The following is a 72,089-nucleotide window of genomic DNA, read 5'->3' as shown; positions in this document are numbered from 1 at the left end:
TAGTTAATTATTTATTATTTTTTAGATTTTATTTTTCCAAAACAACTAAAGCCTGGTAAAGGATTAAAATATAGAAAAAAATAATATTAATTTAAAAATAAAGATAAAAAATATGAAATTTATTCAAATGCTTAAAATTGTATCAATAGTCTTTGAATCACAAGTAGCTATAGTTATCAGAACTGAACCGATTAGACTATTATATTACTGGTTCAACCGGTGAATCACAAGTTAAATCGATTGATCTAGTCATAATTAAATAATTATATAAAATTTTATTTTATTTTATTTTTTTATTTCCATAATAAATATCTTTTTTTTAGTTTTATTTTGTATTCAATTAATTATTATTTTTAAATTTTAATAACTCATCCATTAATTTATATTTATTATACTCTTCAAGTATTTATAGAAAAAAAATAATAAAATTAACAATCATAGAAATAGAAAATATCTTGTGGTTAATAAAATATTATTTTTTTTTAAATTTATAGATATAATTTAATTTTATTTACATAATACATTTAATAAAAATATTATGTTAATAAAATATTATTTTTTCTAACTTAACCAAATTTGACCGGATCAATTTAAACTATTTTTATTGAGTTTGACTAAATTTGACCGAATTAATTATTTAACCGGTTCAATGATGACCCAACTAGGGCTGGAAGTGAGTCAAGCCAACTCATGAGTCAGCTCAAACTCGACTCATTAATAGCTTGATAAGCTGAACCCGTGAGCTGGTGAGCTGAGCTTGAGCTTGGATTTGAGCTTATAAATTAAATAAGCCAAGCTTGAGCTTGGATAAGCTCGGCTCATTAGCTCGTGAGCTGACTCGATTATATATAATATTTTTTTTTTTGAAAGTGAAGCTCAACACGTGAAGTGGAGCAATGCAAAACGGAAGATAAAAGACAAGCATCAACACAACAGGAACTTATATCCCCATGTTATCTTCGGCATTGCCATCAACAACCAAAGGGATTTGCACCTAGCCACTCCTTGTAGTTCAGAGAGTACATGTCAACAATCTCCTCCACTCCTTTACTCTTGTTCTGAAATAGTCTTCTATTTCTTTCCAACCACAAATTCCAGATAATCGCGCAGAAGCTCACCATCCATGCCTTACGATCCGCCTTTCTAGCTGTGACCTCAGTCCAACTTAGGAAATGTTCCTTCAACGAGCCCAGACAAGACCATAATCTACCAGCATATGATATCCATGCGCACCAAACCTGCCAAGAAAAGCTACATCCTAGAAGCAAGTGGTGACCAGACTCAACACAATTATTGCATAATACACATAAGGTATCTTGTTGGTTAATAACTCCAAGTCGACTCAGTCTTTCCTTCGCACTGATTCTACCAGTCAATGCAAACCAAACAAACACCTCCACTCTTGGTGGCACAAGTCCTTTCCAGATAGTACTTGTAAAGCTATAGCTTGTGATCTCCTCCGGAACCATGTCCGCCTGCATTACCTGCACAAATGAGTTAGTTGTAAAAACACCTTGTTTATCATATTTCCACACAATTTTGTCCTGTCTGTCATGTGCAAGTCTAACCAGCCTTAACTCATCAAGTAGTTGGTTCACAAGATCCAACTCCCATTGGAACAATTGTCGTCGCCATTAGAAGTTCCATATCCACTCTAACCCATCCTAAAACCCACAATCCCCTATCACTGATCCTACTTGGTTTGAAACAGAGTAAAGTCTAGGAAATCGATCTTTCAACAACCCTCCAAGTAGTCAGACGTCCTCCCAGAAGCGAGTATCTCTTCCGTCTCCAACCTCCATAGACAACCCATCAATCATCTTCTGCCTCAGAAGAGCTGTGTTTCGGATCATAGCATCTCCAACTCCTAGGCCTCCTAACCTTTTAGGAGCCTGCACCACCTCCCACTTGACCATAGCCATACCATTCCTCCCATCCTCCTTACTCCATAGGAATCTTCTTTGTAAGGAGATCAATTTCTCCGCTACCGCCTTAGGCATCTTATATAAGCTCAGATAATACACCGGGAGGCTATTTAGCACAGATTTGATAAGCACCAACTTTCCAGCTTTGTTGAGGACCTTGGCTTTCCAGAGGCTAAGCTTTTCCTCCACTTTGTCTATAATTGGCTTCCAAGTCTTAACCAACTTTGGATTTGCTCCAAGCGAGATTCCCAGGTATTTTACTGGAAGAGTTGCTTCCTTACACCCCAACACCCTGCACATACGCCGTACCCACAGCTCATTACAGTTAATAGGAATCAAGCTAGATTTATCAAAATTGATACTTAAGCTCGACATCAACTCAAAGCACCGTAGTAACCTCTTGTAGTTTTTAATGGTTTCTTCCTCATGTGGGCAAAACAAAACCGTATCATCTGCAAACTGAAGATGTGACAACTCGATATGATCTCTCCCAACCAACAACGGCGATATACGACCATTCCTAACAGCCTCTCTAATCATCCTGTGCAGGACATCCACAACAAGAACAAATAAAAAGGGGGACAGAGGATCACCTTGTCTCAAACCCCTTTCCATCTTGAACGGCTTAGAAGGTGATCCATTTACCAACACTGACATAGAACACGTGCTGATGCATTCCATAACCCAGCCCCTCCACCTTCCTCCAAACCCCATCTTTTGCAGAACAAGATCCACAAAGCTCCACTTGACCCTATCATATGCTTTCTGAAAATCTAACTTAACAATTGCCGCTTCCTTTTTCCTTAGTTTGAACCACTAGACAGTTTCACACGCTATCAGGGCCCCATCATGGATCTTCCGGCCTTTGACAAAAGCAGTCTGTGTCTCGCCCACTAGACCTGGCATAACTCCCCGCATTCTCCTAACCAACAGCTTCGAGATCACTTTATACACACACCCCACCATGCTGATTGGCCGCAAATCTTTGATTTCTTTGGCTCCAGTAAACTTGGGGGCCAGTGCCACCCAGGTAACATTAGCATCTGCCGGTAACTTGGAGGATTGGAAAAAGTCCAATACCGCTGTCGTGAATTCAGCACCAATTTCATCCCAGCACTTCTTTATGAAGTTCATGTTGTATCCATCACATCCTGGAGCCTTGGAGGAGTCACAATCCCACACTGCCTCCCTAATCTCCTGAGGTGTCGGTTGTAGCTCTAATGCCAAAGCATCTTCCTCACAGATCACATTCACCAGACCATCTCTGAAACCTATCGTGGGTGACCTCTCTTAATGATATAAGTTTTTGTAAAAACCGTTGATGGCAACCTTAATCCTAGCTTGATTCCTTATCAATCGTCCATTAATAACCAGCACATCAATCCTGTTATTCCTTCTTCTCGCAGAAGCTAAGTTGTGAAAATATATGGTATTTTTATCCATGTCCTTAGCGTGCTTCGACCTTGATAGTTGCTTCCAATGTAGTTCTTTCCTCACATACCATTTCTCGCAGCACACAACTAAGGCTCTCCTTCTAGCCTCCACCGTTCCATCATAAACCCCGTTACTCACCATATCATCTAGCTTCTTGATCTCGTCCTCAAACTTCGCAATTTTCTTATCCATACCACTAAAATTCGCCCTATGCCACCTTCCCAGAGGACCCGTCAAAGCCTTTAATTTATCAGTGAATTGTAAGTCGCCTAGCCCTCTCCATTCTTCTTTAACCAATCTCATAAAGCCTTCATGAGTGAACCACGAATCTAGACTTCTGAACGGTCTCGGGCCATCCCTTTGTCTGTTGACCTCCACTATAATAGGGCAGTGATCTGACAATCCCCGTGGCCCACCTCTCAAGCGAGTCTGCGGGAACACCTCAAGCCATTCCAAACTGACCAAGGCTCTATCGATGCGGCTACAAGAACGTCCTCTGAACCATGTAAATTTACGGTCAGTGATCGGCAAGTCCTCCAATCCCATGTCAGATATCCAATTCTTGAAATCTTCCGCCGATGGAGTTAACGTATCTGTGCCTTGTCTTTCCTCCACCTGTACAATCTCATTAAAGTCTCCAACAAAGCAGCAGGGGCCTTGGCACAAACCAGTTATGAAACTCAATTCCTCCCACACAATAAGTTTTTCATTTCTAGAATGCACACCATAAACTAAGAAAAAAGCACAATCAACATTATTGTTCAACAAGCTCCCTTCAACACACAACCACCTCTCTCCTTTATGGCAATTACGCAATTTAAAAAAAGCATCATCCCACACTAACAGTAGCCTACCAGACGCACCATCAGACCCTACATACTCCCACCCTGCACAGCCATTCCCCCAAATTTTCAAAACATCAAATCTTGTTATAATCTGTCTTTTAGTCTCTACCAGGCCTAACATGTTCAATCTATATTTTCTCTTTAGGTCCTTCACCATCCTCATCTTCCCATCCCCCCTTAACCCCCTAACATTCCATGATCCTATAGTCATTTTACAATATAATTACACACCTTTTTGTGAGATTTCGGCCTGCTCCGCCTTGCTTTAGCTTTCTGTTTTGCCAACCTCTTTTTCCGAGCGATATCTTCATTCTGTTTTTGGAGAATAGCCATAATGTCATCCTCTTCATCATACAGCACTGCTCCAGATTCCTTGGCTAGTTCCCAGGTCTTCTTATTTTTCGTCTCCTGCTCATCCAGGCTTAGGTCCTCAGTGCCACTGCCCTCATCAGAAATCGCGTGGCCTTCTTCCCCCGGTTGGTTATGTCTATCACCGGCACTCTTGCTAACATTCTGATCAGTGAGATTAATGTCTTCTATAGAGCCAATACCACTAACTTCATTACCAACAGCAGCAGTTTTTTCCCCGTGAAACCCGAAGGTAGTATCCTCAGGTTCCTTTGTAATCTTGTCGAATACGATCGCATCCACTGCCCCCTCTCTCACGCGGTCCACCACCATCACCGATCGGCATCCTCTAGCTTCATCCCCGCCGTCGACAGGGCCAGGCATCCTCGGATCCCCTCCAGCAGATCGGTCGAAGGCTTCTTCCCCCTCCACGGGACTTCGCACTTCTCTATAGGTGTTTCCGGCTTTCATCGTGGGTTCGTCAACCTCCCAATGGCGCGCCTGAGCCGACTCCCTAATCACCGCCAGGTCCCCTCGGCGGCCTTTATCGCCGGTGACTTCCTGGCACGATGAACTGCCCTCGCCCCTCCACACACGGGAACACCTTAGCGTCACAGAAGCATAGCCAGACCCGCCCCGTTCTCCTTTGAACCCACCGACCCGAATCAGCATGCTTGGATCCAGCCCAGGAGGTCCACCAGCGCCCTTCTTGCGTTGTGGACTTGTTATCATTGCTGGTTGTGATCTTGGGCCTTCTTGGCCCAAACCATAGCTGTTTGCCAATTTTACCAAGCCCCTTGCATTGGAGTTAACCAAACTAACCCCCTTACCCAACCCAATATGTGGTCCACTATAGTTCTACGGTAAGGTGGCCTCAGAATCCCCTTCGTTGCAATCATCAAATCCCGCCGAATCTGCCAAACCTTTATTCACTTCATTAAGAGGCTGGTCTGTTACCTTTTTACTTTGATTCTGTATTAAATTGTCATAACTCCACTCGTTCAAAATTAATTCTGAAATTACAGGTCTACCCTCATCTTCAACCTCCTCCCTTAGCACCTTCATAGCAACTTCCGCAGCCTGATCATCATAACCTATTAGCTTTGTTGACGTTACAGACGTTGTATCTTTATCATCACCAACATTTGTTGTTGCATAATCCCAATAATCACGTCTTTGTATACCATCTGCCACGTTGTTCATGTTACAATGCGAACCATAAGCTTCCTTACCCACCTCTTTTACCAAAACATCGAATCCACTGGTGCCTATTGTGATATGAACCCATTCATTAATTACATCCATAGCACAGGTATCAATTAGGACCCGTCCGACATTGAACGAAGAGCATGATTCCGTTGCTTTATCACACCCTACCACCTCCCCCCACAGACTTCCTATCGACCTAAAGGTATCCACAGACCAAACATGAAGCGGAATCCCAAAGCACTCTAACCACACCCTGCGAGATTCACTTCTTTCTGATTCATCCCACCTCCATACGCTATGAAACAGCTGCAGTAGGCTATTCATTTTAAGCGTGTACGTTTCTTCAGCGTTCAGCAGACTGTCGAAGGTCAACATTGCTTTATACGCTCCCATTTCACGAACTTGAACTACTTGAGGGAACATCTTCTCAACCATGCCCTTTAGTGACCTAAAGTCAATGGCCTTCGTCGTACCACCTATAAGACTTTTCTGTAGCCAGTCTAGATTTTCTTTCGCCACAGCCACTTCCAGTTTCTTTGTCCACCCATTTCCATGTGGATCTTGGTTCTTTTTCCCTTTGGATACCTCTTCAGGGCAGCTAGATGGGGTCATCTGAGCAGGCTTACTTTCTCGCAGCGGTTGGCGGATCATGTCATTTCGGTTGTCATCTGCTATCTGTATCTTCTTCATGTCTTTCGTAACCACAGATCTCCTGTACTTTGCTTCTCCAACAAACACCTCCTTTCCTCTCAGCTTCATACGATTCATTTCTGTTATAGCTTTCAAAACTCCTCCCTTTGTAGTGTAGCGTATGAATGCAAACATGTAGATCGTACCCCTTTTTTTGTTTCTGTGAGAGGTATATGTCATTTATGCGGCCAGTCCACTTGAACAATTGATACAATTCTCTCTTCGAGATGTCTTCTGGTAGATTATCCAAGAAAATCGAGAACGATTCATTTTCCAATCGACGATACTCTTCTCTGTTCCAAACCCTAGGATCCTTAACCTGATTCCTATAGCTACCCCTCTCAATGTTTCCCACCCACACACTCTCTCTCTACCTCTCTCTCTCTCTAACATCTCTCTCTTCTTTACTTTAATTTTTAATATTATATATAATATTAAAAGTATAGATTAAATGCATATAAGATATGCGTATTAATAATTCAATATATATAATTTTACATATGTATTAATATTTTTAATTGTTTAAATTTTTATAGTCATTTTTTATATATAATTTTGATGTAGGACATAAATAAAAAATTTAAAATTGATAGATAGACAATATATTAAATTTATTTGTTTAATATTTTTTAATATATATAAGTTATAATTTATTGATATAGAATTATAGATTATGTTCCTATTATTTGAGTTAGTTCGTGAGCTCGAGGCAGCTCGTGAGCTTTCGTTGAGCCGAGCTTGACCTTACGAAATAGGTTCGATTATTAATGAGTCAAGTCGTAAGCCAAGCCTAATTTTTGTGAGTCGAGCTTGAGCTTGGTCTAGTTCGACTCAACTCGGCTCACTTCCAGCCCTAGACCCAACCCATATTAATGAGCGGGTGACTAAATTTCTGAATTTGGATCCTCTAAATTTTAAATTTGTACTTTAGAAGATAAAGTATGATCTTCTACCTTTGAATGGTTTTTCTCTCATAGTTATTCTTGGTCCCACCTATAAAATAAATGGTGAGAGATCACACTTTACTCTTTAAAGTAAAATTCAAATTTTAGAAAATCCAAATCCCAAATTTCTAATCAGTTCGACGGAATGGGTTTGATAAATAAGCAAGTAACGTTAATTGCATTTAATTTTTTATATGTTATATTTTTTTTCAAATAAATGCTACAAAACTGAGTATGCAGGCCCAATTTCTTTCGACCCAAATAATATCTTTTTTATTTCTTTTATGCAAAAACATACGCACACATCATAACCAAATAAATTCAAAAACAGAACCATTAAAAGCATCTTAACCTCGACAAAAACAGAGGCATCTTAACAGACCAAAAAGAAAAAAAAAACGTAATGACAACAACAAAACATCTTTGACCAAAAAAAAAAAAAAAAACAAAACATCTTAACTTAGTACTTCAGTAATAAAAAGTTACTCAATACTAAAACTTTGTACTAGTTATTGAATAATACAATTCAATCGATACTAAATAATATAAATTATTGGGTTCATATATATATATATATTATACATCTAAGTTTTTTTTTATTAATTAAGTTCAATCAAGTTGGTCTAATATAATAAATATTAATTATAATTAGTATTATTTCAAATCTTATTATTTAACTTGATTAAATTTGATTCATAAAAAACTTGAATGCATAAACTGAATTATTAAAATTAAATTTGGCGCTAATCATTATTAAAATTAGTCTGCAAATCTATTGGCACACATTAACTGAATTTCTATGACTGTAACTGCGTGAGATATAACAGTTTTATCTGAATTTTTTACTTTTGGATGATTTCAAAATTGAGAAACTTTGGATGAATGAATGTTCTATGTAACTAATAGCATTACTTCTTATGTTTTTAAAAATAACTTAACCATTAAACAACAATTCTAATGATAAGCTAAAAAAAATTTCTCTATTAAAACTTCGTACAAAGTAATAAAAAAATACAATTCAACAAAGACTAATTAATAAGGTAACTTTATTTAATGTTTAATTTCTACTATTAAAATACTATCAATTCATTCATACAAAATAAAAAGATGCTACATCCAAATTTAAATCTTTAAGTGTTTAATTAATAAATTTTTTATTTTATAAACTATTTATTCTTTCTTGTTTTTTTCGATTTGGGACTAATTTCAAACATATGCCTTGGCTTCCCAACTCTTTTGAACAAAGTTAACCATTACAATTTACAAAGATATAAAGTTATTATATATTATATAATTTTATTTAAAAAATAGAATAAATAATTATTTTAGATAAATAATTAAATTAATAAACTCAAAAACAAATAACAATTTTTAAATTAAAAAAAATATTATTGCCAATCACTTTTCGATTAAATAAATTTCCAAATCTTTAAACATTTAAACCTTTTTTCTCTTTTTAAATATTTTTTTTCTTAATTTTTCACCTATTATCATATAAAAACATTTTAATATTTATAATAACTAAAAAAATCTTTATATATTATAATACATAATGAAAGTAAATTACTTTAAATTTTATTTATTTTTCTCATGATATTATATTAATAACATACGTATTAAGTAAATTCATTAAAATAATTATATTTTATATATTTTATTTATGAATATATTTTAAATACATATAACAAGGTTATTAGAACAACTTATTTATATTATTTTATAGTATATTTTTTTATGATATGAAGCATAAAAATATAATTTATTGTCACAATAATACTCAACAAAATATGCTAATGAAAAATAGATAATTTTTATATTTTATCGAATCCAAAATAAAAAGAAAATATAACAACTAAGATAAATTTTTTATATAACAAGCACTTATTAATATTTTTTAATCAAAAAATATTAATTATGATTATATATTAATAAATCTATAATATTAAATTTAATTATATAATATTTTAATTTTCGGCCCCTCCTCTACCAAATTTCTAGATCCGTCCCTGGATCTAGCTGACGTATCCGGCAATGTGGTGCGACGATATAATACATAAATACTCAAATGTGATTGAGGATTTTATAAAATAAAAAACGCATTAACTTTACATCTTAAAATTTTGGGTTGAATATAATATCTTTTTTATCTTGTGTTCTCTATGACTTGGTTCCTTTTCAAAATCTCTCCAGCGATCAATAGAAGGCTCATTTTTATTGATATGGAAGCTTTGTGTGTGTGTTATCTGGATATGGAGTCATGAAAGCGCAATACAGATATGTGGGGCAGCTTTTTTGTTAATGTCAGGTCCAACAACTCGGATGGTGCGAGTTGTTTGAGCGTCCTATTTTGCTTAGCAAATCGGTAGGTCCGATTTGAGAAGGAAGACATGCTAAAATTCTGAAAGATTGAAATCGTACCCTCCGAGTTGTTAGTAGTGTTGGTTTTTTTTTTTTGTGTTGTGTTATGAAATCGGAAGGTCCAACAAGGGGTTTTTTATTATTTTTTTGAATTCAGTAAAGGTAATCGCATGGTCCGATTTGGTTGGGACTTTAAATAAAAGTTGGTGAAAACTGGATCAGAACAACCACTCTCGCATCTTCTTCTTCTCCTTCTCCAACGGTCCTTCTGGTTTTTAGTTCCTCTGTTTCGTTACTTGTTTAGCAAAGTAGCTAAAAATCTAAAACTCAAGTTTATGAGCTTGTTAATGTGATTGAGAGAAATGAGTGACAGAGTGTTATTGAAGGTGTATTATTTTGGTCAGATTTTGTTACAAACATCTGAAGGAGTAACATTTGTTTGTAAAAATTTGTTAGATTTGGTAATTCCTTTTACAATCTCATTTGAAGAGCTCAAAGGTGTGATCTGTGAAAAGATTCATTCTGAGAGGGCAAGAAGGATGTCATGTATTCTATACAAAAATCCTATACAAGTGTTTGGTGGATTCGTCCAGTTTCAAACCAAATATGTAATGGACGAAGCGAGCATGCAAGATATGTTTTCCATGTATATGGAAAATCGGAGTCAACTCTCGTTCATCGAGTTGTATGTTGAGTTTGAGCAATCTGAGGCTGACCGGAATATTCTACAGGAGGATTACAATAGTGACAGTGAAGAAGAGTTCGAAAGCAACTACGAAGTTGTTGGTCCAGATGGAGATGAGGTTCAAGGTGACGGAGCTATGGCTCCGGATGTGTCTGATGTGGCAACTGCACTGGCAAACGATGTGCCGTTTGAGGAGCCATCATTCATGCGAGTTTTGGATTTGGAAGCTATGCATGTTCCGGAGTTTTCGGATTATATCAATGCAGGTACGTAATTCTCCGTATTTATACGAAAGATTGAAATTTTTTATTAATTTATCTTGATAGTTGGACCAAATAGCTAACTGAGGTTTGAAAATATACTCGATTAGTATTTATTTTTGTTTACCTATTTGTGTATTTAACTTTAAGATAGTAAATTTATAAGAGAGTTATTGATTTAGTTGAATATAAATTAGAATTTATTGGTTAAGTAGTAAATTAGTTAAATATCCGTTAGTATTTATGAGTTAATTTAGTAAATTAAGTAAATATAAATTGAAATTTATTAGTAAATTAGTTTAATTAAAATTGGTTAAATTGGAATTTATTAAGTAAGTATAAGTAAATTAGTTAAATTAAAATTTGTTAAATTGGTTAAATTTAGTTAAATTAAAATTAAGTCAATATAAATAGGAATTTATTAGTAAATTAAGTAAATATAACTAGTAAATTAGTTTAATTAAAATTGGTTAAATTAGAAGTTATTAAGTCAATATAAATAAGTTAGTTAAATTAAAATTTGTTAAATTGGTTAAATTTATTTAAATTAAAATTAAGTGAATATAAATAGGAATTTTTTAGTAAATTAAGTAAATATAACTAGTAAATTAGTTAAATTAAAATTAGTATCTGTTAGTAGATTAGTTGAATATAAATAAGTATTTGTTAGTAAATTAGTTAAATATAAATAGTTTGGAGGGTTTTATTATGATTGATGCAGTAAAAATTTGTTTTACCTTTATTTTCGAATGTTTAAGTATTTGTGTTTTTAAAATTGGTTGTATGGCTGTCCTGGTGGCAGAAATTTCTTTTGTCGCAGATGATGAATTTGCCGTTGGGATAGAATTCAGTTCCACGGAAGTTGTTATTAAAGCGATAAAATAGTATACTATACGAAGAAGCGTAGATTACCGGGTGTATAAGTTTGAGCCGTTGACATTTTATGCGAAGTGTACACAGTATGAGTCAGGGTGTGATTGATTTATCCGGGTTAGCATGATCAGCCGGAAGTACTGTTGGGTTATAAGGAGGTATAATGGCAGTCACACATGTACCAGAGCCACAATTTCTCAGGATCATTCGACGCTGGATTCGACCACGATTGCAGAAGCAATTAAGCCGTTGGTTGAGGCTGACCCGGCCTTAAGGTAGAATCAGTTATAGCAGAGGTGCAATCGAAGTTCAACTACACTGTTAGTTATCGAAAAGCATGGTTGGCTAAGCAAAAGGCAGTGGAAAAAATATTTGGAGGCTGGGAGGCATCGTACGAAGCGTTGCCTATATGGTTTGAGGCCATGTGTCACGAGTGCTTTCTGATTTTGTACGACACCAATTTGAGATGCATGATAGAATACAGTAACTCGTAAATGGTCCTCCACCCGATCGTTGTACCGACCCGGCGAAACTGGATGGTCACAGGTCAACATTCTTAATTTCTACAAAAAACATAACAAGTTATTAGTCAACTCACAAACTATTGCTAATTTACTACTACAAAGCAAGAATTTTTAAACTACAGACACTTATTAACAAAATCTTCACAACTAACTCAACAACAAATATTACTTGAAATCAAACATCTGTTATAAATTATTTGACTTAATTTGACTAAAACAAATAATTACTACTTCCAAAATGAATTATTAATAACATTAACTAATACATACAAATACATAGATTCATAATACATACATATACATACATTCCTAATCAAATCTCAATAAAATTAGTAAATTAGAGATGCTGTTTGTTTTTTTATTTACGATATATCAATAATTTTTCTAATATATAACATTATTATTATTTGTTTTATTAATTACCTATTAGCTATTACTTAAATAAATTTAAACATATATTTCGAAATTTTAAAAAATATTAGTAATTATCGTCAATATCTTTTTAAATTTATTTTCTAATAACAATAAAAATTAACTTTTCTAACAATGATAATTACAATTAACTACAATAAAGTAACACACTTTTATAAATTAATACTAATAACCATTCTGTTCTTATTTATTACTATGTCCAACTGTTCATTGTAGCCACAATAATATTTAATAATATCGTAACAATTATAAATAATTAAAAATTTATAAAATATTTCAAAAAGCAAATTGTATCCAAAAATTAATAACAATTCGGTTTAAATTTTATAATTTAATTGCTAAATATTTTAATATTTCACTTTTTCTTCCGAAATTCTAAAAATTATAAAAAAATATTAAACAAATTAAAAAAAAAATTGCGTTTCTTTCTTTTAAACTGCAACAACAAGAATGTATATAGCATCATCATCATTAACACACTAACAATAATAATAATTAACACACTAACAATAATAATTTTTATACAAAAATAGTAAAAAAATTAAAAAAAAATTAAAATTAGTCCTAATCATTTTATGTATATTTCTAAGTTCATATCCTAACCATAATAATAACAACTAAATTTTTAACAATAATAACTATAATTATAAAAATTAAAAAAATTTTAAACAAACTTACATAATCTGGCAAACTGAGATAATGCATAATATGAAGTTCAGGACGATCAACATCTTTAATTTTATTTTTTTGAAAGTGAAGGCTCAAAGTAAAAACTCGGATGGTGAGAGTTTTTGTTGCATCCAGTAGTGTTGGTATGTGGGGCACCGTCTGAAGAGTAAGGTTTGAGCGCCGCGTAATGCATCAACTTGGACCCTCCGTTTTCGTTGCAACAAATCGGACCCTCCGTGTTGCTCATTGTGTGTCGTACGGTCCGAATTGCTTGACATCCTGACACCACATCCATATTCAACACCCTCCCTTTCTATAACCCAGTTTAACACATTTCATAAGTACATATGAAAATTACTTTGCGATCAATAGAACTTCTCACGGTGACCAACAAACTCAAATACAATCATTATAAATTCAAATATTTGTGGCCTCTACTATATGTAAAAGAAGATTAATATATACCTCTTATTATATATATATTTATTCCTTGTTCCAAGAAGTTATGCAACCACAGCAAAAAAGTATTAATTTGGCATATTTATGTCACATTAAAAAAAGTGTGAACAAATAACAGCAATTCAAGAATAAACAAGTCAAATCTAACAGTATGTATTTATAAGGAAAAAAAACTAACATTCAATATACATACAATAAATAATGAACAATGCTAGAGAACTAATTTTTTTCAATAAATATCAAAAAACTTATTTAAAAGTATTTTATTTATCTTAAATTTTAAACTCCTAAATCATAAATCTTTAACTCTAAATCATAAATTAACAAACTAAATTCTAAAATTAGTTAATATTGACTAACTAAAAATTGGTTCCTTGTAATTTTTCTTAAAAAATATAGTAAATTTCAAATTCAAAAATTATAAACCCTAATAAATAAAACTTGAATATTAATGTAATCATATATGAACTATGGTAATTTTAATTTTACAGTAATACCTGATTCCTTCTTTAGAGCGTGATTTTCTTAAGGAAAAGTTTAGGGGACCAGCAATTTAATTTGTTAAATTCTGGCTAGTATATAACCAGCAAAGAAAAGTGAGGCATTGGATGAAATTTCACACACATCTCACACCATTAAAATCATCATTGATGACTATTTGATGGCTACAAATCACAAAGTTGCTGTCCCCTAACATTCCTCTTTTCTTAATTCTTGAACAATTTGTACAGAACATAATTGTTTGCATAATAAGCGTTCATCATAAATGAATGAAGGCAATATTTGTATATGATCCATGAACTAACACTATTTTTCTGAGTCCAAACAAGTTATTGCTTGAAACTATTTCTTTTTTCTTTTTTCTCTTTTGACATCATTAAAATTCTGGTTCTACCTTTTTTTCAGGTTACCATGAACTATTCTCATTATTGATGACAATTGAGGTTTTCTTCTTTTTAATTGAAAAGAAGTAAAGTGCACCACCGTCGCTTCTATCGTTGCGGCCACCAAACGCCTTCCAAATCTGCCACAACTTCTTTTTGCTGAACAATAAATCTTCGCATTCATGAATGTTGGTGGTGGCTTCACTAGGTAAAGGTATGTAATTGATCTTGTTGAAGAAAAATTTTAGAATAAGTTCTTGATCTGAAAGGTTAAAATTACTTTTTTTTTGAAATAAAAAGCTCAACACAACAAGGTGGTGGAGTATCAACGTCTCAACAGAAAAGTACTAAACAGATAAAATAAACTAATTCCTAATCATCTTTGACAAACCCAAAAGATCAAATACCACTCTACTATTTGTAACTCTTAATCGACCTGCTGACTACTCCTGCAACACCTGATTCTTGATTCCTGAAAATTCTGTTATTCCTTTTCAACCAAGTGCTCCAAATGATAACAATGAAACCAAACTCACCAATATTTTATTAATTTGACTGCACGATTGACCCCCTGAACCACGTAAACTTACGGTCATTCAGCTTTATATCCACTAGTTCGATAATGCTGTTAACACACTAGCGCCTTTTCTTTCTTCCAACTGCACAACCTCATTGAAGACACCCATGTAGCAAAGAGGAACCTGACATATTTCCGATATAAAACTCAACTCTTCCCACACAGCAAGCTTCTCTTCCCTTGTATGCGTACCATACACCAAGCAACCAGGACAAATAAAAATTATTGTTTGTCAATTCCCCTTCTATACACAACCATGTCTGCCCTTTGTAACAATTACTCAACCTAAACATCATAATATTTCACATTATTAATAAACCTCCAGAAGCACCTTCTGATCCCACAAATTCCAAACTCACCACATCATTACCCCAAAATTGTACTACATCAAACTTAGAAATTATATCCTTTTTTGTCTCTATCAATCCTAATATATTCACATTATTTTTACACTTAAATTTTTTACCATTTTCCACTTTCCACACCCTCTAAACTTTTTATATTCCACGAACTAAAATCATTTAAAAACTCTATTACACACCTTATTTCAGTTTTTGGGACGGCACCTTCTTGCTTTCTCTTTCTGTTTTGCTTGCCTTCTTTTTTGTGCCAATACTTCATTCTGAGCTTGTAGAATAGCCATAATGTCCTCATCCTCATCATATAAAACAGCTCCTGATTCGACAGCCAAATCCCAAACAGCCCTATTTTCAGCCATATCTTTATCCCAACTTCTTCCGTGTTCATCTTGATTAGTTTCACTGTCTGCATCTTGCTCTGAGTCCTCCGAATCTTCTAAGTTCCTTACAGCCCCTTCATCATCCAACCAAGTTTTCTGCACCACTGAATTTTCATCCTCTAAATCTGAATCTTGCACTGCATCACCCCTCATCAGACATAGCTAACATGATGCTTACCATTCTCGTCCAAACTAGCATGGATCTCGTTGACTACACTTGGTGGAATGTTTTTCTCTGCTGTGCTATTTGAACAATTCTCCGCACCTCCGCCAATCTCTATTCCGGCTTGATTCTGCTTGTCGGGTGCATAAGGGGCTTCACACTCCTCCCTACCCTCCACGCCATCAAGTTTAGCGCGGAGATTATCACCTCTGCCACTAGCAGCTGACTTCCGCACTGCTCCCAGATCTGCCTCGTCGGCGCTGTTCACCGTGTCATCAACCCCTTCGTGAACTCCATGACCAGCCACGCCCCTCTCTTCACCGTCGCCTGCAGTAGCAAGCAAGGAGGCCCTTTTAAAACGCACAATGATGTACTCTCCGTTGCACCACATAACCATTTCACCGCCACACCCCACTAACATATTGGGCCTTATATGCTTCAACCCAGCCCCAACTGAACTTTTGTTCAACACCAGATCAACCCCTTCTTTCTGTTTATCCCCGTATTTCCAAGTCTCCGTTCTTTTAGAGATTGCTTCGTTACTGATTGTTTGAGATCCCATAGATTCTGCACTCACCATAACTGCCAGATACACCAAAGGATTATCCGTTCGCGTTTTCAAAAAACCCTCATGCCACTCATCCAAATCCTCAACAGCAAATACCTTTCTATCCTTGTCATGCTCTGCCTCCCGTAGCCTCTGTGGCATCATTACCACCGCATCCCATCCCAATTCTAACGGTTCCCTCTGAATTTCTAGTTATTCACTTCTATGGTGTTCCAAGACAACTCTCTCTTTCTCGTTCACTTCAATGTCCTTTTCTTTGATTTTTTCTTGTTTTCCATCAAGAGACTGCCTGACATCTTCATCATGCATAGTGGTTTTTTCCATACATCAATCTTCCTCCTGTACTTAGCCTCACCCAAAAAGATCTCTTTACTCCTTAATCGCATTCCATTCATCTCCTTGATGGCCTTTAATACCCCTCCTTTTGTAGTATACCTAATGAAAGCAAACAGATGGATCCGACCATACTTCTCCTTACGTGCCAAATAGATGTCATTTATCCTTCCTTTCCACTTAAACATATGAAACAATTCATTCTTCAAAATATTGTCAGGTAAATTATCCACAAAAATTGTGAATAATTCACTCTCCAATCGGAGATACGCTTCCCAGTTCCAAATCCGTAGATCTTTTCCAACATGAGGCTGTCTAATTTTATTCCACCTTACATTAGACATAGATAGATTATAGAATACAAGGAGTACTTACTCTCATACTTTTATTGAAGCACCATTCTGCCACTCTTCTTCTCTGATTGTGTCATGAACAGATGTTGTGCGGCGTGGATGTAGTGACTCTCGGTGGCTGAGACGGCTTGGCTAGAGAGAGAAGAATACCTATTTTTTTTTTGAAAACCACTCTTCGCTAGACTCTTTTGAATGCTTTCTGGTGGGGGGGGGGGGATCTTCTAAGCAATTTTTCTGTAACCATAGGGTTGAAATTACTTTGGGAAATGATGAGAACCATGGAGTTTAAGACTTCTTGTGAATCTTTCTTCTTTCTTCCTTTCTAAGAAATCACATTGTTAAGTATATTTATTTTTTATATAACTAGTAACTAGAGAATAATGATGCTATATATATATATATATAGTGATCGAAATAAATTAAACAAATAAAAACAAAACAAACAAAATAAAGGAACTGTTTAAATAAAGGGACAATTCCGTTTAAGACTACTCTTAAACTCCTCCCAAGGTGAAGGAATCTCCACATGAGAAAGTTGTAACTTCATCGCCGTCTTTGTCATAGTATCTGCCACCGTAGTTGCATCTCTCATAATCAAACAAAAGTCAACACCCAAATTCCAATGCATGACATCTCTTATTTTGAGCACGAATGGATCAATAAACCAAAACCATCTTGGTGATTAGTAACAAGATTAAATGCTTCCACACAATCCGTCTCACAAATAACATCTCATTGACCCACATCCCAAGCTAAGAGATATCCTTTCCAAATAGCAAACAATTTCCCTTGAAGAATACTATTACTCTTAATCATTCCCAAATACCCCCTTTGCCAACTCCCATTACAATCTCTAATAACACAAGCAAAGATGCCAAAGCCAAAGCCATTTCTCTCGCTCCTCCCAACCAAACAGCTGCTTACACAACCACAAGTAACCATTGCGTGAGTCATAGACTTTGGCAGCAGAACCAAACCAATACCAACCCGCTTCCGGACCTGCTTGCACATCTGGATTGTAAGAGAGAATATTACCTTTCAGATTTTGAGATAAAGGAGAATAAAGAGTATCCAAATGCTACCTACCAACCGACCAAATATCCTATATCCGGAGATTCAAATCAGAAATGTGAACATAATTCATCTCATTAGATAACCGTCCTTATCTCCTCCAGCTAGAAAATCAAAAATTTTGGTTCAAATCTCCAATACACCAAGCAAACCCATCCTTCAACACTTCCCAAGCCTTACAAAGACTCCTCCAAATGGGATAATCCTTATTCTTAGGACAACTAAAACAGTCATATAGAGATGATCGGTATTTGGCATCCAACAATTGGACCCATAACTTGTTTGGCTGCTAGAAAAAAGTCCGAACTAGCTTCCCAAGAAGAGCAATATTTACACAATAAGGATCTCTAATCCCCAAACTTCCATATTTTTTTGGAGTAACCAGTACCTTCCAACTAACAAGCTTCAATCATCTTCCATCAACTTGTCCTTTCCAAAGAAAATTCCTCATCATAGACTCCAATTTACTAATGATTCCTTTGGGAAAAATAGAGACCTGTATATGGTACATAGGAATAGTGTACAACAGAATTAACCAACCAGAGTTTACCGACCCGATTGAGTAAACTCCCTTTCCAGCTTGCTAGTCTACTCCGAATCTTATCCAGGACACCATCGAAAGCTGAACGGGTCACCCTAGAATGGCTAAGGGTAACTCCAAGATATTTGTCCAAGTCCTAGACAAATCTAATAGAGGATACCCCAATGAAAACCTCCTTCCTTGTTGCAGAGACATTCTTGGAGCAAAGCGCTTTAGATTTCTCCACATTAATCTTCATCCCAGATGCTTTGCAAAAAGTCTCTAAAACCAACATCACATTTTGCACTTGTCTCTTTGTAGCTTTACAGAATAGAAGTAAGTCATCCGCAAACATTAAGTGGGATATTCTTGGTCCCCTCTAGAAATAGGAACTGACTCCCACAAGCCCAAATCAACCTGATGACTAATAAAGCATGTCAATCGCTCCATTCATAACACAAAAAGAAAAGGTGACATAGGGTCTCCTTGTCTAAGACCTCAGCTAGGAGTAAAGCCATTCAGATGATTCTCATTCCAAAGAATAGATAAGGAGGAAGCAGTAACACAATTCATAATCAAATTAATTGTAGGAATAGGAAAACCAAAGCTCTTTAGGGTATGAGCTAAAAACCTCCAGTCAACTCTGTCATAAGCTTTCTCCAGATCAATCTTAAAGGCCAATGTGCCTTTCTTTGATTTAGTCTTCTTCATAAAGTGGAGGACTTCTTGAGCAATAATGATATTGTCAGGAGTTCCTTGTCCCGGAATAAATCCTCCTTAAAGCGGGCCAACAATCTCCACAAGATGAGGACCGAGCCTATTAACAAGGACCTTCGTGATGATCTTGTAAACTACATTGCAGAGACTAATCGGCCTGAAATCTTTCATAGATACCGGTGATTCAACATTTGGAATAAGAACCAATAAAGTCTCCATCATTCTCGGATCAAGAGTAACACTGGAGAAGGCCTGCTTAACCATCTTCCAAACATCAAGACCAATGATCTCCCAATATTCTTTGAAGAAGAAAGTTTGAAACCCATCAGGACCCGGAGCTTTAAAAGAGTTCATATGAAAAATAGCTGTTCTGACTTCCTCCATAGTAACTGGTGCTGTAAGATTATTGCAAGCTTCCTCATTTAGAGAAGGAAGAGGCATATCACCAAGGCAACCCTAATCAACATCATCCAAACAATAGAATAAGCTTTTATAAAAAGACTTTGCTTCTTGACTCAGAACCTCTAGATCAGTTTTTCACATTCCATCCTTGAGAAAAAGGCCATGAATCTTATTATGCTTCCTTCGCACAAGAGTTTGAATATGAAAGAATCTTGTATTCCTATCCCCGAACCTTACCCACTGCTCTCTGGACTTTTGAACCCATAGGAGCTCTTCTTGCACTAGAGTATTATTATAATCATCAAGCAACTGTTACTCTTTCTGACGCAAATAAATGCTATCCACCACTTCCAAACGCTTTTGTAAATAATTAATCTGCTTCTCTAATTCACATTTCTTAACAAAAATGCTACTAAATACCTTCGAGTTAAACTCTAGTGAATTCTTCTGTACTTCCAAAAGCTTGCCATGAATCCCTCTATTACCATACCACCATGACTGATTCACAATATTCCTATACCCGAGATAAGTAGTCCAAGCAACAACAAATCGAAAAGGTCGATTTCCTTTAGGCTGAGGACGACTTTTACAACGCACCATAATAGGACAAAGATAATGATGCTATATATAATTATATACCTAAGAATTTACAAATTGGCTTAAAATTTTTGTATTTATCTTTTAAAATAGATTATGTTCCTATATTTTTAGAATTTAATTTAGCGTCAATTACTATTATTGAAATAAATATTTTACTTAGCTTTTTGAATTTTTTTGTTTTTGTTTTTGTTTTTAATTAAAAAAACTGATTTTATTTGTCGATAGTGTTAATTATTTTTTGGTTAAGTTAATTATTTTTTATTAGTCAATAAATTTAATTATTTCAGTTGTAAAAGATAATAAATAAATCTTGAATAGATAAAATCATATAGGAAATAGTGGGAGTTAAATAATGATAGAATTTCATCTTATACAGATTATTTATTTAAGATAATATTTGTTTTAAAAGATTACATTTAAAGGAATTAATCTTTTATTTTAAACACTCAAAAAGTTGTTACAATATATTTTAATAGTAGTTTGTGCTAATATTAATGAACGTTGTTATTACTATTGTTATTTCACTAGTATGCATGCACTATGCACTGTTACAATATATTTTAATAGTAGTTTGTGCTAATATTAATGAACGTTGTTATTACTATTGTTATTTCACTAGCATGCATGCACTATGCACTTTTAAATTCACATTTCATTGTCATCCAAATAAATAAAAATAAAAATGATTATTTTGGAAGCTAATTTATTCAATTAATTTATAATGGAATATTTTCTCAGTATATTTTATCTAGTTGCGCACACAGTAAAAATTTTAAAATCAAAGAGTGATACTTTCTCAAATTGAAATTAAAAATAGGCATACTAAATTATCTTAACTTGTAAATACTTTCATAAATTAAAATTTAATTAGCAATTCAATAATAAATTTCAATTTCATATAGGAGTGTTAACTTTTTTTTTTGAAAGGAAAAACTCAATATAGCAAGTGGAGCACAGAAAAACAAACAGAAAAACGACAACTCTAAAGGAGTACGATATACAAAAAACTAATTGATGTCCCCTGTTATCTTTGACATTGCCATCAACAACAGAAGGGATCCACACCTATCCACTCCTTATAGTTCATGGAGGACTGGTAGATAATATCGTCAACCCCTTTTCCTTCATTTTGAAAAATTCGCCTATTCCTTTCCAGCCAAATATTCCAGATAATCGTACAGAAACATACCATCTACCTCTTGTGCTCCTGCTTACTAGTTGATAACTCAGTCCAACTTTGAAAATGCTCCTCTAGCGTTCTCAAGCACGACCATTGCCTTCCAACAAAAGACAGTCATGCATACCACACCTGCAAAAAAAATCCACAACCAAGAAACAAGTGGTAACCAGATTCAACACTTTCATTACACAACACACAAACAACATCTTCCTGGTTCACCACTCCCAGTCGACTCAGCCTCTCCTTCGTATTGACCCTTCCAGTCAAGACAAACCATATGAACAATTCAACTCTAGGTGGGACTAAACCCTTCCAAACTGTTCTAGTAAAGCTATAGCTCGCTATATCCTCCGGAAGCATTTCCACCTGCATCACCTGCACAAAGGAGTTAGTAGAAAATACACCCTGTTTATCAAATTTTCACACAACTCTTTTCTCTATACCATATACTAGATTAACCAGTCTTAATGTTTTATGCAACTGATTCACTAAGTCCAACTCCCATTGGAAAAGCTTCCGCCTCCATTGGAAGTTCCATCTCCACTCTAACCCGTCCCAGAACTCACAATCCCCTATGACGAATCCTCTTTGGTTTGAAACTGAGAAGAGCCTTGGAAAAAGATCTTTCAGGGTCCCACCATGCAACCATACATCCTTCCAAAACCGAGTTCCTCTCCCATCGCCAATCTCCATAGACAGCCCATTGATCATCTTCTGTTTTAGTTGTTGATCTTTGAACTGTAGTTGGCAGATATCCTTCCATGGGATGACAACATCACATTGGGGTCGAGGTTATTACAAGATCATACCACCTTCTTCCATAAGGGGCAATCCTCCTTCGAAAAACACCACCACCACTTAAACAGAAGGACTGTGTTACGCACCATGGCATCCCCGATACCTAGCCCCCCTAGCTTTTGGGGGTCTGCACCACCTTCTACCTAACCATTGCCATACCAAACCTACCATCCTCCTTACTCCATAGGAACCTTCTCTGTAAGGAAATCAGTTTCTCTGCAACAGTCTTTGGCATTTTATTCAAACTCAAATAATAGACTGGCAGGCTGTTCAAAACAGATTTAATAAGCACCAGCTTACCGGCTTTGTTTAGAACATTGGCCTTCCAAATGCTCAGCTTCTGCTCTACTTTTTCTATAATGGACTTCCAAGTTTTCACCAACCTCGGGTTCGCTCCTAGTTGGATCTCCAAGTAATTCACCGGAAGGGAGGATACCTTACAGCCCAGCACTCTAGACATACGGTGTATCCACTGAACATCACAATTAACAGGAATCAGGCTAGACTTATCAAAATTAATAGTCAGCCCTGACGTGAGCTCAAAGCAACGTAGGATCCTCCTATAATTCTTTATGGTTTCTTCCTCCAGGGGACAGAACAGAACAGTATCATCCGCAAACTGAAGATGTGATAGCTCGATGTGATCTCTACCCACCAATAACGGCGAGATTCACCCATTTCTCACCGCCTCCCTAAACATCCTATGTAGAACGTCAGCGACAAGAACAAATAGAAATGGAGACAATGGATCCCCCTGTCGCAAACCTCTTTCGATCTTAAATGGATTTGATGGCGAGCTGTTTATCAACACTGACATAGAACTCGTACTTACACACTCCATAATCCAATTTCTCCATCTTTGTCCAAAACCCATCTTTTGCAGCACAAGATCTACAAAACTCCACCTGAATCTATCATATGCTTTCTGGAAATCTAGCTTTATTATTACCCCTTCCTTCTTCGTCACTTTCATCCATTGAACAGTTTCGCAAGCGATAAGAGTCCCATCATGAATCTTCCGTCCTTTGACAAAAGCACTCTGAGTCTCACCGACCACTCATGGCATGATTGCTCGCATCCTCCTAACCATCATTTTGGAGATGACTTTATACACACAACCTACCATACTGATCGGTCTCAGATCTTTAATTTCCTTTGCACTAGTAAACTTAGGGGCCAATGCCACCCAAGTGAGATTCGCATCCGCCGGTAGCTTGGAAGTCAAGAAAAAATTCATCACTGCTGCCGTAAAATCAGTGCCAATTTCAGCCCAACACCTCTTTATAAAGTTCATATTGTACCCATCACTTCCTGGCGCCTTGCATGATTCACAATCCCACACCGCTTCTTTAATCTCCTCAGGAGTCGGTTGCACCTCTAAAGCCAAAGCATCATCTTCACCAATCCGTCCCTAAACCCCACCAAGGGAGACGCTTCCTGATGATACAAATTCTTGTAAAAGTCTCTAATCGCAATCTTGATCTGAGCTTGATTCCTTACCAATCTTCCATTAATGAGCAACGCATCAATCCTGTTGTTTCTCCTTTTTGCAGAGGCTAGATTGTGGAAGTACCTTGTATTTTTATCAATGTCCTTCGCATGTCTAGATTGCGACATCTGCTTCCAATGTAGCTCCTTTCTTACATACCATTTCTCACAGTAAGTCACTAGCGCCTTCCTTCTTGCCTCCATTGTTCCATCATAAACACCATCACCCACCATGTCATCAATCTTCTTAATCTCTTCCTCAAACTTCATGATTTTCTTGTTCATGTCCCCAAAGTTATCTTTATGCCATCTTCTAAGAGGAACTGTTATAGCCTTCAATTTATCTGTGAACTGTGCCTCACCTAGGCCTCTCCATTCCTCTTTGACCATCCTCAGGAAATCTTCATGTGTAAACCACGAATCAAGACTTCTGAAAGGCCTCAGCCTATCTCTCTGCCTCCTACCTTCCACTATAATTGGGCAATGGTCAGACAAACCCCTTGGACCCCCTCGTATCCGAATCTCTGAGAATTTTTCAATCCATTCCAGGCTAACCAAAACCCTATCTATACGGCTGCAGGATCGACCTCTGAACCATGTAAACTTGCGGTCTGTAATCGGCAAGTCCACCATACCCATGTCTTGTATCCAATTCTTGAAGTCTTCGGCTGACAGGGGTAAGCTATTTGTGCCACGTCTTTCTTTCACCTGTACAATCTCATTAAAGTCCCCAATGAAACAACAGGAAACCTGGCATAGACCAGCTATGTAGCTTAACTCCTCCCATACAACAAGCTTCTCATATCTAGTATGTGATGCGATATTTTTACAACCACACTTACTAACCGGCAAGTGCACCGGGTCGTACCAAGTAATACCTTACGTGAGTAAGGGTCGATCCCACGAGGATTGATAGACTAAGCAACAATAGTGTTTGATGGGCTTAGTTAGACAAACAAAAATTGGTGTTGAGAGTTCAAAGACATTAAACAATAGCAAAAATATTAAAGAAGGACAAGTAATGAAGTTGGGAATAATATATAGAAAAAATAGATAAGGTTTCAGAGATATCTATTTTTCCTGATTGACTTTTCTTATTAACTATTTTAATCATGCAAGATTTAATTCATGGCAAACTATTTGTGACTAGACCCTAATTCCTTAGACCTTCCTAGTCTCCTCTAAAATTCATCAACAGCCAATTCCTTGGTCAATTAATTCCAATTAGGGGGTGAAGTTTAATTCTAGTTATATGCCACAGAAATCCTAATTATCCAAACATAAAAGGATTATATGTCACGTATCCTATTAAATCCAGATAAATTAGAAATTTAGGAGAATATGTTTTCAAGCTGTTGTTCAAGTAAAGAGCTTTTCCAAGTTATACAAGAACGCATATAGAAAGAGGGTCATACTTCCGTTCCACCCAAATTCATAAAATAAAGAGCGAAAACAATTCTTAAATATAAATCCATACATAAATTAAAATAGAAAAAGTAATAAAATCAATCCATAGAAATAGACAGAGCTCCTAACCTTAACAGTGGAGGTTTAGTTGCTCATAGAAAAGAGAGAAAATTAGGATTGTCAGTTATGTTCCCCTGATGGGATGAGGTGGAATCTCCCCCAGGACCTCCCTACAAAGGAAGGAAAGTTTCTCCCTTTTTATAACTAATCCTAATAAATTTAAAATCTAATATCTAAAACTAAAAATTAAAATAATATCTTTTCCTAATTTAAGATTTGAATTTAAATTTGAATTAATTTAAATAATCAAGTATTCAAGGGATGGATGGGGACCACTTGTTTCGTCCATTCTGCAGCTTCTAATCTGTGTTTTCTGGGCTGAAAACTGGGTCAAAACAGCCCAGAAATCGCCCCCAGCGTTTTCTGCATTTTTCTGCACGTAACACATGTGACGCGTCCGCGTCGTCCACGCGTTCGCGTCATTTGTGCAGATTCCAGTCCACGCGTTCGCATCAGGCACGTGATCGCGTCATTGCGATTTCCTCTATTCCGCGCAGTCGCGTGAGCCATGCGCCCGCGTTGGTATTCGCTGGTCATCTCCTTGGCTTCTTCTCTTTCTCTGCAGAAACTTCATCAAATCCATCCGAATGCTACCTAAAATAAATAAAATTGCACAAAACTCAAAATAGCATCCATAGTGGCTAAAATATAATTAATTCTTAATTAAATTCAACAATTTAGGTGCAAATTCACTAGGAAAATATAGGAAAGATGCTCACGCATCAGTATGCGCCCCATACACCAAAATAAAAGCACAATTAAAATTATATTTCAACAGCTCCCCTTCAACACATATCAATCTCTCCCCTTTGTGGATATTTCTTAATTTAAAAAAATCATCATCCCATATTAACAGCAATCCACTAGATGCACCATTAAATTCTACAAAATCCCATCCCGCACAACTAACTTTCCAACTTTTTTGTATATCAAATTTAGTCACTAATTGTCTTTTCGTCTCCACCAGGCCTAACATGTTTAATCCAAACTTTCTTTTCAAGTCCTTTATCATCCTCAGCTTCCCATCTCCCCTCAACCCCCTAATATTCAAAGAGCTAAAAATCATTTCAATAAATTATTGCACACCTTTTTATAAGTTTTGGGTCTGCTCCGCCTCACTTTTGTCTTTTGTTTTGCCAACCTTTTTTTCAAAGCAATTTCTTCGTTCTGTTGCTGAAGGATCGCCATAATGTCCTCTTCTTCGTCATACAACACTGCTCCTGATTCCGTTGCTAAGTCCCAAGTTCTTTTATTTTCTATTAGCTGGTCCTCCAATGTTAAACCCTCATTGTCATTGGCTTCAGCATAATTGGCCTGAGCTTCGTCCTCCAATTCGCCCTCGTCTTCGTCATATCCATCTTCTTCACTAGGGACTGGTAATTTGCTATCCACACAAGCTTTCGTACCCTGCCTGGGCTTTCCAAGCACTTCATCATGTTCACCATTGTGTTCGTCATCGTTACCGTGACATGTTTTGTTATTGCCTTCCGCGCCCACAGCTTCTGAATGCCCATCAGCCCTTCTTACATGATCATCCAATCTGCCTCCTCCCTCATCCACCGTGCATCTCCTTGGTCAAGTCTCCTTATGTCCGCCAGCCCGTGTCATGACCACCACGTCACAGCGAGAACTAAGGATGTCGTCTGGCAGGCACTCATGCGCTGCCGACCTCGCTGCGCTACCCTGGCCAACTTGGCCTTCTACTCCCCGGTTAGCTCCAACCTCATTCTTCCAACAATCGTCTCCCATATTGAGAGCTGGCCGATGCACAGGTTCTGAGCCAACGGTCACTACTCGGCCTTTATCAAGCCATGTTCATGCTGCCCGAGGCCTTGGTATCGCAGCCCCCAACTCTCGGCATTCCCCAGGTGCAGACGTTTCCTCAGTTAATACGACGAACCCTAACTTGCGCCTGGATCTCTGAGTCGCTTTCTACAGGATCGGACCGGTAAGACCCGACCCGAGCTCTCCCCAGCAGGCCTATGTACACCATCCGCTGCTCCCATGTGCTTGTTTCCTTTGGGCCATATCTCTTCAAGGCCCAATGCCTTATTATTGCATCTATAACTATTAAGGGGCCTCCTTGTATGTACAACTATGTCACGTATTATTTTTCCCCTTCCTGGCCCATAATTTTTATAACCATAATCCTAAGGAACAGTCATTTCAGAATCCACCTCATCATATCCCACAAAATCTGCCATGCTTTCATTATCACTTTTATTAGATTGATAAGTTACCAACTTGGATTGATTGTGCCTTAAATTATCATTACTCCACTCATTCAAAATTGTTTCTGAATTTACCATCTACCCTCGTCTTCTTCCTCCTCTCGCATCACATCGATCACTTCCGCTGCCTGATCTGCACTGCCTGTAAAAAATATTGGCCTTGGCGACATTATAGCTACTTCATCCCCGAACTTTGTAGAAATGCTCCTCTGGTGTTCACTGCTAACCTTACCATCCCTTATCATTTCCACCTTAACATCTCCTCCATATGTTTCACAACCTACCTCTTTTACCAATATATCAAAGCCACTAGTGCCTATTGTAACATGGACCCATTCTTTGATCACGTCCATTACACATGTGTCAATTTGTACACGGCCGGCACTAAAGGAGGTGCATGATTCTGTCGCGTTATCACATCCAACCACCTCACCCCATTGACTACCTATTAGCCCAAAAGTATCCACAAACCATGCATGTAAAGGCACCCCAAAGCACTCTAGCCACACCCTCCTAGTTTCGCTTCTCTCCGACTCGTCCCACCTCCATACATTGTGGAACAACTGCAATAGACTATTCATATTGAAGGTGTAAGCCTCTTCTGCATTCAAGAGACTGTCAAAGGTCAACAGTGCTTTATAAGCACCCATTTCTCGCACCTGGATAACATGGGGAAAATTTCTCGCAACCGATTCCTTCAGCACTCTGAAATCAATAGCCTTCATCGTTCCCCCAACCAGGCTTCGCTGCAACCAGACCAAATTTTCATTCGCCACCGCTATTTCTACCTTCTTCGTCCACCCATTGCCATGTGGATCTTTAACTGTAGTATCATTCGTCAAACCCTTGTTAAGTGTATCTTTGTTCTTCTTAGTCTCCCTTCCTTCTTCTGGCACTTGTCGATCCATAGCATTTCGAGTGTTAACTCGTGGAGGGATCCTATTCGTGTCTTTCACGTCGGACATTCTTCTGTATTTAGCTTTCCCCACAAAGACAACTTTACCTCTCAATCTCATATGATTCATCTCTGCTATAGCCTTTAAAGCCCCTCCTTTTGTGGTGTATCATATGAGCACAAAGATGTATAAGCCACCATTCTTTTCTTTCCTCGATAAGTAGATGTCGGTTATGCGTCCAGTCCAGTTAAACAGTTGGAACAACTCTCTCCTCGATATGTTTGATGGGAGATTATCCACGAAAATTGAGAAGGACTCGTTCTCCAAGCGTCGATACTCATCTCGATTCCAAACTCTAGGATCCTTGACCTGACTTATCGTTCTACCCTTCCCTGTGTTTTCCACCCACACACTCTCTCTCTCTTACTCTCTCTCTCTCTCATCTCTCTATTTTTGGAGAAAAAACTTCTCCTAGATCAATTTAACCTAAAAATTAACTTATACCTTTCAAAGAACATAAAGAGAGGAGCTCATAACATCACAACCTCACAATATATGCACTATTCCAAATACATGTACTAAAATATGATCTCTAACTTAGTTCTTTTTGCGATCCATGCTAACTTGCACATTGGAGTCTTTGCAAAAACACTCCCCACTATTAGGAATGACGAACTCGGGACATTAGGAACTCAGAAAATGAGGATAACGACAACATTGTGTCTCTAATCTACTCTCTACAATTTTGTTCAAGTAACTCTTAAACTCGAAAGAGTAAAAACACTTCTGATACTACTCTATATTTTCTCTTTATACTTCTATATAAATTTTTATCCTCTTGCTTGATACTACTCTAATATTACTTGTAGAAGTAGATAATTTTTTTTATGGTCAAATCACTAGGTGTATTACAAATAAATGGTAGTGTTAAGTGTTCTTTTCAAATTGAATATGAGCCTACTAATAATTTGTTGGGTCAATTGCAGATAAAGAACATTGTTTACTGTGTATTGATAATTTGCCTACCATTTTTTTATTTTTTGTGTACTAATAATCTGTGCCAATCCTCTCTCTCCATTGTAATTTCTTCCTTCAAAATTCTGAATATCCTTCACCTTATTTTCCGTGTGTTTCTCTTTTTACCCTTTTTTTTTACGCATCCTCTCTATCAATTTTGAATTTTAATGGCTTTTTATTACTCATTGCAGCTCAACCTAGCTTCGAACTTCTTCTTGTTGCTGTTGTTTTTTGTTTTCTCTCGAAATTATGCACAGTTGAATTCTATAGAAAACGAGATTCTCAAATCAGCTTCTTTTCAGATTCTGATTATCAAGCCTTGTACCTGCTTTTGACAAATATCTTTCAAACACGTACACACAGCTCAAAATAGAAAAGAAAATTAGAAAAGAGAAAAAAGCCGTTGACACAAAAAATAGATACCGTACCTACTTTAACTTTTAGAGTAAAGTTACACAATTAAATCTAATAAAATTAAACAATAAAATTTAAAATAATATTAGTTATCATTAATTTTTGTTATGTTAGATGAATTTAATTAGATTTAATTAATAAAAAGATTTAAATGTGTAACATGATTCTAACTTTGTATTTTTTTTTAATTGTTTTTTGGTTTTTCAAGAAAAAAAATTAATCTTTTTCTATAAATAGATAGCGTATATTTTTTTATTAGGAGTAAGACTTTATATAATTAATGATATAAATTCTTAAAGTTTTACGTTATCATCCAACAAAAGTGTAGAAGAATATGTATCTGTTTAGGATGAGTAATAACATGTGTTATGCGATAGCTCTTCAAAGTCTTCATCATTATTTGTCAAACTCCTAAATTGGAAATTTTAATTAGCTCTAAAATAGGGATAAAAAAATATCTTCTAAACCAATCAAAACCTTAGATTTTCTTTATTAATGAATAAATGTCCGTGATTATTCATGTGGACTATCTTTTGAGTTTTGACCAATGAGAGAATTGCAAAATAAAATGTAAGGGACTATTATGGTGGGTGCATGCAATTTCAGCTAGTAATGTGAAGGTTCATTATTGCTAATTTGCTATGTTAATTTTAGTGAATTTAATGTGTTATGTTGAATGTTGCATATTGAGTACTATCATTTTAGGATATGATGTTGTTTGGTGGGAGAATTGAGTGCTGTTTTTTTGTTTAGTTTTATTTTGAGGTAGGTAATTCTCAATGGAAGAATGCTGCAATATTGTTGGACAGTGATGATGAGGCCATGAGGATAGTGTGAGTTCATCATTGAGTGCCCGGACAGGGAATGAAGAGGTGCACGTTGATCAGGAGAGGAGAGTACGAGACTCTGCTCCAACAAGCTCTTAGATGCATTAGATGAGAAAAGGTAGTTAGTTATTTCACTTGTGATCATACTTTAGAAGAGTTTTTAACATTAAAATTTGTAACCGTAAATTATATGAATGTCTATGCTAATGAGTCTAAGTGCATGTTAGAAGAAAGAAGTGGTTTAGCATGAAAACTTGCAATGGTAAAGTTAAATGAACATGGAACGAAGTTCATATTTGGTTATGCTTATCTTGGAGGAAAGTAGTTGTTTCAATTTTGTAGGTAGCTCTCTTAGCAAGGTTATTAGTTTAAGCTGTTTTGAACCTGTAATAAGCTTCTATAGTATGCTAAATGTATTCAGTTATTCACAGTTTTTGCTTATTCTATTTAAACCATCTTCAGTTGGTGGAGAAGTTAGTATCTACTATGTAGTTTTTCTCGTTATACAATTATTTGATTACTATTTTTATTCCTAATAACATTATCGGAATATAAATATTTTAAAATTATGTCAGTTTTATTCTAATATTATAAATTATGACACAAAAGACTTATAAAATCAAATTATTTTTACAAAAAAAAGTTCTTAAAGAAAAAAGTTTTCATCGGCTAAGAAGACCAGGTCTTCGTAAATAAAAAAAATCAAATTATAAGATTTAGTTATTATTTTCATATGAAAGAGTTTATTTTTTTACTAATAATTAATTTTAACATTCGTAATCTAAAATTTAAAAGAATTTAATGTGTATACTTTTACATTTGATTAGGTATTAAGTTTGTTACACAAATAAAAATAATTAATTTTTATGTTTGCTATTTAAAAATAATATTATTTTTCCAATATGTATATAAAATTATAGCCAATGAGTAATAGCTCAAATGGCATAGACTCCTCATATTCAATTAAGAGGTTGCGGAGTCTCCTATCTTTCTAAATTAGCCAACGAGTTATAGCTCAAATGGCATAGTCTCCCCATACTCAATTAAGAGGTTGCGGGTTCGAGTCTCCTATCTTTGGTAAAAAAAAAATGTATATAAAATTATAATTAGATATTAGTATAAAGAATTTATAGTGATAATTATAAAATTAACTCAATTTTTTTTTAATAATTGAATCTTGATTCTAACTTTTAATTACAATATTAGTACTATTAATGAATAATTTAGATATAGTACACTTTGAGTACTTATATTGCATACCCCACAATTTCCTTAGCTTGCCACTTGAGTGGAAGCTCGAAAATTCTTTAGAAGGCGGAACCGAAGAAGAAATTGGCAATGATGACAATGCCATATTAACAGACCCATCCGGTCCATACTTCTTTGGCCTACCACGTTTTTTCTTAACTGTTGTTCCATCCATTCTCACACTTACCGGCGAAACACCAAGAGTAGCATTAGCAGCTGCATCCGAGCCAGAAACTTGGCTCGGAGTTTCACTCCTTGGTGCCACATGATATGCTGAGGGAGCTTCCGTCTCTGTCACCGTAACCTTAGAATTAATAGTTTCTCTTGCCTCCATTCATATTAACCAATCCCTCCTAAGTTTATACAATCAAACCAACATCTTTTATTTTGATGATATTTCAGAGACTTTGGTAGAGGTTCTTTTAAAGATGTAGTACTTATTTGGACGCCATTATTTTAATAAAAAAAGATCTTTTTTTAAGGAAATTTTTTTTTTATTTTTTTAGTATGTTTGACAAATTTCTAATAGTAAAAATAAAAACATTAAAAAAAATAAAAAAAAACATCTTTTTTGAGAAGCTATAATTTACATTTTTTTTAAAAGATTTTTTTCTTGAAAATAAGATGTTTTTCATGTAATAAATAAACAAAAAAATACTTTAATATTATTATATCCAAACATAATTGCTAGATAAAAAAATCTTTTTGCATGAGATACCCAAACATAAAATTACTTTTACTTTTTCATAACATCTTTTAAAAAAAATAATTCGAAAAAAAATTTTTTTTCCTTCCTTAAGTTTCTTGATTTGTTGAATAAATTTTTTTAATGTTTTTATTTTTCTATTAATGATGAACACACACATATACAAATAGAATACATAACTTCCTATCCTAATAATATACATGAGAGTACTTTGTCAAAGAGTACTATATCTAAATTACCCATTAATAAATATTTTTTTTCAAATTATATGTAATAAATATTTGAAAGAAGAGAAGTGAAAATTTAGATTAAAAAGATAAACAGAAAAAATTAAAAACTAAATAAAAAATATGCATAAAATAATAATATTTTTTATTTGAATTATATTATTTTTTTAATTTTATTTTTTGTAAAAATGAAAGGTAAAGAAAATAGAAAAGGAGAGAAAAGAGAAAAAAGATAAAAAAAAATGAGAGAGGGAGTTTGCTAATTTTGAAAGAAAAAATTTTATTTTAATTATAATGAAAAAATATCTAGTAACACATTTTGATTTGTCAAATTATTAATATAAAATATAAATTATAAATTATATATAGAGTGGAAAGAGTAGAGAAAAATAGAAAAAGGTAAAGAGGTAGATAATCGAATGTAGGAAGGGAGTTTATTAATATTAAAGAGAAATATTTTATCTCAATTTTAATATTTTAAGAAATGTCATGTTGTATATTTTTATTTTTAATTTGTAATTAGTCATTGATAATAATATATAAAAGAGATAGAGTGAGTGAAAAAATGAGAGAGATAGAAAAGAGAGAAGAAAAAAAAAAGTCTTTAATTTAAAAAAAAAATTAATTTCAATTATAATAAAAGAGTGATATATAACATTTTTTAGTTGTAAATTTAATAATATGTAATAGATAATAGATGTTTCCTTGTGTAATTTACCTAATATATGTTTCTAAAGGGACATAATGATGAATCACTATAGCTATATCTGTTTTTTATCAGACCTCTATATATATATATATATACGCGCCACGGTCTGCCCATGTTGTTGCATGGTTCTTTTTTGTTTCTTAGTGTATAGATAAGTTGAATGTCTGCAGTTTGGTTGTGTTGAAAATGGAAATTATCTTAGGTCTCTCCTGATTGTATGTTCAAATTCCCCACTAACTATTTGCAATTGTCCAAAATTTTTCATCGCCTAAATAATTCTTTTAGTTCAAGTAATTTCATATTATATAAGGTACAGTTTATTTGAGGTAAAATTTAGAAATTGAAGTAAAACATAAAATATTTCTCATATTTATATGAATCACTCGAACGATTTGAAGTAGATCCTGAACTTTTGTCTTCAAAATTTATTGTGTAATGAGAAGATATATGTTACTCATTTATTGATCTATCAAATTATGATAGTTATACCATAATCTTCAAGTGCTTTCCTTTATTCAGATTTGCTACCTTGTTACATTCTTGTGTTGCTTCAATAAAAAAGATCCCAAAAGGCATATGCAAAGGACTTGATTAAGTCACATATGCTTGATATATTACGTTTCATTTAATTAATATTTAAACTAATATTTTTTGTACGTCTTTTGGCTATTACTGTTGGTTGTGGTGATAATGCACAAGAAATATTTTGGATGAGTATCTCACATCTAAGTCAAACGTTATAAAAATTTCATCTGTAAGTAGGAGAAAAGTAGAAAGATAATTTAATTTAACTTTTTTAAAAATAAAATAACTTAATTTAAATCAAATTTAATTTTATTAGGTTAGATTAAATTTATTTAAATTTAAAATTTTTAAAAATACTATTAACTAAATCAGAATTAAATCAAATCTTTTAACAAATTATAACAACAAAACAAACTAAATATAGACATAATAAATTTAAAAATAAATATTGAATTTTTGTGAGATAATTTAGGGTAGAATAGAAATTTTTCGTGTAATATAATATTTAAATTATATTATTTTATTAATTGGGTAAAGTATTTTTTTTGTTCTTGAAATTTGGTAAAAGTTTTAAAAATATTCCCAAGTTTTATTTTATTTCAATTTTGTCCCAGAAGTTTTTCGATTTGCATCAAATATATCCTCGATGGCTAAGTTTTCAAAAAATTTAAGACTAGTCTAACAATAATGCATGAAAATTATGATTGATTTGCTTGTGTTGAGGGGTTGTTCTTATGAAATTATTGTTGAATCAGTTTTAAATTTTTTGAAAAATTAGCCGTCAGAGGTATATTTGATGCAAATCGAAAACTTTTGGGACAAAATAAAATTTAGGAGTATTTTTGAAACTTTTGTCAAACTTTAGGGACAAAAAATATACTTTACCTTTTGTTCATACCCTGACCCAACACTATGGTCCAGGTCCAAATAAGCCAAAAAGGCCCAGTCCAAAGATAGGCCTTCACTACCCACCCGACCTCATATAAAGAAGTCGGGCTCGATATAGGCTCTGCCTCAAAGAGGTCGGGTTCGATATGAGTTGGCAGATAACACTTATTCAAATAAGTAACTGCCCCTAAAATCTTTCAACCCACTTCCAAGAGCCATATCCCAACAACCCTAAGATAAAGGGACGGTTATCCACCTTCAGAAGTGGAACTACTCCAACGGTGGTTATTAGATCACCACTATATATATACCCTGACACCCCTCAGGTATCTCTAAGTTCCAATACTCTCTAAACCTGCTGAACCCCTTGCTAACTTAGGCATCGAAGTGTCTTTGCAAGTACCACCCCCATTCTCCAAACACCTAACTCAGACAGCGGCTCCCGAACGCGAACAAGTCAGAGACCACATTCCATTGACGCTTGGGCCGATCCTTAAAGCCCAATCCACCTATCTCAGGTTACCTACGTAACATTGGCGCCGTTGCCGGGGACCTGGGAGATCAACCCATGATGGTGGACGACCTAAAGGAGGACGAAAACACCGCGTCTAAATCTGAGCAAGAAAACTAAGACATTGGTAACAATGACAGAGCCATAGTCACTCTGCAAGGAGTGACTAACTAGCACAGAGAAGGCCCCTCAAGGATGAAAGACCCAAAGGGAATCCCCTCTGAGGTGCGCGAACCAGGAAAAGAAGGACAGCCCTATGGGCCGACCTCATGGAATTGCTCCACGGCAACCAAGGACGGCTGGATAAACTAGAACAAGAACTAGAGCGACAGCGAGAAGCGGAGAGAAACCTGAGGAGAAAAGTCGAGCGACGAAAAGAGTTAAAAAAAAAAGCTCTTAAGATTAGAGTCCAATCTCTGAGGTAAGAGCTCTTGCAGTGACCGAGAAGATTTTCCCTTGGGAGGAGAAGACCCATTCAGTGAAGACATAATGAGGGCAAAAGTTCCAAGGAGCTTCAAAAGCCCGGACATGGACCTATATGACGGGACCACCGATCCAAAGCATCACCTGAGCAATTTTAAAAGTCAAATGTACCTAGCCGACGCCTCTGATGCTACTCGCTGCAAAGCCTTTTCAACAACTCTGACAAAAGCAGCGATGAAGTGGTTCGATAGCCTTCCCCCAAGGACGGTCACCAGTTTCGACGACCTTTCGCGTAAGTTCCTTATGAGATTTTCAATCCAAAAAGATAAAGTGAAACACGCGCCGAGTCTCTTGGAAGTAAAACAGGTCGGAGAACTTTTGAGGGACTAAATGGAAAGGTTCAACAAGGCGTTCCTAGAAATTCAAGACCTGCCCACAGAGGCAGTAATTATGGGCATAGTATCATGGCAAAAGGAAGTGAGATGAGGAGGATCGAAGAGATCCACCACCACAGACCCCGGAAAGGCACATACATATGATCTCAGAGGGGTTTGCTGGAGGAGGTCTCACAAAATCATCTCGCAAGAGGCACTTGAAGGAAGTCTACCAGGTCGGGGGCGAATTGCCCGACCTCCCAACCATCTCTTTCACCAAAGAAGATGGGCAGGGCATTGTGCCCGGAGATGATGATCCGGTAGTGATTACTATGATTCTCGCCAATGCCCATCTACACAGAACCCTGGTGGATCAGGGGAGCTCGGCTGACATCCTGTTCAAACCAGCATTCGACAAACTGGGATTGGATGAAAAGGAGTTAAGAGCATACCCTGATACCCTATATGGGTTGGGGGATTGATGAACGGATTTTTGACGGTTTAGAAATTCTCAATGAATTCTCGTTGCAAGTATTGTGTCTAAACCAACAAATAATCCTTTCATGCAAATAAATTATTTGTCACAAGTAACAAAACCCAATAAAAATAATAATTGAAGTATTTAAACCTCGGGTCCTCTCTCAAGGAATTGCAGGAAAGTGTAGTTATTATTGGTTATGAAAAAGTATCTTTTTAGATTTTTTAAATGTTGAACAAGGAATTTAAATAACACGAAAATGAACAAACAATTAAGAAAAGTCCTAGCAAGGATTGATAATCGGAAGTCCTATCCTTATTATCAATGTCAATTGTGATGGTAATTGTAAATTGCACTCACTTAGTTAACCTCTAACAAATGAAGGAAAGTCAGGTGAGAAAATCAATTTGATTCCTCAAGTCCTAGTCAACTCCTAAGGAAAGACTAGTTTTAGTGGAATTCAAATCAACTAGCAACTTTTAATTGCTAATCAACAAAAGAGTTTGATAACTCAAGAGTCTCCAATTACTCAATCTAAGCTAAGAACATAAAAAACTAATTTAAAATCCAACCAAACATTTTATCAAACACTTGGAAGGGATGACATAAAAGCATAGAAAAGTAATAAGAGATAATAAAATCCAAACAACCAATTGAAGGCATCAATAACATAAATTGAAGAAAGCAATCATAAATATGAAATACCTCAAATTGCATTAAATAGGAAATCAAATCTAACATGAGAATTCGTAAACTAAAATAGCAACATAAAGAGATCAACAAGAGAAATAGATAAACTAAAGTGTTAGAATAAATAAGAGTAGAAGAGAAACTAAATTTCAATAAGATGAAATTTAGAATTTTTGAGAAGAACTAAACCTAAGAATCCTAAAACCTAGAGAGAGGAGAGAGCCCCTCTCTCTAGAAAACTACATCTAAAACCTAAAATTATGTGAATGAATATTGTGTGAATGAATTCTCCACTCTGCAGTCTCTAATATGTATTTTTGGGCTTGGAACTGGGCCAAAAACAGCTCATAAATCGCCCCCAGCGATTTTTGATACGTCCAGCACGTGGCTCTGTCACGCGTATGCGTCGCCCACGCGTACGTGTCGTTGAACTTTCGCAATGTCACGCGTACGAGTGATGCACGCGTGCGCATCGTCTAACTGTATAGCAACTATAGCAAATTGCATATCATTTTGAAGCCTCGGATGTTAGCTTTCCAATGCAACTGGAAGCGCCTCATTTGGACCTCTGTAGCTCAAGTTATGATCAATTTAATATGAAGAGGTCAGGCTTGACAGCTTAGCAATTCCTTCAATTTCTTGTATTCCTTCCACTTTTGCATGCTTCCTTTCCATCCTCTAAGCCATTCCTGCCCTATAAGCCCTGAAAACACTCAGCAAACATATCACGGCATCGAATGGTAATAAGTGGTAATTAAAATTAGCAAGTTTAAGGCCAAAGAAGCATGTTTTCAATCGTAACATAAAATTAGGAAGGAAAATGTAAAACATGCGAATTATATGCATAAGTGTGAGAATAATGGATAAAATCTACTCAATTTAGCACAAGATAAACTATAAAATAGTGGTTTATCAGGGATACACCCTTAAAACCATTGGGATTCATACCCCTACATACAACTTTTGGAAAGGGAATGAAATCTAAGACTCTAAGCATCGACTTCATAGTCATTGATGTGGGCTCAGCCTATAACGCTTTAATAGGCAGAACAACCCTAAATCGGCTTGGGACAGTGGTATCTACCCCCATCTTTGCATGAAATTCCCAACACCCGAGGGAATTACAACCATCAGGGGAAATAAAAAATTGGCGAGAAAGTGCTACAATTAAAGCCTAAACCTGAGAGGAAAAGGCAAGGAGGTTCACACCATTGAGTTCGGAGGAATTCGAGCAAAGGAAAAGTTACGACCACAGCCTGAGGGAAAGACTGAAGAGGTACAGGTCGGGAAGGAGGAAGGAAAGAATACCAACATAGGAGCCAACTTGAAAGAAGACTTGAAGCAGAAGCTTATAAGGCTCCTACAAGAGAATTCTGACCTCTTCACATGGAAAGCCTCCGACATGCCCGGGATAGATCCCGAGCTCATGTTGCACAAACTGTTGGTATACCCTGGATCACGACCTATTCAGCAGAGAAAACGAACGCTTAGACCTGAACGGGCTCAAGTGGTGGAAGAACAAATACAAGCCCTCCTACAAGCCGGCTTCATCAGAGAGGTCAAAAATCCGGCTTGGCTGGCAAATGTGGTGCTAGTCAAGAAACAGAACGGCAAGTGGAGGATGTACATTGACTACACTGACCTGAACAAGGCGTGTCCAAAAGACCCATATCCACTCCCAAATATTGATACCCTAGTACTCTCCAACTCGGGATATCAATACTTGTCATTCATGGATGCATACTCGGGATATAACCAAATTTTGATGTACAAGCCGGATCAAGAAAAAACATATTTCATCACGCCTAGAGCAAATTATTGCTATGTGGTTATGCCTTTTGGGTTAAAAAATGCAAGAGCCACATATCAAAGGCTGATGAACAAGGTGTTTGCACCTCACCTTGGGAATCTAATGGAAGTATATGTAGATGACATGTTAGTAAAAACCAAGGATGAGGCCGACCTCTTGACCAACCTCTCGCAAGTCTTCAACACCATAAGGACGCACGGGATGAGATTGAATCTTGCAAAGTGCACCTTCGCGGTGGAGGCTGGAAAATTTTTGGGGTTTATGCTAACACAAAGGGGGATTGAAGCCAACCCTGATAAGTGTAGAGCTGTCCTAGAATTGAAAAGCCCAACTTGTTTAAGGGAGGTCCAACAGCTAAATGGCTGACTTGTAGCTCTCTCCAGGTTCTTGGCAGGATCAGCATTAAGATTTCTACCACTTTTATCTCTACTAAGAAAAGGATGCCAGTTCGAATGGACTCCAAAATGCAAAGAAGCTTAGAATTCAGGATGCAATAATCTTAGAATTCTCACTCAAGCGACCAAACATCATCCTAGACCCAAGCACTCTAGTTTTACACCAACGTTTGCAATTAAGCCTTGAGCATGCAACCATCATGAACTTTGATTCACAATGCCAACCACTAACCATCTCCCTTTTGCTCTTAAAACCACTAAGAGCTCTAAGTTGTCCATCCATCTCAAGCAAACCATATTCAAGTGGGCTAATTAAGCTTAGAGATGAGAGATTTACCCACTTGAATGAAAGAATGGATGGTGATGGCTTGAGGAGGGGTATTTCCAATTTCCTTGCAAGCTCCACTCCCTTATGTTCTTCTTTGATCACCTCCACCTCTTTACAAACTTCTTCAATTTCAATCCTTTGTTCATCAATTTCATCCAACTCTTCTCCATCACTCAAATCATAAATGGGAGGATGAGAGAAATCTACCTCCACATTGCTTTCTAATTCACCGGGAGAAGGTTCTTCAAGTTCAAAGGATTCACTACCAAGAAGTTTTGATGCATGACCTTCATCACCATGGAAACTCAATTCTTGCTCTAATCCTTCCAAGTTTTTATATGAAATATGCTTTGGAGGTTGTGCACTTTCCTCCACCACATCAAATTCAATCTTCTTGGAGGGGTTTTCTATAACTTTAGATTCCCATGGAGGTTCCGCATCTCCTAAGTCTTCCACCACTTCTTCCTCTTCTTCAATAATCATAGGTTCCTCTAATTGTTCTAACACAAAGCAACATTCCTCATTTTCCACCGGATTTTCCAACCTCTCCTTCGTGCTAGGCTCTTCATTTAACTCTCCCCATGTGGCCATGGGAGTTCCTTGAGTGCTCAAGCATTGGGAGGCCAATCAGTTTACCATCTCTATCAAGGCGGCCGTGGATTCTAGTACATTCCTTTGCATTTTTCTTTGTCCTTGAAGTAGCAAGGTGAGAGAATCATCATCTATTGGGGCTTGGGGTGGATAGGAGGGTTCATTATTTGGGAGGAAGGGTTCATAATAGGAAGGTGGTACTTCTTGGTGAAAATATGGAGGAGGTGTATATGAAATGTGTGGTTCTTGAGAGTATTGATGTTGAAATTGTGGTGGCTCTATGAATTTTCTAACATAATGGTCACAAGAATGAGGTAAGGGTGATTGGTTATATGATGGATAAGGGTCATAGGAAGGTGTTTAGTAAAAAAGGGCTCGTGAGTATAGTTGAGGACTATGTTGAGGATGAGGCTCATAGGCATGTGGTGGTTGTTGACAAGTACAATGAAGACTACCACATCCACTAGATTGATATGCATAAGGAGTGGAATTATACTTATAAGGGACCGGAGGAGGTTATTGCCAAGAAGATTGAGCATATGCTTGAGGCTCCTCCCACCTTTGATTGTTCCATCCTTAATGCACATTCTCATTGTAATTTCCACTTCCTACAACATAGTTGTAACCGAACTCATAGCCAAAAGGGTGAGAATTCATGATAGCAAGAGCAAATGAAAACAAAATCAAATAAGAAACAAAGAAAACCAAATCCTAAAACTAGCAAAAACTAACAAAGAAGCAAAAGGCAAACATATTCATAATATTCACATATATACAATAACCAATAACAAGCGCACATTTGCAATTCCCCGACAACAGCGCCATTTTGATGAATGGATTTTTGCATGGTTTAGAATTTTACAAATGAAATCTCGTTGCAAGTATAGTTTCTAAACCAACAAATAATCCTCTCATGCAAAAAATTGTTTGTCACAAGTACAAACCCCAATAAAAATAACCGAAGTATTCAAACCTCGGGTAGTCTCTCAAAGAAATTGCAGAAAAGTGTTCTTGTTATTGGTTATGAGATATATATTTTGGGGTTTGAATAAGAGACATGAAAGGTAAATGACAAGAAAGTAATTGAAACTCAAATGTAAATAGGTCTTGGCAAGGGTTGATGGTTAAGGATCTTTATCCTTGTTACTAACCACAACATGATAATTGTAAGGATCAATCTCATTAAGTCATCCTCTAACAAGTGAAGAAAAGTCAAATGAGCTACACCAATCCTTATCCATAAGTCCTAACCACCTCACTAATTAACTTAGTGAGAGCTAGATTCAATGGACACCAATTATCAAGACTTGGACATTAGCAACTCAATTTCACCTAAGTTACCATTCCAAGCCAAGAACACAAAAATCTACTCTAACATCCTTCCAAGCATTTTATCAAACACTTGAAAGGTATAAAAGGAAAGCAAGATAAAATTGCAAGAAATATAGATCTACACTACTCAAAGTAAGGAATTAACAACAACAATTCAAATCAACAATAAAAGAGATAAAACATAAATTGCATTAAAGAGAAATAGAAGAAATAAGAGTGCATCAACAACAAAGTAAACAATTACAAGAATTCAAATGCTAAACTAGGAAAGCGAAGGTAGAGGAACAAGAATTTGTAAAGGAAAAGTAAATGAAAGCAAGAGTTAAACCTAGATCTAAGAAATCCTAATCTACATCTAACCTAATTCTAGAGAGAAGAGAGAGCTTATCTCTCTAGAAACTAACTAAAGCATCACGTAAACTAAACTATGTGTTCTCCCCCCTTCACTCCTCTTGATTTCTGCATGTAATAGGCTCTGGAATGAGTTGGATTTGGGCCTGGGAAGCCCAAAAATCACCCCAATATTTTCACTTTAATGAGGTCACGTGCGAGCGTCGACGCGTACGTGTCGCCATGCGACTTCATATTCCACGCGTGCGCGTCTGCTGCGTGTGCGCGTCGGTGTGTGCATCCCAAATCCTTGATTTTCCATAATTTCTCCACTTTGCATGCTTTTCTCTTCATTCCTTTGATCCATTCCTAACCTTTTCAACCTAAAATCACTAATACACACATCAAGGCATCTAGTGGAATCAAAGATGAATTAAAATTAACCAATTAAGGGCCTAAAAAGCATGTTTTCACATTTAAGCACTAATTAGGAGAAAGTCATGAAACCATGCCATTTCATTGGATAAATGTGAGGAAAGCTGATAAAATCCACTCAAATTAAGCACAAAATGTACTACAAAATAGTGGCGCATCACCTGGGAGATCAACCCATGATGGTGGATGACCTAAACGAGGACGGGAACACCGCGTCCAAATCTGAGCAAGAAAACCAAGACACTAGTAACAATGGCATATCCATAGTCACTCTGCAAGGAGCGACTAACTAGCACCGAGAAGGCCCCTCAGGGGTGAAAGACCCAAAGGGAATCCCCTTTAAGGTGCGCGAACCAAGAAAAGAAGGACAGCCCCATACAGCCGACCTCATGGGATTGCTCCACGGCCACCAAGGACGGCTGGAGCAGCTAGAACAAGAATTGGAGCGATAGCGAGAAGCGGAGAGAAACCTGAGGAGAAAAGTCGAGCGACGAAAAGAGCTAGAAGCTAAGAAAAGCTCTTAAGATTAGAGTCCAATCTCCGAGGAAGAAGAAGAAGAAGAAGAAGAAGAAGAAGAAGAAGAAGAAGAAGAAGAAGAAGAAGAGGCACGGAGAAAGAAGAAGAGGCATGAAGAAAAACGTGAAAGCGCGTGAATATAAATGACTTGTATGACTTATATGAGAAAACGCTTGTATGTGGAGAATAACTAAAAAAAAATGAAGGAAATGTGCTTATCTCTGCTTAATTTAAATTCATTGAACAGTTATTTTTATCCAAAATCAATGAATTAGAGAAAATTTTATCCTATTTCAGTAAAAATATATTTTAAGAAAATCAACCCTAACTTAACCGTTTGAGCTTGCAAAATTAAGGTAAAATTATAGTGAAGGATGAATTTTTGATAAAATAATTTTTTTTAATAAAAAAACTGACAAAAATTATCATGTATAGTATACATATTTTTTTATAGATTTAGTAAAAATTTTATTTTTTATTCAATTATGTTTTCATCAAAATAATTTCTACACAATTGCATTGCCTATAAAAATTTAATATAATACATAAAAAAAGAGTAAATATATATCCAATTTAGTCTCTATTCATTTTAAAATAGGACAAGGCAATTTTTGTCGAAAAAATAGATCCATTTTAATTTTTATTGGTGTCTTTCGTAAGTCATGACGATCTATCTGTTATCTTTTTTTACCAAACTTAAAGGAGACTTACGTGACACTTAATATTGTTGATGTAAACGCTAAGTTACAGTTAAGTAACATGTTGGCGAACGAGAATGGTCAAGAATCGATTTGTCTTCCTATGGACAATAGTCAATGATTGATTTGTCCCTCTTTATCTACCAAAAACGACGTCGTTTCACATGAACCAAAACCTATATTACTTAGAGGTGATTATTTTTCAGTTGAAACTTCTCACTTTTCTTCCAAATCAAATACGAACTATATGATATTACAAAAAAGATGTCGAAAATTGTCGAATTTACTAGCGGAATTATCAAAAAAATCCGCCAAAACATTTATTACCGTCGGATTTAACAGTGGACAAATTCAAACAATAAAATTCTCACCAATAGATTTTTTAGTTCACTGCTAATTATCAGTGGATTTAGTGACAAATTTAAATCTTTAATTAGCGAATTTTTAGAGGTCGTTACCATCTTTTTTATGATAATTTTGTCCCTATAAATTTATTTTTTTCGTATCTTTTACTGTCAAATTTATCCCTCGATAATTTTAAGATAATATATTATTTATTAATAATTAAATTAATTAATACCGACGAAAGTCATGTGGTGGATAAATAAAACAACCATTTATTATGATCAATGTTTAAAATTTCTTTCATGAAATAAACCAACCATTTGTGCAAAGCAACAAAACAGTACATTAATATTTATGTAACATGCACCTTTTCCAATTTTAATGAAAACATAAATGTTCATATATTATATTGATGAGGATAATAAAAAAGCAATTAATCCTTGACAAGTTAACATCTAATAATAGTATTGTATAGACAATAAATTGATGAGGATAATATGGACAGCAACATGATCTTAAGACAAACAAATAACAATATTTGTTCCTAAACCAAAAGTATTGTATTGCTGAAAGGTTTTAAACAAGTAAAATAAATAGCTGAAACAATAAAACATGTCTTTAAATTCTATAGCTAATATCCACACTAAAATCTCCAAGTTATTCGATATCAATTCTACTTAGGTGGCTTAAGTCTTAGAGGCTTTAAATTTGGAGCGAGCACAAATTAAAGAAGTTTTTTGATGACAGTCTCTAAGCTTGCAACAACTATTTTTTTTGCTAATATTACAACATCTCTAGTCATTAATTTTTTTGTAATAATTGTTGGCCTATTCATGGGTTTGGTGAATCATGAGGTTTAACTGTTTGATTTGGAAGAGCAGTGAGAGATTTTAATTAAGATGGCAATTCCCAAATAACATAGGTTTTAATTCAGTAGAGCATGTGAAACGATATTTTTTTTTTAGATAATAAAAGACAAATTAATCTCTAATCATTGTCATAGGAGACAAATCGATCTCTGACCATTGCCTATTCGCTAACATGGACATGGCACTTCACAAAGACTTAACCTCCACATTAACAATGTTAAGTATTATATAGGTTTTTTCTATTAAGTTTAATGAGAAAAGATGATAGAGGAATCATCATGACTCACAGCGAACAGAAATTGAAATGGATCTATTTTTTCGATAAAAATCACCATAGTCTATTTTAAAATGAATAAAGACGGAATTGAACATTTACCTTAAAAATATATTTTTAAAATAAAAAAATTAATAAAATAAGAGATTACATTATTAATTTTATAAGCCCTGTAAGACGTGTCTCGGCTTCCACGGTCTAGTTTATCATTCATTTTATGGATATCAGGAAAAAAAAAACAAAACAATTGAAACGTAGCCATGGCCCACATAGCAGAAGCAGAAATTCCCAGCAGAAATTTGGCGGCAATCTCGAAAGTGAAAATGGAAATGAAAGGTGCGGAGCGGAGAAGACGACTATACCCTCTCTCCGATCGCACCAACTCGTCTTCTTCCAACAACTTCAACAAATCTGCCACCAAATGCAACTCTCTTCTTCTTCTTCCTCCTCCTCCTCCTCCTCCCGGTACCTTTCCCCTTCTCATTATTACTCGTTGAACTGCTGAATCCTAACGCCACCTTTACTGCATGCGTCTCTACTGATTAACCGTTACTATTATTACTATTTCAGCCTTGTGCAGTGGAACACATGAAAGGAGGAATAACCATAACAAAGCGCTGACCAATCCACAACACAACGTCTCTAATATCCGGTAATTATTTCGTTCCTGCAGCTTGAACCCTATGTGTTACACAAACCTTCAATCATAGTTACATGGAACACAATACGTTCTAGTACGTGCGCCACATTTAAAATATTCATGTAACTATGCCTTCAAATCTATGAAGGATTAGAGGATTGAAAAATAAAAAATCAAGTTGTTTAAAGAAGGTTTGTAAATTATGCTGTTGCTGGTTTTGATTAGCTACGAGTGAAGCTTCTATAGCGAAATTTGGTTTTTATAATTCCTCCTCTGAAATTTCCTTGTCCTAATTGAGTGAATAATCTTTGATTGTTATTTTTTGTTGTCGATTTGCTAGAAAGCACGAGTCTATGATCTAACTACTTGATTTTTTGGTTCGTTTCTTGTAATGTAAAACAGGGGAGGAAGTGATGAAGTTGAAGCTTTGGATCTCCTTGAAGCCAAGCATTCGACAGTTCCTTGTAGAAAGGTAGAAAAAAATTTACCGTTATGGTTCTGTACAGACTACAGACCTTCCAAGTTCCAACTCCTCTGAATTTGTTGATGTTGGTTTGGTTATGCGACAATCATCTCATCTTTCTGAAGTTGTATCCATGTTGGTAATACAGTAATTAGCACATTTTGTAGGATTGTATACTCTGCATGAGGCATATATGGAGGTGGTGTAACAAAGTTTGTTGTTCTTAATCATTTAGAGTTAATTGCATAAACTCTAAATTCTATTTGGTTCTTGTTTGTCATGTTTTGCTGTGTTTTCAGAAGCAGCGTTGCATGTCTAACCAACAAAAGAAGTCCAAGAATTCCCAGCTGCAAGATTTCATTGAAAAACAGAATGCCTACTACAAAGAGGTCGATGACTTTGTGCTATCGGTAGAGGAGGTTGAATCCATTCATGAGCTGGAGTAAGTGGAAGAGATAGCAGCATGAGTCCTTGTTTTTAGTTATTTGTGTAAGTGTTGATATCCTAATCAAAACCATGATGTAGATAAGCAAATATCTAAGACTTCGAGTTCGCGATTACTTTCGCAATAGTCTAATGGGGTATGAAAAGAAACCACATGAAATTTTGTTTGAGGATGAGAACTAAAATTACATGTATTGAAGCCTAGAAAGTCTATCATCAGTTTATCATTCTTATCTTTTATATGAAAATCTTCATTTTATTGAAATTCATGAATTTGTTATTGTGAAATTCATTGAGCTTGGGGATGAGATATGGTCTTGCAGTTTAATTTGATAACATATAGACAAATAAAAAGTGGTAGTTTATGGATCATTTGACATAGTTTTAGACAAAGGGATGGCTAATTAGTTGAAGATACATTTTTGCCCATAAATATCACTTGCTAATGTTGCATGTCTAATTGACTTTTCTGCAATGGATTCTGATCTGCCCCTTTCTACCTGTGAGAGGCTTGATGCTGCTCATTTTGACCATGCCCTTGGAAAAAGCCTTAAAGAATTCGTTCTTGTTAGCAGCGAATTTCTTCACCAGAGCACTAGTAGAACCACCATTCAAGAGCTCCTGGTCTGAATGGAGAAGACCCCTTTTAACCAGCAAATTCTTGTAGTATAGATTGTCGAAATGTGTCGGTGTTTGAAGTTCAAGGGGTGCGAGTACAGCATCATTTCCTTTTCTGGGGCACTTGCTCCTCAGAGACTTGGCAAAGGAAGCATCAATATTGGAATCATTATAGATGTGTGCTCTGAATTGTACACATCTAGCCAAGCCAATAGTGTGTCCACCTGTTATTAAAAATAGTGAATCAGAACATTTCTTGGACGTTATAACATTATAACGAGAGATTCTTTTACAAGCCTCAGTTTAACAACTCATTTGGTTAAAAAGTTAAAACTAAGTCCCATCAGTTAAGGTAAATTAAATTTATGATTCAAACCAACTTCCTTGTGAGTAACTGAGTTGTTAAACTTGTGCTCATCCAAGATTTCTTCCATTATAATAGCATAACACTAATAATTCTCCTCATCCATCACTTTCATTCTAAAAGAACCTAGAAAGTAGAAATGTTCATGATTAAGCATTATTTATTATTATTATTATTATTATTATTATTATTATTATTATTATGCATCAGGTTAGACTGTCTATATTATTTTCTTTGAGTGCAGCCGTTTTCCAGATCTTGTGTTAACACGGGATGCTTGAGCAGTGGGTGTCCCTTATTGATGCATCTAATCTAGTTCGGTTATAGTACCTGAAAGAGCCACCAAGTCCTCCGCAGAAAGCCCATGGTTTGCAAAATTTGATTTGAGAGTGGTTAGACTAAAAAAGGGTGCAGGAATAGAGTTATTGGCAGCAGCTCTGCTAGCAGTGGTAGAATCCCTTCTTCCCAAGCCTACTTCCCATGAAGGCCCTCCTAACTGTAAAGTTACAACAATCATTACCCTAATAAAAAACATGTCATAAAAAAAATATTCAAGCCTTTCTTAAGGGTCATAACATAAATTCTAATTAATAAAATAGGGGTGTTTACATAAACTACAGAATCTCTAGCAGCCAGAGCAAGAATATCAGCACATGACACAATCCTGGGGCATGCTTTCTCCACTTTGGTCTTAATGTCATCAATCACGTCGAACCCTCTTGCTGAGTTATTGTTAGCCGCCGCCGTTTTCTCTCCGGCGAATTTCTTTGTATTGTCCAACAGTATTGACGCATCACAGCCCTGATCATAATAGCATCAATGAAGCCAAATTTAGCAAATCACAAAGTTTTATTTGAAGGTAAATTAATGTGAATTGCGTATAGTATAGTAAACTCACATTTACAAAGCAGTCATGGAAGTGTAGTCTAAGTAAGGAAGCTCCCATGCGAGTTTCTTTGTTAACGGCTTTTATGACTTCATCTTTCACTATAGGCAATAGTTTAGGACAACTGCGTGAATAGAAATCTTTAGATAACTTAGTTTTTGAATCTGCTTCAGAAATTGCAGCAGTAGCAACAAGAACAAACAAGAGGAAGTAGTAGTAGTAATAAGAAGCCATATACTTCAGCTTTCTTATTAACTTGCAATACACAAATGATGAATTACTTATACTTGGTTGGTGCTTTCCCTTAAAGTGAGAACGTGGGTAAAATTGGTAAATCAATTGAATGAATCCCATATCTATTGCTTTTACGTAAAAGGTAAAGGATTGCTGGTATTTTCATGACATTATAATTGCAATTATTGTAAGTTGATTATTCAGCTTTATTTTATTGTTATATTTCTTTTTTTTTAAGGCATGATTATCCTAAAGGGTGCAATTTTTGTTTTATTATGTCACAATTTAGTGTTTCGTTATTATGATAAAATGAAAAAAAAAAAAAAGGTTGTGACTATATTTGTCACATCTTGTGCATGGTTTTTGCTAATGGTATGCCGGGAAGGGAAACTTCAATAACAAAAAGAACTAGCTTTGGATTATAGAACACACTAGAAAAAAAAGAAGGGATTACAATGATGATAAATTGATAATGACAAAAAATGTAAAATTAGCTACAATGATGTTTAAGTATCATGATTATCTAAATTCAAGAGTAATGTCGGGTGAATCACTGGGGAGAGTAGAATAGTGAATAGGAACCTATAAAAACGTGGAAGTTCCGACATTCCAGGAACCGGCACAAGAGATGCTTAATGTAAGTAGAAGTAGAAAACCGTTGACCCATTTTGACGTATTTCTTGTCTTCATTGGTGATTTGGTGCAAGTCTTTCTAATAAAGTACTTAAAACAAAATTATCTATTAATACAAAAAAATTAGCCCTTAAATTATTGATTATATATATTTACATATTAATCCAATAAAATAATTAGTTAAAAGAATCAAATTTGTCATAATATAATAATTAAATTTATAATAGTCGAATCAATTTTTTTTTCAGCAAAATAATAAAAAATTTTAATGAATACTAATTCATATATAGTGCATATATAGCATAATTATATTAAAAAACAGATGTAACTAGAAAATTGGCCTTAGAACATCTTTCTCTCCCCTAAAAATCATTTATTAAAATTTTTTAGTGATTATATTTTTTTCCCCATTTTCTTAGCAAATCCATTACATAGAAAAAAAAAATTAATGATCAAGAAGAAAAAAGATCTTTAGAAAAAACTATTTTTTATGCTGTTATGTTTTCTTTTGGGTGAATGATTCATTCTCAATCTCATTTCTTCGACTATTCAGATAACAAAGGTTAGTAGAGATTATTTGGTTGAAAAAGCTAGATATCTAAGTATCCAACTTGTACTTATAAAGTGGTTTTTTTGGTTTTGGATAGAAGCAAGGTTCACTCAAATTAGGATAATCTTGCAAGGGTTATCTTTCTATTCCCATCATTTTATTTAAGGGTGGTAAAATGGGTCGAATTCGTCGGTCTGATACGTCAAGCCCACTAAAAATAGCAGGTCGAGCTAAAATTTAAAATTTGTCAAATTAAAAAAATTCGTCAAGCCTTGTACCGCCAAATTTGCAAGTTTTGGTGGAGCGGGGGTCAACCCGCCGGGTCAAAGATTTTTATTTTTTATTTTTTAATTAAATAAAAGAGTGATTATTACTACAAAATTAATAATTATGTAATTTTCAAATATATTTTTTTATTTTTTATTTTATTCTTTTTTTAATTATTAACGTTATTTATTTTATTTTACAATTTTGTATATCTTCAAATTATGTGACTTATTTTTTAAAATAAAAATGGTTCTATTGACAAATATTATTTTAAACAATTTTATTGAAGTTAAAAATTAAAAAAAATAATAAAAAAATTATATTATAATTTGACTATTTTTTATTTATATTTAATTTTTGAATTATTATTTTTTGGTTAATTTTAATGAATTTTATGTTTCAAAAAAAAAAAGAGTCCAACAAGCTAGCCCACCGACTCACCAATCTGTCATAAAGCGAGGCAGGCTAGCATTTTAAACCCACCTTAATTGGCAGATTGGGCCGACCTGCTCCATTTATGGTACGGGCCAAGATGGGATGGGACGGATCGACCTGCTTTGCCATCCCTAATTTTATTAATTGATTATATCTGAATTTTGTAGATACTTTATCCTTGATATTTATTCTACTATGTTTACATTTTTTTTTCTAAGACAGTAGAGATTTATTGCATTTGAGTCCAATTGGACTAACTTACACAGATTAGATAAAAGGAAAATATCCAACAAAATAAAACCTATCCTTCGAACAGAATTGTAATAGAAAAAGAGAAAATTGTCATCTTGTACGCTTTCTTTCTCTCACCGCTCTTTGAGCTTCTTCCAAGCATAGTAATGGAGATCTGCGTTTCTATTTAAATACTAACTCGTTCCTAGCTTTTCACAGTTGTCAGCACAAATTCGCAACTAATTCTCTCCTTCCTTCTGATTGCCTTACTTGACCAATTTCGTTCTGGATTGTTGATCACCATTTTCATGCTTCTTTTTCGCAAGGTTGCACAGTAATTCCAAAAGTCTCCCAAATTTTTACTGAATCTGTACATGTCCAGATTCAATGAACGACTGTTTTCTCTGCCAAGTTGCATCTGGGGCAGAGTGGGTTAACACTCGAAATTTGTTCATGGAGTTTCTGTTTAACAGGTATGCCTTCATGTAGCACCTTCCAAATAAAGTTTTTTATTTTTGGTTGGCATTTCAATTTTCATATATTTGACCACATCTGTTTATGTTGAAAGCATTCAAGGAGGTATTCGACTGGTGGGTGGTTAAACTGGAATGCCATCTGGTAGCCGGTTGCAACTGAGTAACTGCCAGTCCTCTCCTTCATTCAGGTAATTTTATCTTCTCCATCATTAATAGTAGTGTTGATGATAGCTTCTGATACTTCTGCACTAAAAAAATTTACTATTTTATTGTGGTTTTACTGTTTATTTGGGAGAATTAAATCGTCTGATGCCTGTAGAGAAAGGTCTGTTGAGTTAGGGTTCAAGATAGGGGTTATTGTTGTAAATTTGGTGACCCAAAAATCTTCTCGTATTCTGACAGAAGTTCTCCTTCCGATTTTCTATAGTATGCCTTTTTCCAGTACTTTTCTTCCTTCTAAGACCATCTCCAGCAGGAACTCATCCCAATTTCTATTTATGGCCCACCTGTCATAAAAAGTAACTCCGCATCAGTTTTTGCGTCCTAAACAGTAAATAGGAACTCAAAGCATCTCTCTCTTCTCCATCAAGGGGAACTAACTTTAGTCTCTGTTGTGGTCTCACTTAATTAATTAATTAAAATACTTGAAATTAATGTAATTAATTTTTTTAATTATGTAATTTAAATTTATAAATTTAAAAATAATTCACTATTGAAAGATATTAATATTAAATAAATTCATATATAACAATAATACACAATATATAATTCGGGATTACACTAATTTGTGAAATTATAAAGATTTTGTGGATTTGGATTTTGAAATGTATTCGGTAGTGTGAAGTTTTGATTTAGAACTTGAGAGTTTGAGGTTTGAAATTGTTGGGTAGTTGGAATTTGAGAAAAGTTTTGTAAGTAATTGAAGAAAGAGTTAAGTTGGTTTGGATCCATTTTTTCGAACAAAAAATAATATTAGCATAACTTTGATTTCGTAAATCTGGAAGAAGATGAAAAAGAGTAGTAGAAAGTGTGAGAATAGAAGTGTATCTAAGTGATATATACAGAGTAACAAAATATTAATTTATTAATAATAACGGTAACATAATAACGGCTAGTTTTCAATAGCTAATTTTGTAACGGCTAGTTTTGCAACGGCTAATTTAATATAATAATATAAATAATATTCAATATTAATTATGACAAAATAATTAATATAAATTATTAATTAAATAAAAATTTAATTATTTAATCTAATTAATTATTATAATTATTATTAAATTAATTATGATTTAATTATTATTTAAATAATTAATATAAATCATTAATTGAATAAAAATATAATTATTTAATTTAATTAATTACTATAATTATTATTAAATTAAATATTATTTAATTATTTAATATAATTATTTATTTAATTATAATTTAATATAATTATTTATTTTAAAGATAATGGCAAATTACCATTGACTGCCAAGAGAACTCTTCTCCTTTGAATTATGTGAAGAAACTCACTTTGTTGCTTTAACTGGAATTTGTCAAAAAAATTAGATTGAAACTCATCCATTGGAGTTAGTCTAAAATACTTCACCAATCCCAAAAAGGACTATTCCCAACTTCAGCTCTAAAAAAATCTGTAACCTAAAATACTTGCTTCTATACATCTTATATATCAGTGAATTTTTTATTGTTCTATGTTTTTGTTTATTGCTCTATGTTTATTCCCAATTATATATATAACATTCTCAGTCCTAGCTAATAATTTCTAACTTTATACATTATTTCTCAAAGGCTATTCATAATACAAAATCATTATATCAGTCTTTCAAACCAAAAACATTCTGAAATAAAAAAATAACGTTTCTCAAATTAGATGATTATATTTTTAATGTGGAGTGAAATATTATTTTAATTCTTAATATTTTAATTAAATATTAATTTTATCCATAATATTTGAAAGTTCTATTTTTATCTCAATGTTATATTTCGTTTTATTTTAGTTTTTTAGTCAAAAATATATATATATTTTTTAAAAATACTTCTTTTTTTATTGTTATTTTCTTCTTTCTCTTATTATTTTGTTTATCGACTCTCAAATTATTACATCTATTACTATGCCAGTTATAATTACGATTTTTGTTATTACCTAAAAGAAAGCTATAACAAAAAATGGCAGTTTTGAAAAAAAAAATGATTTTAACCAAATAATTAAAATATAATAAAATAAGACATTCATGATAAAAATAGATATTTTAAACATTAGGAACGAAATTAAAATTTATTCCTCGTATTAGAGCAGCTCCAATGGTTACAAAAGTAGAGTTCTCATTTACTATTTGTCAGAGAAATTAGCATTCTAATTGATGGAAAAGAAAAGCAAGGAGTCCTTTCTCTTGGGTCGAAGAAAGGCAGTTTCTCCTCCAAAAAAGTTTGGACATCCAATAAAACTTTGCCACGAGATAAATTAGTAACAGAAAAAAAAATAAAAATATTAAAAATGAAATAAAAATTAAACCATTATAGAATTTAGTAACCTATAAAATTTGCTCTAGAAATATAATTTATAAACATTTTTGTTATCATAATTTTTCTAATCCTTTTCAATATTTTTTTCTCAAATTTTTTCAACTAATATTCTGCTAATATTTTAATTTTGTTCCAATCAATTTTCTATGAACTAGTTGCTGCAAATTAATTTTTTTCATATGTTATTTATTTATAATAGTAAATTACTTTTTAATTTACAAATTTTAATAATATTATTATAAAAAAATTAATAACTATATTAGTTTATTTTTAATTAATTAAATCAGTAAGACCACAATAGAAACTAAAGTAATGAGTCCTTTAGTCACCAAAAATCTTGAAAAGTCACCAAAAAAAAGTAAGAGTCCTTTTTATTGGAAAAAAAAAGAATATTTTTTGTCTCTATTTATTATTTATGATACAAAAATTGATCATGTGAAATCATTTTTTATGACAAGTAGGTTATAAACCGGAACTGAAGAGAGTTTTTTATTGAAATTATTCTTAGGCTATGTTTGTCTACAAACATGAGACATATTGAGATAAAGACACATAGATACAAAATCATATTTAACATATGAAATATGAATACAGATATTTCATTAAGAAATACTGAATTGATGTATTTTATGCATATCCTTCTTAGCAAAAATGACACAAAAACACTAATAAGAGACACAATTTATTTTTTATTTTTTTATTATTCTTTTATATTCATTATCATTATATATTTTATTCTTAATTTATTTATATATGAAAAAAAATAAATTAAACTTCCATAATTTGTTCTTTTTTATATTTAGTTTATTGCCAAACAAATATAAAAATACTAATTTTTATATTTCTATTCCTGTGTTTTGATTTCAGTATCCTATATTATTCTATCTTCATAACTAAATTTAATTTTAGAGACTAAAATAATACTTTATTCTTTTAACGTCTAATAACATGACGGTGATAAAATTTAGATCCAATACATTTTTTTTTAGATCAGTTGTACAAACACAACGCATAAAAAAAAAAAAACTCTACTAATTTATAATCTATTTGATATTACCATTAAGAATAGATTACAAATTACAAATTTTTACCAACACAACATTTACACCTTAAAAATACACTAAAAACATTATTGATGGATCAACGTTACAATTAAAGTTTTTAGACCCAATACTTCATATGTAGTATTCAACCCACAATATGGTCAATTTTAATGAAAAGCCAAAAACATATTACATCAAAATAAAAGTCACATTGAGATATAAAAGATTCATCTGTGTTTTGTTGTTAGCATGTGAGTCATTATACTATCCTAAAGATTGTTTATTAATTCAAATAAGAGAAAAATACTTGATTTAACTAAAACAGTGAATGTATATTAAAAAAGTAATAGTTAAATACGTATTTTTTTAATGGTAAAATATAAGGTACAGATCAAAGTTTAAAGATATGTTACGTGGCAAAATATAAACCATACATTCTAAAGCCACACTTTTTACTTAAAACTGTAACTCTTCACAAAGAAAAGCGTTACCTAATGGAAAAAAGTAAATTAGAAGATTTAAGAGAAGAAATAATTAAATTATCAAAATTAATAGATCAAAAATTAATGATTTTAACCAATGTTAATTGTAATGACACCGAATTCTTAAAATCAATACAAAACGATTTTTCTCAAAATCTTTATTTTACTATAAGTTTTATTGAAAGACTTCAAAAACCTGAAAAAATTTATTTTTCACACAGAACTTCTAAAAAATGCTACCATGAAAATGATTCCCCACATCTTTATCATACTTTTAACCCACAATTAAATTCTATAGTAGATATGCTTGAAGAAATATTAATATCCATAAAATTTCAAAGAAATAAGGAAAAAGAGACACAACTAGAAAATGGATTAATACAGACAGATTTACAGACGGATTTAGTCTTTATTACAGACGGATTTTTGGTTACCGACGAAATTACCGACGGATTTTGTCCCTCTGTAAAAGCCCCGTCGGAAATTATTTACCGACGGATTTTTTTCCGTCGGAAAATTACAGACGGATTTTTATGAGTTACCGACAGATTTTCCCTTTGTAAATTTTCTGTCCATTTCCCAAAGACGACAAACTTTCCGACGGATTTTCCGTCTGTAATTACAGACGGATTTTCCGACGGATTTTCTGTCTGTAATTACAGACGGATTTTCAGACGGATTTTCCGTCTATAATTACAGACGGATTTTCCGACGAATTTTCCGTCTGTAATTACAGACAGATTTTCCGACGGATTTTTTGTCTGTAATTTGAACATTGGAAAATCATCTCACACTATGATTACAGACAGAAAATCCGTCTGTAAATCCGTCGGTAAAGTAAAATAGAAAATTTTTTAAATTTTTCCATTGCAAAATGAATACTTTAGGTTTATTTTTTAAATTTCCTCCATCAAACATACTGTAAATTGAAAAAAAAGAGGCCAAAAATCATATAGATAAACATAATATTCATTACATGATACCTATAAAATTGGATGTTATTTTCAACATCATTGACCAATATCTCACTATCTCAATAAAAAGATACCCAAAAAAATAAACCATTGACAGAACTATAACTATTTACATTACTCATTGACACTACTAGTTCCCTCATTTTCAACAATTTAAACAAACAAGATTTTATATTGATCCTATTCCTTTTAGATTGCATGATGGTGACTTGCTCAGAGCCATTGACAAATACACTTTCTGGATCTCCTTGTGGTTCTGTGATTCCAACAGTAGCAGCCATGTTTGATGTTTCTTCTCTGCTTTGCTTGCTTGGTTTCTTCAATTTCATCAACCCTGGTTTCATTCAAAACAGTAGAATTCATCTAATGTTCACATGGCATTTGTTAATGAGACTATGTGATATTATAAGTCAGAAGAAGAATGAGGGAACTGGCCTAGAAAACACTTGCTTCTTAGAGTAAAAAACTATATACTCACCAAATGCTTATGCCATGTCATTCCTAAGAGGCCATCTCTGTCAGTGAATGCACGTTCAGCCATCATAAGTCTATCATTCACATCTCACTTTCATTTGGTACTCTTTCCATGTTCTCCAACCTTTACTTGCTTCTATTTCCTGAACAAAAAGAAAAACAAAAGAAAAGAAAAGAAAACACTTTATTATATGATAGTTGTTATTTTAAGAACTTGTGTTTGTTTTAACAACTTAAGTTAATCCTTCTGAACAAGTTATATATGAACATTTTTTCCAATAGAAACGGCTTATATCAGCAGTCTTGATTTGCATATACGCTGTTGGAAGACTTCCAGATTTACTTGACATCTATTTTACAATTTATATTATAAGAAGCACAATCATCAATCCCCTTCTCTCTCACCCCTTCCTCTCTTTCACAAAACAACAAAAGGGAAAGGGACAGAGAGCCTGTTCACTGTTTCAATGAACAAATGATTCTTTTTCTTTTGTCTCAAGGGAACAGTATCCAGACCTTATTACCAAAACTCAACGAATCAGGCCAGACTCTGAAGAGAATATGGATCACTTAGTTTATTTATTTATTTTTTCATTAAATGCATGAAATTGAAAGAAAACTGGACAAAATTGAAACCAAATTCAATACACCAAAGATGAAATTGAGACAAACTCTCACCTTTGGATAGCCCAGTAACGCATATAACAAGACCAGCAAAAGGAGCATTTGATCGAATATGTGGGGAGGACGAAACAGAAGACATTGGCTCCAATGGCTGCAGAGCTCTGAACAAAGACATATGTGAGGTCGGCTACAACTGAGATGGAGTTTAATGTGACATAAACTGAAAAAGGAAATTGAATGCCACCAACCTGCAACATGCCTATGAAACATAGGATCTCCAAATTTCTGCATCCAGATGAAATCATCATATAGTGAGTGGTATACTGGATAATCTGCAGAATTCACAAAGAAACAAAGCTTGAGAATACATTTCAAAAGGAAAGAAAAATCAAATGGTTGTAGAAGACAGGGAGAACGCACGGCATAACCATAGCCCCTAGGAGTGAAATTGCGAGACCAGTAGCACCGCTTCCTTTTAGTTCTGGCACAAAAAGACCCTTCAAAACTTCTTTAGCAACAGGTTTTGCACATCCAAGCTCAGCAAAAAAGTATGCAGCAATTGTAAATACTAGAAATGCAATCAAGAATTCAAGTTTTCTAACCTGTTTCAATAACAACATAGAAATGGGCTCATATTGTTGTTATATAGATAGATAGTACCTAATATAACATGTAATGACGACCATAAATTTGTTCAGGATACAAATAATTCCTTGTTGTATAATAGCAGAGAAGAATGGAACACAGAAAACTACCCTATATTGCTGCTCACCGTTAGAAGAAAACTGGCAAATATATACACAAGGAAATCTGGTAAGGCGTCTCCTTCGACTAGATACGTGTCCCAGAGACGTGTGACAAGTTGGAAGGGTATCTGGTTACATAAATCAGATATCAGATTAGGCAAAATCGTTAAATCATGCAAAATTTGTGTAGTTTATTAATTTTAGTTTTTCACCATCAGACTTCGAAGTGCTTGGGACTTGATGTTAAATCACTTTAAGATTCATTTATAAAGCTTTTCATAATCAATAAGCACTTATAAAGACAAAATAGTAGTTCGGAGTAAACCTCGCGGATTAGAAGGCAGTTGAATCAGCAGAAAGCAAACTGAAGAAATTCTAGTCCTTGAAGCTCCATGTGGCTTGAAACAGGCTCTGGCACGGTTCAAAAGTTTCACTAGGACATATCAGATTGTATTACTATTTTAGAGGCATGGTGAAATAATACAGATACAAACCACGTGCGATGATGAGGCATTAAGTTCGTGTAATTATACACAGATATTATGGAAAAATTAATGAGCCCGAAGAAAAGCTTACCATCAATCCTCCTGACCAATTCCTTCAACTTAAAAACAAGCCTCTGAATTCCTGGTTGAGCAAACGTGTAATGGTCCTGCATACCATCCAGTAATTTTGACAAGCACCAATAGCAATCAGCCTCTATATTAGAAATTTTCTCTGCAGATAGATCAGACATTGACCAATTATCAATACCCCCTTGCAAGTGTTCTGATAGGAAAATCACAATCAGAAGACCCAAGAAAAGACCTAATCCAACCACTATAGATAAACAAATCACACAGAATTTTTTGAGAATCAGGGTGTGCTTGCTAACCTCACTGACTGTCACTTGGAGCAGAGAGACAGCTGAATTCTAAGCTATCCTATTCCACTTTTTCTTTTACTTCTATTTTTGTCCTCTTTGTGTCAATGAGTCTGAACTTGACTAAAAGAACACTCTGGAGAAAATGGAAAGCAATTCAATGGAACTAAAGATAACTCTAAAGAGAATAAAAGAAGAAGAAGAACACAAACCGTCTTGAGACAAAAGGAACAATTCCAAAGGTCATGCCACAAGTAGCTAGAACAAACACAGAGAATATGATCATAACAACAACAGAAACACTCAAAGATCCAACAAGCCCAAGAATTATGCAGAGGACACCAGCGAATGTTTGGCAAAGCCACAAGGCCCAGAGCCTACCCCTCATTCCAAACCTCTTTGAAACTGCATCAGATATGAACCCTCCACCGGGCCTGGAGAAAAGATTCGCCAATCCGAAACTGGCAGCAATGATCCCAGCAGTGTGCAGCTTGAGATTGAATCTGTCACAGAAGTACTCAGCAGTATTCAATTTCTGAATAAAAAATTAATCTTTACAACAGCAAAAAAAAATATAAATAAATAAAGCATAATGCCAACAAAAAAAGTGTCAAAAAGAGATTAGCAAAAACTGGAACGTGTGTAAAATTCAATCCAAAATTATATATATAAAATTCGGACATTTTAGCATTTTAATTCCACTGAGTCCATGGTTTTTCCTTTTTCCTTTTCTTTCTTCCTCCCCCTCCGCTATATTGTTGGAAAGAATATAGCTATGATAAATTTTGTATATAAGAAGTTACATTATACACGTCACAGTTTATAAAGATTATTCTAATAAATAACCTTTGATATCATTGAGCAATAGATTTTGATTGCCATAGAAGAAGTCAAAGACATGTCCGCAAAATCTGGTGAATATAAAATAGAACAATCTGTTGTGGCTGTTAACATTGATTCATGTTAAAAGCTCAAAAATAGTCAGAAGAAACAAACGCCAAAAATGGCCTATCTGCTGTTGTTTCAGGTTTGAACAGAAGAAACCAGAGACAAAGATTCAAACAAACAAACACATAGACAACGCCCTTTTGCACCTCATAGCGGTTGAAAAGATGAGTCAGAATTGAGAAGAACTAAAGTTGTACCTTCTAACTGCTTGAAGTCATTCTTCAAAGTCAAGATCGAAAGTATCGTTGCGAGACTTGCCGTCGAGCTGTGGTGCGGGTGCCTCTGCGGAGAAAAAAAATGAACAAGTATATTTTGAACAAGTATATGTGCAATCTTCCTAAGCATGGCATATATGTATGGAACTATGTCCTTCTATTTTGAACAAGTATATTTTCACAAACTATATAATGCTATATATAATTTAAACTTGTATTAATGAAAAATGAAAAGTATATTTAGGTATCAGTTTTCTACTTACATACCAGAAATTGCACAGAATTAATTTATCAAAATCATTGACTGTGATTTGAAAAATAAAAGAACAAAAACATAGACTCACATTTACATCAAATCAGAACCACATTGGTCCCCTGCATTGCAAATTACAAAAATCAAAAGCTGAAATATATATATAGGACTACTAAATTTCAACATCATCAACAACCACCTTAGATTATTTTTCTGTTACATAACTCCTCAATCCAATTGAGAAACAAAAAGAATCAGTAAAGGAAAGAAATATAAATCAATTGAAGAAAAAAGAGTCTCTAAAATCCAAAGAATATTTTTCAGTTCAGTGCATGATTCTCAACAAACATGAAAGATATTTTTCAGTGATGTTACCTTCTCATTGATATTCCTGGCAACCTCAAGTGCCTTTGTGTAAGCTTGACCAGCAGGAACCATGAAACCATATAAGCACACATAAACACACCTAAGCATGATCAAAATGAACAGCAAAACCCAGCTAGGCATTTTGTCAAGCACTAACTGTGCATTACACTTTCAATGTGATTCACTCAGTAATAAGCATACATATACTCCAAATCCAACACTGGAGAAAAAGGAGTTGTTCATAACACTGGAGAAAAAGAGCATTTACTCACCGGCTGCGAGGAAGAAGGGCAGTGGCAGAAACACTTAAACTATATAATTGCAAGTTTCTTTTCTTTTCTTCCCCCAATTTGATTAACTTAAACATAGATACGCCAAGTATAGAAGCACATTTGGTAATGACATCACATGATCCTAACCTTTGCCTCAAAAGATCTTCACTCCTCAGCGTCATGGCATGCTACCTTAAACATACAATTCCAATTTCAGCTTCAAGTTATCTAAGGCAGCATATTTTGTAGCACACGAAATTTTTTAAAATTCAAGCAACAGAATCTCTAAGCAGTTCTAGTGACTGAAATTTATCTAAGCAACAGAATAGGAGTAAACTTCCATGGCATGCCATCAGCAATATCAGCATTGAACTGAACTACAATTCCCTTAAATTACAGTATTTCTAAGCACTTCTAGTGACTGAAATTTATCAGCATCTCTCTGACGAGTGTTTATGTTCCTCAGAATTCGCTTTTCGTCCGCGAGACTCATGCTTCCGTGTCGCATCAATGAATTCAGATTCTATACAATGTACATTGTTATCAAGTGCAAGATGTAAATAGAGATTAATCACAGCACAATATATATCCTACTAAAGTTCTAAGCTCTTACATCTTGCACTGATTAATTTTGCAGTTTGATAGACAGCAGAGATTGTTGTTCTGGCTAGGAGGGTAGAAGTAGAAATATTCTCTAAGAAACACTGCCCTATAGTAAAAGGAATTGAGTAAACTAATATCACAGCATACAAAACTCAAGTTCCTATAGTAAAAGGAATGATGAATGAAAACACAAAAATCAGCACTGAATATCAGTAGCAACAAAGCATAGAATTCAGGGTTAGTTGAAGAACCTGGCATGTTTGAGACAAAGCCACCTCTGTTCTCAATGCTGCCCCGCTCAGTATTAGGTTCATGGTCAGTAGTCATCTCTACAGCCTCCCCTCCCCTTGACAGAACTTGCAACATAAAAATAATTAATTAAGAGTAAAATAGCAAGAATAAAGATACATATTACTACTTATGTACACATAAAAGAAAAGCAACAAACATTTGATGTGCATGTTAGGTCAAACCAACAAATAAGCAAACCATCGAACACTTGGTGTGCACAGCGAAATTCATAGAGGGGAGGGAAGAAGAAAAAGAAAAACTCACAAGTGTTTCTCTGAATTATGTTTGTTCAGCAATCCAGATTAACAATCTAAACATTTTTCAGCTATTCAGAATCAAAACCTAATCTAATCCTATTTTAACAACCTAAAAATACACTAATCAGAAAACAAATCTAACTAAACTAATTACTAAAATCAAACTAACTAAACGAAATTAATTGAACTCAACAGAAATTAAAAGAATTTTGAAACCAAAACCTGGAAGCAGAAACAATCAAACTAACTAAACAAAATTAATTGAACTCTCTACGATTCGAACAGGGGGGAAAGAGAGAGGTGGAACCGCGGCTGACGGTGGAACCGATTTTGGTCACCACGGAGCTAGGGCTTGCGCAAAGGTAGCCGCAGCATTGACTGGAGGAGATGATGGAGAAGAAGGAGAAGGTAGCTGCGGCGGTTAGGGTAGCCGGCGGTGGCGCTGTGGGTGAGGAAAGGAGAAGAAGAAGCTGGTCGACGGAGAAGAAGAAGCTGGGTTGAGCTCGTTTGATTTGGTGCTGTAAATGAATATAGTTTGGGGCTTTAGGCACAATCGATCATAAAACGCAGAATATAATATTTCTTACGGAAAATTTTAAATTACAGACGGAATTTTCCGTCTGTAATAATTTAATAAAATCCACCGTTTTATTTATATAATTACAGACGGATTTTCCGTCTGTAACCATTTCTCACTGAAAAAAAAAATAATTTTTCCGACGGAATTATCGACGGATTCTCTTTTCCGTCTGTAATTTATGCTAATCAATTTTTTTGGTTTTCCGACAAAAAATCCCTCTGAAATTCCGTCTGTATTTTCATGGGATAAAATCCGTCGAAAATATCCGTCTGTAATAACTAGTTTTCTAGTAGTGAGAATCCCAAAGAAGAAAAATTCCAAAATATAATCAACATAACAGACTTAAAAGTAAAACCACCATTGAAATTATGAATATTGAAGAAAAATTAGAAGAAGTTACAATGCTTTTTAAACAATTAAAAATGGCTCAAAAAAATAATATTATGGAACATGGTTTTCAAATAGAAGAAGAATTAGTAAATTCTGAAAATATAGAAAATGAAGAACACATTCTAGATTATTCAAGTGACGAAGAACCAGCAATTCTAATACAAGTAAAAAATGAAGCTGGAACATCTAAGGATAATCAATCTCAATTTAAATGGGAAACATGTTTTGATAATTATGCTTTTAAAAAAGGGTTTACAAATAAAGATTCAAAATATACAAAAATACCATCAAAATATGTTCTTAAAATCCAGGAAATTGAAGGAGAAAGAATGCTTGATTTAGACTGTAAAAAGAACGAAAAAGAAATTTTCGAAAATTGGTTGAATTCCTTTTTATTAGAAAGCCTTTACTAATCCAAAACTTAGTGAATTGTCTGGAAGAGATATTTGGAATTACATAGAGTTTCATACTAAAGGAACTATAAGAGATTATATGACATCAATAGAAAACCAAATAATAGAAGAATTAGCAACAAAAACTACAGCTTATGATAAGATATTATATATAATGATGATTCTATATAAAGAATTTTTTGGAAAAAATATTATAGATCATAGACAAGAAGTTTATAATAAAGAATATCAAGAAGCAAAAAACTATTTAGCTAATATTCAGATATATGATCTATGTAATGTGGAGTCTTATATATGTGAATATAGAATACATTATTACAAATTAAAAGAAGAAGATAAAAATCATTATCTTAGTATGTATATAACAAAACTTCCATATCCTGCTAATGAATTTATAATGGGAAGATTTATAAGAGAAATAAATAGAGGAACAATTGAAAATAACTTTGGTGGAGCAACCTCTGCAATAAGAGAGGAAATAAAAGAATATTGTATGCAAGAAGCAACTCAAAAAAGATTTGCAAATATAATTAGAATTTGCTGTCAAGATAATGAAGAGATACCTCAAAAATATGGTCTTAATAAAAATTTTCAAAGAAAAAGAAAATATCAATTTAGAAAAAGAAAATACTATCCAAACTGGAGAAAAAAGAGATATTTTAGAAAGGAAAATAATAATAAAAACAAAAGACAAAGAAATAACTATTGCCCGAATAAAAAAGAAAATTGTAAATGTTGGTATTGCCAAGAAGAAGGACACTATGCAAATGAATGTCCGAAAAAGAAGGATAAAAAGGATCTTACTAAACAAATAGAAATTGCTAAGTCTTGTTTCATGAACCTTTAGAGGAATCTGATGATAACTTAGACTATATTTTTTAATATGTCTCGGAAACAGACTCAGAGACTGAGTAATAATGCTACATTTATTACTATAAAAATAACAGAAAAGTTTATAAATGCTTTCATAGATTCTGGAGCAACACAATGCTTTGCTAGTTCAAATATAAAACTTGATTGGAAAAAATTAAAGAAACCATTAAAAGTTAGAATAGCTGACAAATCAATACATAAAATTGACCACAAAGCAGAGATTGTTAAAATTTTTATTCAAAATTATAGGTTCATTGTTCCATCTATATATATGTTAGATTCTGGAATGGATTTTATCATAGGAAATAATTTTTTAAAACTATATCATCCATTCATTCAAGAATTAACATATATAGTTTTAAAAGCTCCACACGATTCTTCAATAAATCAAAAATCAAAACGTATAAAAATACCGACTACTACTATAGATAAGATCTTAAAATTTAAAATATTTTCTATATTAGAGACATGTTATTTAAATTTATACTTTCAGATAAATATCCCAAAAAATAATCTTGAAATAAAGATAGAAGAACTTTTGGATGAAATTTGTGCTGAAAATCCTTTAGATATTAAAAATACAAATAACGAATTAGTAAGTATTAAATTAAAAGATCCTACAAAAGAGATAAATGTTCCAAATAAAATTCCTTATTCCGCAAGAGATAGAGAAGAGTTTTCACTAGAATGTAGAGATCTTTTGGAAAAAGGAATTATAAGATTAAGTAAAAGTCCTCATGCGGCTCCAGCCTTTTATGTCGAAAACAATAATGAAATTAAAAGGGAAAAACGAAGAATGGTTATTAACTATAAGAAGATGAATGAAGCAACTATTGATGATGCTCATAAACTTCCAAGAAAAGATTCTATTTTAGAAAAAATCAAAGGAGCAACTTGGTTTTCATCTCTTGATGCAAAATTAGGATATTGGCAACTTCGTTTAGACGAAGAAACAAAGAAATTAACTGCTTTTACTTGCCCAACAAAAGAATCAACAAGTGTGTTGCTCTATGAATGGAATGTATTACCATTCGGATTAAAACAAGCCCCAGGTATTTATCAAAGATTTATGGAAGAAAATCTAAAAGAGTTAAATGAATTTGTTTTAGTGTACATTGATGATATACTAATTTTTACAAAATAGGATAGAGAAGATCATCTTCAAAAATTATTAATAGTTTTAGAAAGATGTAAAGAAAAAGGATTAGTTCTTAGCAAAAAGAAAGCAAGAATAGCAAAACAAGAAATAGAGTTTCTTGGATTAATTCTATCCACTCAAGGAAAGCTAAAACTTCAGCCAAATGTCCTAGAAAAGGTAAATTTATTTCCTAATAAAATAGAAGATAAAAAACAATTACAAAGATTTTAGGGTGTATAAATTATATTTCTGATCAAGGATTTTTAAAAAATATAACAGAATACACTAAAAGCTTATTTCCAAAAATAAGTACTAAAAAAGAATGGAAATGGGATGAAAAAGATAATATGCAAATTCAAAAGATTAAAGAATTATGTAAAAAACTTCCAGAACTTTATATTCCAGAAGAAAATGACTACGTAATAGTAGAAACAGATGCTTCAGACATAACCTGGTCAGGATGTCTAAAAGCTAAGAAAGCTATAAAAAGTTTGGAACAAGAAAAAGAATCACTAGATTCTAAAGATTCCCCAAAGGAATTACTTTGCAGGTATATTTCAGGGACTTTTACTCCAACAGAACAGAGATATACCACTCATGAAAAGGAAACTCTAGCAGCAATTAAATCTCTTAAGAAATGGAAAATTGATTTACTGCCCAGAGAATTTATATTAAGGACAGATTCAAGTTACCTAACAAGTTTCATACGATATAATTTAAAAGTTGATTATAATCATGGACGATTGGTAAGATGGCAATTATTTTTGTTACAATATCCAATAAAAATTGAATATATTAAGGGTGACAAAAATGTTATTGCAGATACATTAACAAGAGAATGGAGTTCGTCTACAACGCATTAGATCAAGAAATTCAAAAATATGAGCAAGAACTCGAAAAATGCAAGCATTGTCAGCAAATAAGGACACAGATCCAATCTCTCAAGAAGGCCATCGAAGCAATGAAATCAACACAACAAGCAAAACCATCAGAGTTCAGCCAGCTAAGCGTGGTGGACAAATCAGGTGAAGAAAAAATTTCAGAAAATAAAACAATTGCTGAAATTATTAAAAAATCCACCCAAGATAAAAAAATATTATGTAATTTATAATGGCCCATGAAAGGAGTATATGATGCCTGGGAAAAAGCAGCACCATTCACACATCAATCAAGGATAATTCATAAAGGAGGGTTTCTAACACTGGAAGAGGCAAAGGAATCCTTCAGGGAATATGAAGCTCTCCATCCAGAGCAAACCTTAACAAGAGCAGATAAAGCTCCAATTCAAACCCAGAGAACAGGGATAATAAGAAACATTCCTACAAGGGCTGAAATCAAGGAAAAGAAAAGGGTATGTAGATCAAATCTCAGAGAAACCCTTAACATAGTCCTGAATTAAACTGAAGAAAAAAGGGCAATTTTGGGATATTATCCTATTGCCAAAGAACAGCTAACAAAGCTGGTTATATTCCCAGATGCTTCCCCATCTGACACCTATCAGTTTTTTCAATATGGATTAATTGATACAATTTTAATATTTAATGATCTAAAAATTATTAGTGAGTTTCCTGCAGGATTCGTTGATGCAGTAAAGAGATTTAAAAATATGATTGACAATGTAAATCCAAGGGATATATCCCTAAAATTTACAAACAGTCAACCTATTTTTAATGAAGAAGAAGAATGCTTGGTTCCAGCACACCAAGTAATATTCATGTCCGTCTTCCCAGGAAATTTTCAACCAATTGATCAGATTCAAGATTTAACGATTTACAGTCATGAAGGAAGGTTAGCCAGCACATTAGCAAGGGTCTTTGAAAGAACTCAAAAAATAACGAAGAAATCTCACACAAGGATTAATTATAAAAGTAGAAATACTCTGCTTGTGTCCAGTAAAAGAAATGAAATTGAAGAAAGAGAGATGAGACTCTTGGTGGAATTTGAATCAGCATTCTACAACTTATCTGGACTTTTAGAAAAGTTCCCTGAAGGGATAAAGAGGAATCTCTGCTATTTGATAAAAGACAGAGAAGACCACAAGTGCCAGCTATGTGCCTCAGAGCTATCTGAAGAAAGCAATAATGAAACGGAATCAACTCACATGATGAAGGAAGGAGACAATGCATCTGAGGATCACATGATAAAAGAGGAGGACAGTGCATCTGAAGCATCTCTCAACATTATTGTATAGTGACGTAAGCACTTAGGTCATAGAGCACCAACAATGTAGCTGGTGCAAAAGAACAAACAATGACGTAAGCAATGACGTCATAAGAAGGGTAAGGATGGGAATTGTCCATCAAACCCAACTATTATAAATAGGTTGCTTAGGCAATTGTAGAAGCATCAGACAATAGAAAGCAGGAAGCTAAGAGTACTCATATGCTAGGAGAGCAAGGAGGAAGCTGCCAAGGCGATTCTATAGTCTGAAGAAGAATTCCCTTAGGGAAAATAATTCTAAACTCCCCTCTGGAGTTAGTATCTACAATCTCCCCTCTGGAGATAAAAAACACCTTATGTAAAATATACTAAATAAAGGAAGTTTTTCTCCAGAAAGGTACATCTTCATCCTAGTCTTTCAATTATGAATTATTTAGAAAGTTTAGAATTAATAGAAGAATCTGATTATTATAGATTAACTGCTTTATTAGATAATGAAAAACAGGCTGTTCTAAAAATAGAATTAAATCTCAAATCAAATGAAAATTTTAATAAACAAAATCTCTTAAAAGAAGTTTTTAATAGAAAAAATATAATATACTATGGAAAAATTCAACTTGAAGCCCCTATAAAGATAAAGTCCGCCAATGGAGAACTTGAAATAGCTTTGATAAATGATGAAGAATTGAGTAAACAGATTGAGAAAATTAAGGATCAACAAAAAAGATCTAAAATTGGATGGATTCATATTAGTACTATACAAGTCTTAATCAAATCTACATATATGAAAGGAATTAATTCACCAATAAGCTTAGCAATCTGTGACAAAAGAATTACTGATGACCCAATAGATCAAATAATCGAAATTGTTCATGGAAATTTGGCAAATGTAAATGTTAAATTCAACGCCCAACTTGGATATGCTATACCTTTATCAACTGAAAACCTTGGTAGATCTATAAGTTTGGCTTATAAATTTCACAGAAAGAATCTAATGGAACAAGATGATGAACCATTTTCGATTACATGTGCTATAAATTATGCTTTAACAAATAGCCATCATAGTATAATATTTAAAAACAGAGAAAGAATTTATGTCGATGAATTATTTCAGAAAATTGTAAAAACAGAAATACCAAAATATAAAGCTATTGAAAACCCAGTTCTATTATTAAAAGAACCATCAGGAAAATTAGTTTCATCGAATTTTCAAATAAGAAAATCTAAAATTAATAGCCCTTTAAGTTTATCTAAGTTAAAAATTAAAGAAGAAAATTCTGAAATAAAAGAATTAACAAAAAAGGTCGAAAAGTTAAATGAAACTCTAAACACTAAATTATGACAATGAATAAAGAAGAAATATATATAACTTATCAAGACAAGAAACAAGAGCTCTTTGAAAGAGAAAATCGTTTAAATTATTTACAGTTTTCTGAAATAAATCAAAGAGCATTTAAAGCTCTAAAAATAATCTATGACAAGTTGAAAAGAGAAGTTGAAGTGCTAGAAAAATTAATAGAATCTCTAGAAAATAGTGATGAATCGATGATAGAATTTGCAGAAATTTTAAGATAAATAATGAAGTATACAAAGATTGAAAAACCAGAAAACAAAATAAAAAGAAAAAGGGCGAAAAAATTAAAAAGTAAAATAAAGGAGTATAAAAGGGAATTAAATAATCTTCAGTTCGAAATTAATGACCTTATAATAAAAAGGATAGAAATAAGAATAAATATAAACAAGTTGGAGTTAAACTTAAAAATTTTATAAATGCCAGAAAAACCATATTATGACTTAAAAGAATTAAAATTGTTGAAAGAAAAAATGGAGAACGAAGTCGAAAAATTAAAAAGATATTTAGAAACAACAGAAAGTGTAGAAATAAAAGAAGTTTTTGAGGATTTGAGAAATTATATTAAAGAAAAAGACAAACAGATAAAAGATTTTATATACAATAATCCATGCAAAAAAGAATATTATAAACTAAAACAAGATTGAAAAAATTATAAATGAAATCAGAATTATAAAAACTAGTCAATACTTTTATAAATTTATATGAAAGGGTTAATAGAAATTTCGAAAAAGAAATTAAAAGAAAAAACGACTTTTAAAAATTGGTATGAGAGCCAAGTTAACGATTAAGGGTAACACTTTCTTTTTAAGCAACACTTTTTAGTGACACGCTTTTCAGCCACAAAAGACAAAAATCTGTATATATCCATCTGTACACTAGATGGACCCTTTTTTTATATATAGTTAAGTTACAATCTCAACCCAAGTAAAAATATTAGGAATGTGTGATATCACCGTTAAAAATATAGCTATATCATTTGTTTATATTCTAACCCAAAATATATAAGTCTAACCCATCAAGTATAGAAGGCCCGATCTAAAAAGGTAGCTTCCACCACATACCCGACTTCTTGAAGGAGGTCGAACACAACGAAGGAAGCCTAGCTAGCTCCACTTGTTTAAGCAAGTAATTGCCTCTTAGAATTTCTCCAACTATTTCTATCTTTCTTAAAAGATAGATTCTAACAAACTCCCAAGATAAATGGAACAATTATTCGTCAATAAAGGTGAAACTACTCTAACAAATGTGGTTATCAGCTCTACTATAAATATATATACTGACACTCCTCGGGTATACTCACGTTCTAATCTACTAAACCCTGCCTAAATTCCTTACTAACTTAAGTATCAGAGTCTCTTGTAGGTACCACCTCCCACCTCCCACCTCCTCACGAAGAACTCGGATGGCAGCACCTTGGCATAAGAACAAGTCGGACGCTGCCTCACAAGGGGTCTAGACCTCACATTCAAGCCCAAATCAACATTTCAGGTAACTCTCAAAACATTATTCAAATAGTAGTGAAAATACTCAACAAAAAATAAACTCATGCAAAAGAATATTGTATCATCTTGTAATGTGATTCCTTGTTGGATCCGGATCATGAACACAACATCTCAAAATCAAATGGATCTTAAAAGGATATTATCAGTGGAGTTTGAAACAACCGATTTGGTGAGGAGATAAGTATGATAGGGATGAGTTTGCGTGTAAACAACGGGGAGAAAATGAGATTTTTGGAGGATATATAGTTAGGAGAAGCGAATCTTGATGAAAAGTTTTCGAGATTGTATCTTTATCTGCTTAGAAATTGAATACTATTGCTAACTATGACTTTTGGGATGGGTTAGTATGAGTTTGGAATTTGGGATGGAGAAAAAATTTCTTTGAGCGAGAACATAAACACTACAAAAATCTACATGTTTCATTATAAAATGTGATTTTAAATGCAGATATTTAAGATTATTTGGAGCTACTCTAAAGATATGGAAGTTTTTCAGTTAAATCTTGCACAAACGCAATGGTGATGAAGTCAATAGACTGTGAAATCACGTCATGCATTTGACAATATGTGGAGAAGTGTGGTACCACTGAGAATGGAGAAGATGTGATGATTTGTGGTGCTAGACAAGCACAATACAATAAAGAAGCTAGCTTGAATCAATATCTTAGTTGCGAATGAAGTAACTTGTATTATGTGTGACTTATATATATAATGAGGATGACGATCATGTTTTCATTTATTGCAACTATGTATCTAGCTTGTAGTTTAAAGCCTTGGGGTTGAGAGGGATTAGATGGATTAGAGCAAAGGGAATGAGAGATTTTTTTGAGTCTCGATATGA

General features: G+C 34.0%; 3 protein-coding genes across 3 annotated transcripts; 1 reads left to right on the top strand and 2 right to left on the bottom strand.

The window, feature by feature from the left end:
- Positions 1-45,922: 45,922 nt before the first annotated feature.
- Positions 45,923-47,474, top strand: LOC107623977 (uncharacterized). The gene is made up of 4 exons (XM_016326397.3): positions 45,923-46,127; positions 46,233-46,314; positions 46,705-46,774; positions 47,065-47,474. The coding sequence occupies exons 1-4, from the start codon at positions 45,923-45,925 to the stop codon at positions 47,209-47,211; spliced, it is 504 nt and encodes a 167-aa protein (XP_016181883.1). The 3' UTR covers positions 47,212-47,474.
- Positions 47,475-47,546: 72 nt separating this feature from the next.
- LOC107623976 (peroxidase P7-like) lies at positions 47,547-49,350 on the bottom strand. Its single transcript, XM_016326396.3, has 4 exons — positions 49,090-49,350; positions 48,801-48,992; positions 48,522-48,687; positions 47,547-48,051 (listed from the first exon to the last, which is right to left on the bottom strand). The coding sequence occupies exons 1-4, from the start codon at positions 49,309-49,311 to the stop codon at positions 47,666-47,668; spliced, it is 966 nt and encodes a 321-aa protein (XP_016181882.2). The 5' UTR covers positions 49,312-49,350; the 3' UTR covers positions 47,547-47,665.
- An 8,980-nt stretch (positions 49,351-58,330) lies between these two features.
- On the bottom strand, positions 58,331-59,508 carry LOC107623978 (uncharacterized). Its single transcript, XM_088507061.1, has 5 exons — positions 59,349-59,508; positions 59,098-59,205; positions 58,799-58,900; positions 58,447-58,507; positions 58,331-58,358 (listed from the first exon to the last, which is right to left on the bottom strand). The coding sequence occupies exons 1-5, from the start codon at positions 59,506-59,508 to the stop codon at positions 58,331-58,333; spliced, it is 459 nt and encodes a 152-aa protein (XP_088363187.1).
- Positions 59,509-72,089: the final 12,581 nt, after the last annotated feature.

This window comes from Arachis ipaensis, chromosome B10 (assembly GCF_059453495.1).
Source record: "Arachis ipaensis isolate K30076 ecotype BB chromosome B10, ASM5945349v1, whole genome shotgun sequence".
NCBI classification, from domain to species: domain Eukaryota; kingdom Viridiplantae; phylum Streptophyta; class Magnoliopsida; order Fabales; family Fabaceae; genus Arachis; species Arachis ipaensis.
The sequence above is the reverse complement of the archived record's forward strand: the minus strand, read 5'-3'. Positions and strand labels throughout refer to the sequence as shown.

What these genes read in the sequence shown, in the direction of transcription:
- LOC107623977 (XM_016326397.3), top strand. Translation starts at nt 45,923, where the DNA reads ATGGCCCACATAGCAGAAGCAGAAATTCCCAGCAGAAATTTGGCGGCA. An exon ending in TCCTCCTCCTCCTCCTCCCG is followed by an intron (nt 46,128 to 46,232) that starts GTACCTTTCCCC and finishes TTACTATTTCAG; the next exon opens with CCTTGTGCAGTGGAACACAT. An exon ending in CGACAGTTCCTTGTAGAAAG is followed by an intron (nt 46,775 to 47,064) that starts GTAGAAAAAAAT and finishes CTGTGTTTTCAG; the next exon opens with AAGCAGCGTTGCATGTCTAA.
- LOC107623978 (XM_088507061.1), bottom strand. Translation starts at nt 59,508, where the DNA reads ATGTCTGATCTATCTGCAGAGAAAATTTCTAATATAGAGGCTGATTGC. An exon ending in ATTGGTCAGGAGGATTGATG is followed by an intron (nt 59,206 to 59,348) that starts GTAAGCTTTTCT and finishes GATATGTCCTAG; the next exon opens with TGAAACTTTTGAACCGTGCC. An exon ending in ACTGCCTTCTAATCCGCGAG is followed by an intron (nt 58,901 to 59,097) that starts GTTTACTCCGAA and finishes TTATGTAACCAG; the next exon opens with ATACCCTTCCAACTTGTCAC.
- LOC107623976 (XM_016326396.3), bottom strand. Translation starts at nt 49,311, where the DNA reads ATGGCTTCTTATTACTACTACTACTTCCTCTTGTTTGTTCTTGTTGCT. An exon ending in CTAGAGATTCTGTAGTTTAT is followed by an intron (nt 48,688 to 48,800) that starts GTAAACACCCCT and finishes GTAACTTTACAG; the next exon opens with TTAGGAGGGCCTTCATGGGA. An exon ending in GGACTTGGTGGCTCTTTCAG is followed by an intron (nt 48,052 to 48,521) that starts GTACTATAACCG and finishes TTTTAATAACAG; the next exon opens with GTGGACACACTATTGGCTTG.